The sequence below is a fragment of the Lithobates pipiens genome, unplaced genomic scaffold (genome assembly GCF_037356315.1).
Source record: "Lithobates pipiens isolate NorthernLeopardFrog02 unplaced genomic scaffold, aLitPip1_a1.2 Scaffold_18, whole genome shotgun sequence".
Classification (NCBI taxonomy): domain Eukaryota; kingdom Metazoa; phylum Chordata; class Amphibia; order Anura; family Ranidae; genus Lithobates; species Lithobates pipiens.
In genome coordinates this window covers 180,333,354-180,405,442 of record NW_027507758.1, presented here as the reverse complement: position 1 = coordinate 180,405,442, position 72,089 = coordinate 180,333,354, and positions in this window count along the sequence as shown.

Genomic DNA, 72,089 nt, shown 5'->3' with positions numbered 1-72,089 from the left:
CCATTTCTGCAGAGCATATAGGGCAGGCCCCTACTTTCAAACATCCAACTTACAAACATCTCCTACTTGCAAACGGAAGGAGACAACAGCAAGTGAGATGAAAAAAGACGGACGGCAAAACAAATTATACAGGGGTGATAACCCTTCCCTATGTTTTCCAAAAAGCTTAAAAATAGTTTTTTTGACTGGAGCTACACTTTAAAAATGTACCAGTTGAAAATTACAAACAGATTCAACTTAACACAACAAACCTACACAGTCCCTGTCTTGTTTGCACCGCCTGTATACTGCTGTTCTGAGTATATAGGGCCTGGGGGCCACACATATTTCCTTTTTTTAATATGGGTATGGGGTTACCCTTAATATCCGTACAAGACCCAAAGGGGCTGGTAATGGGCAGGGAGGGCTACCCATGCCATTTTTCTCAATGATTTTCAACCATATTGCAGGAACCAGATATAACATAAAAAACCGCAAGCAGTTTTAAATGACATTATTTCCGTTAAATGTCATTTTGTGCAGGGACTGTTCTAAACACGGGAAACACATGGCACTTCACAGGCATACTACAGACACCCCCCAGGCACGATATTTAAAGGAATATTTCACTTTTTTTTCACTTTAATCATCATTAAAATCAGTGCTCCCGCCAAAACGGCAGTTTTTAAAACTTTTTTTTTGCATTGACCCATGTCCCCTGGGGCAGGAGCCAGGTCCCCAAACCCTTTTTAAGACAGTATCTTGCATATTAGCCGTTAAAATTAGCACTTTTAATTTTGAACGTTCGAGTCCCATAGACTTCAATGAGGTTCTAACGTTCGTACGAATTTGGGGTCCATTCGAAAGTTCTGGTGCGAACTTAACCGGGGGGTGTTCGGCTCATCCCTAGTGGGAATGTACCATAGTGTTCACAGAAGAGTTAGAACAATTTACTGTACACATTTTGCTATGGGTACGCTTCATTGATGATATTTTTATGATTTGGCAGGGCCGAAGGGCCGAAGGGAGAGATTTGAGGAATTTTTAGCACATGTAAATAATAATGGGACATGCTACACAATGACAAAGGAAACAAGGAGGGAAGCCCCTCTGGGTGTAGATGTAAAACAAGTTTTTAATAAGCACTTCAAAAGTGGCAACTCACATTTGAGAGGTAGGTAATGAGCATGTAAAGTAGTCCCAACAAGGAGGGAGTTCATCAGTGGACGATCTGAATATCTGAAGGGAAGCGTTGCGCTCACAATATCCACCGCTGATGTGAAAAGCCGGCCACGGTAGATGATAACCTAAAACGGAAAAAAATAAGTAATTTAAAGTCATTGAAAAAAATGACATGGAACTCCCTCAGTCCATTACCAGGCTCTTTGGGTTTGGTATGAATATTAAGGGGAACCCCAAACCAAAATAAAAAAAATTGCGTGGGGGTCCCCCCAGATTTCATACCAGGCCCTTCAGGTCTGGTGTGGATATTAAGGGGAGCCCTGTGTCATTTTCTTTTTAAATGGTATGGGGGTCCCCCTCAAAATCCATACCAGACCCTTACCTGAGCACACAACCTAGCAGGCCATGGGACGAGAGAGCGCCCTCCCCTCCTGAACCATACCAGACCACTTCCTCTCAACATTGGGAGGGTGCTTTGGGGTAGCCCCCCAAAGCACCTTGTCTCCATGTTGATGGGGACAAGGGCCTTATCCCCACAACCCTTGCCCATTGGTTGTGGGATTCTGTGGGCGGGGGGCTTATTGGAAGAGGACCCCCAGATTCCTGCCTCTCCCTTGTGTGAAATGGTAATGGAGTACACAGTGATTTTCCCGTTGTTGTCCTGGTGACCCCGCCCCCTGTGATGCACCAGGACTTCCCCATGGCTTTTCCGTGGGCGTCAGAGGGGGGGGGGACCCCTAGCCTTTTTTTTGGCACAGGGTTTCCCCTAAAAGTCATTGAAAAAATGCCATTGGATTCCCCTTAATATCCATATCAGACCTGAAGGAACTAGCATGGAATTTGGGGGGAACCCCACGCAATTTTTTTTTCATTTTGGTTCGGGGTTTCCCTTAATATTCATACCAGACCCAAAAGGCCTGGTAATGGACTGGGGGAATCCCATGCCATTTTTTGCCATTTTTTCAATGACTTTTATCTGTATTGCCGGGACTGTCAATTCATTATAGCCGTGAGTACTTTTAAATTACTTTTTTCCTTTAGAAATGCAATTTTGTGTAGGGACTATTCTAAACATAGGAAAAATCCACCATTTTACAGGCATACTATACACACCCCCCAGGTACCAAATGTAAAGGAATATTTCTATTAGGGATGAGCCGAAAACCCCGGTTCGGTTCGCACCAGAACTTTCGAACGGACCCCAAATTCGAACGAACTTTAGAACCCCATTGAAGTCTATGGGACTCGAACGTTCGAAATTAAAAGTGCTAATTTTAACGGCTAATATGCAAGATACTGTCCTAAAAAGGGCTTGGGGACCTGGCTCCTGCCCCAGGGGACATGGGTCAATGCCTAAAATGTTTTTAAAAATGGCCGTTTTGGCGGGAGCACTGATTTTAATGACGATTAAAGTGAAAAAAAAAGTGAAATATTCCTTTAAATATGGTGCCTGGGGGGTGTCTGTAGTATGCCTGTGAAGTGCCACGTGTTTCCTGTGTTTAGAACAGTCCCTGCACAAAATGACATTAAACGGAAATAACACCATTTAAAACTGCTTGCGGTTTTAATGTTATATCTGGTTCCTGCAATATGGTTGAAAATCATTGAGAAAAATGGCATGGGTAGCCCTCCCTGCCCATTACCAGCCTATTTGGGTCTTGTACGCATATTAAGGGGAACCCTGTACCCATATTAAAAAAAGGAAATGCGTGTGGCCCCCAGGCCCTATATACTCAGAACAGCAGTATACAGGCGGTGCAAACAAGACAGGGACTGTGTAGGTTTGTTGTGTTAAGTTGAATCTGTTTGTAATTTTCAACTGGTACATTTTTAAAGTGTAGCTCCAGTCAAAAAAAACTATTTTTAAGCTTTTTGGAAAACATAGGGAAGGGTTATCACCCCTGTATAATTTGTTTTGTCGTCCATCTTTTTTCATCTCACTTGCTGTTGTCTCCTTCCGTTTGCAAGTAGGAGATGTTTGTAAATTGGATGTTTGAAAGTAGGGGCCTGCCCTATATGCTCTGCAGTAATGGCGGAACAAGGTGTTGGTTTTGCCACAACATTGTAAGCCCTCAAAGTGACTCTTGGTGGGCACTGGAGCGCCCTGCTGTGAACGATTATATCAAGAATTGTAATTACATGCCATTGTTGAACAGTGGTAGAAAAATTGACCTTTAGTGGTTGTGGTGCTGGTGCCACAACACTATAAGTCCTCACCGTTACTCTGGGTGGGCACAGGAAGAGGCCCTCCTGTGAAATATTATATCAAGAATTGTAATTACATGTCCCTGTTAAACAGGGGCAGAAAAATTTGGCCTTAGGCACTGCTGCTGGTGCCACCACACTGCAACCTCTCCCATATACTCTAGTTTTATTGCAGGAATTAGCCCTGCTGCAAAGCATTGCATCAAAAATTGTACTTAAATGCCCCTGTTAAACAGGGGCAGAAAAATTGGGCCTTAGGCACTGGTGCTGTTGCCACCACACTGCAACCTCTGCCATATACTCTAGTTTTATTGCAGGAATTAGCCCTGCTGCAAAGCATTGCATCAAAAATTGTAATTAAACGCCCCTGTTAAACAGGGGCAGAAAAATTGGGCATTAGGCACTGGTGCTGGTGCCACCACACTGCAACCTCTTCCATATACTCTAGTTTTATTGCAGGAATTAGCCCTGCTGCAAAGCATTGCATCAAAAATTTTACTTAAACGCCCCTGTTAAACAGGGGCAGAAAAATTGGGCCTTAGGCACTGGTGCTGGTGCCACCACATTGCAACCTCTGCCATATACTCTAGTTTTATTGCAGGAATTAGCCCTGCTGCAAAGCATTGCATCAAAAATTGTAATTAAACGCCCCTGTTAAACAGGGGCAGAAAAATTGGGCCTTAGGCACTGGTGCTGGTGCCACCACACTGCAACCTCTCCCATATACTCTTGTTTGATTGCAGGAATTAGCCCTGCTGCAAAGCATTGCATCAAAAATTGTACTTAAACACCCCTGTTAAACAGGGGCAGAAAAATTGTGCTGATGGCATCAACCAGAACCAGAAATGTTCTTCCAACATATCAGCAGAGGAGGAAGAGGATAGACAATCAACATAACAGGACAGTCACTCAGCATCAGCATAGGCAGTCTTGAAGGGATGTGATATTTAAAAAAAAATTATTCGGTTACATCGGCTTCAGGTGCTTGGAAGCTGTGGGTGATCCAAGACTGATTCATCTTGATGAAGGTCAGTCGATCAACTGATTCGGTGGACAGGCGCATCCTGTGATCGGTAACAAAGCCACCAGCAGCACTGAAGGTGCATTCTGAAAGAACGCTGGATGCAGGAGAGGCCAGTAGCTCAATTGCATACTGTGCAAGCTCTGGCCAGTGATCCATTCTCAAGACCCAGTAAGCCAGAGGATTTTCGGTGGGAAAGGTGTCTGACCTTGCCCCTAGGTATTCCTGCACCATGTAAATCAGACGCTGGCGATGGGTGCTGGAACCGATCATACCTTGGGTCTGCGGACTACAAAATTGTCTGAAAGCATCGGTCAGACGGCCACCTTCTCCACCGCTCCTTCTGACCAATGCCTCAGCAACACGTTGTCCAGGACCAGGAGTTTGTAACCTCCCAGTCTCTGGGAACGCATTGCACAGACCTTTCTGCAAGGCCTCCCAGAGATGTCTCATCCTCTGCTCCCTCTGCGATGGAAAGATAAGGTCGGCAACCTTACCCTTGTAGCGTGGATCAAGGAGAGTGGCCAGCCAGTAATGGTCCCTCTCCTTGATCCGAAGAATACGAGGATCCTTCCACAGGCTTTGCAGGATCAGGGAGGCCATGCAGCGTAGGTTAGCTGATGCATTCGGTCCGGAGTCCTCTAGGTCACTAAGGACAACATGATCCGCAGCTACCTCCTCCCAGCCACGTACAAGTCCACGTGTTTCTTGGGACTGTAAATCATCCCTACAAGACTGCTGCTGCTGCTGCTGCTGCTGATGCTGAGTGCCAGCCTCCACCTCCATGCTGACACAATCATCCTCCTCATCCTCATCCTCTTCCTGTGTGATGGGTGGCACAGAAGGAACACTGTCTGGATAAAGGGGGCCTTGCGAGGCAAGGAAGTCCTCCTCTTCCTGCCTCTGTTCTGCCTCAAGTGCCCTGTCCATTATTCCATGCAGCGTATGCTCCAAGAGGTGGACAAGAGGTACAGTGTCACTGATGCATGCACTGTCACTGCTCACCATCCTTGTGGCCTCCTCAAACGGTGACAGGACAGTGCATGCATCCCTGATCATGCCCCACTGGCGTGGTGAGAAAAAACCGAGCTCCCCTGACCCTGTCCTGGTGCCGTAGTCGCACAGGTACTCATTGATGGCCCTCTGCTGCGTGTGCAGCCGCTGCAGCATGGCCAATTTTGAGTTCCACCTGGTGGGCATGTCACATATAAGGCGGTTCTTGGGCAGGTTCAAATCCTTTTGGAGCTCAGCCAGCCGAGCACAGGCATTAAATGATCGGCGGAAATGCACACAGACTTTCCTGGCCTGCTTCAGGACATCCTGTAAGCCCGGGTACCTGCCCAAGAACCGCTGCACCACCAGGTTAAGGACGTGAGCTACACAGGGCACATGGGTCAGTTATCCCTGTCAGAGGGCGGAGAGGAGGTTAGTGCCCTTGTCACAAACCACCATTCCTGGCTTAAGCTGGCGTGGCGTCAACCACCTCTCGGCCTTCCCCTGCAGAGCTGATAAAACATCTGCCCCAGTGTGGCTCCTGTCCCCCAAACAAACCAGCGCAAGCACGGCATGGCATCGTTTTGCCTGCGTACTTGAGTAGCCCCTGGAACGCCTACGAAGCACCGCTGGTTCTGAGGACAGAGCACTGGAAGAGGCCATGGAGGAAGAAGAAGAGGAGGGGGTGGAGGAGAGAGGTGTGTCACAACCAATAGTAGCATTTTGGAGGCGTGGTGGCGGAACAACCTCCAACACTACTGCACCTTGTCCTGCATCCTTCCCAGCTGCCAGAAGAGTGACCCAATGGGCCGTGAAAGACAGGTAACGTCCCTGTCCATGCCTGCTGGACCATGAGTCAGCGGTAATATGCACCTTACCGCTGACCGCCCTGTCCAGCGAGGCAAGGACATTGCCTTCCACATGCCGGTAGAGAGCCGGAATCGCCTTCCGTGAGAAAAAGTGGCGTTTGGGGACCTGCCACTGAGGAACCGCACATTGTACAAACTCACGGAAAGGGGGCCGAGTCTACCAACTGAAAAGGCAGCAGTTGAAGTGCTAGCAATTTAGCCAAGCTAGCATTCAACCGCTGGGCATGTGGATGGCTGGGAGTGAACTTCTTTCGCCTGTCCAGCAGCTGGGGCAGGGACATTTGCCTGCTATAATCGGACGTGGGTGTACTGCTAGCAGAGTTCCCGGAAGCACTTGGCTGTGACACACCTAATTCTACACCTTCATTCCTCTCAGAGCAGGTTTCAGAGAGGACTGAAGGTCTAGTGGGGTTGGAGATGCCAGCTGATGAGGAGCAAGGAGAGGTCCGCTTTGTTCTTTGGTGGGGGTCTTTGAGGTACGCTTGCCAACGAGCTGCATGGCAGGTCAACATATGTCTGGTCAAGCATGTGGTGCCCAAGCGGCTGATGTTTTGGCCACGCAAGATACGCTTGACACATATGTTGCAAATAGCAGCGGTGCGATCTGATGCACTTGTCTCAAAAAAGGCCCACACCAAAGAACTTTTAGAATAACGCGCAGAGGCAGCGCCCTGCACAGGCGGAGCTCTGTGGTGTGATTCAGTCGGTGTGCTGCCCCTAAGCTGGCCCCCGGAGGGCATCCTGCCTCGTTGGACATGTGCCTCCTCCTCCTCTCTCCTTCCAGGCACCCACGTGGAGTCAGTGCCCTCATCATCCCCTCCCTCTTCATCGCTGTAGCAAACCTGACAGTATGCTGCAGCTTGTGGAACATGACTGCCAGATTGCTGTCCTTCTTGAGCATCCCCTCTCTCTGCGCTCACGCTACTGCCTTCCTCTAGCTGAGTGTCATCATCAGAGCCCACAAAACACTGGGCATCCTCCTGGAGCATGTACCCAACACTGTGCTCAAAGAGTTCAGGAGACTCCTCAGGAGGACGTGGTGGGTCTAGGGAAGGAGTCACTGATGATGACATTGAGAGGAGGGAAGACGATGCGTTGGCAGATGCTTTGCTAGTACCCTGAGACTGGGTGAGAGAGGATGAGGAGGATGAAGAGGGCTTGGTCATCCACTCTACCAAGTCGTTGGCATGTTGCGGCTCAACATGTCCAGCTGCCGAAAAGAAGGACAAGCGTGCCCCATGGCCACGTGCTGATGACAATGCACCGCGTCCACGACCAGCACTGTTGTCTCTAGACACAGAGCCTGCTTGCCCTCTTTTATCGGCTCGCGCCTGTCTGCCTCTCCTTGCTGGCCTTCCAGACATGGTAATGGCCTGAAGGGAGTTGAGTAAAAAAGCAGTTGGGTAGTGTATATTGTGCTAGAGGCACACAACACCCACTAACTCCTACAGATGCCTTTATTATAGAACACCAGAGATAAAGGGGTATATACAGATGTATACTGTGCTGTGCTGGAGGCACACACAACTTCCAATAACTCCTGCAGATGGCAAGTGGTCTCAAATAGAGAAGAGCTATGTAGGTGGATATAGCGGTATGTACTGGGTACAGAGCACGCAGACAGCACACACTAGCTCCTAACACTACTGACTGCAAGCTCTATTATAAAAAATAGATCACTAGCTATATAGGTGAGGTGAATATAGCGGTGTATACTGCGGTCAGGGCACGCAGACAACAACCACTACACAACAGCAAGATCGAAAATCGTCCGAAAACGATCGGTGTGTACTGTGTTGAAGGTACACAGAACACCCACTAACTCCTGCAGATGCCTTTATTATAGAACACCAGAGGTAAAGGGGTATAAACAGATGTATACTGTGCTGTGCTGGAGGCACACACAACTTCCAATAACTCCTGCAGATGGCAAGTGGGCTCAAATAGAGAACAGCTATGTAGGTGGATATAGCGGTATGTACTGGGTACAGAGCACGCAGACAGCACACACTAGCTCCTAACACTACTGACTGCAAGCTCTATTATAAAAGATAGATCACTAGCTATATAGGTGAGGTGAATATAGCGGTGTATACTGCAGTCAGGGCACGCAGACAACAACCACTACACAACAGCAAGATCGAAAATCGGCCGAAAACGATCGGTGTGTACTGTGTTGAAGGTACACAGAACACCCACTGCTTCAGATGCCAACACACTACACAAGGCCGCCGCGCTGGCGGCCTTATATAGTGTGGGGCGTGCACTACACAGCCTGAGCTATGATTGGCCACATGCATTCTGCCTGTGGCCAATCATGGCTCTCCTCGCTGCTGGCGCTGCGATTGGCCAAGCATGCGGGGTCACAGTGCATGCTTGGCCAATCATGAGCCAGCAATGCACTGCGCCATCGCAGTGCATTGTGGGCCGTGAGCGCCACACGAATTTGGCGCGAACGGACCAAAATGTTCGGACTTCGCCGAACGGACGAACAGCCGATGTTCGAGTCGAACGTATGTTCGACACGAACACGAAGCTCATCCCTAATTTCTATTTTAATGTTTCACTTTAAGCATTATAAAAACAACCATTTTTACAACTTTTTTTGCATTGATACATGTCCCCTGGGGATGGACCCGGGTCCCCAAACACTTTTTATGACAATAACTTGCATATAAGCCTTTAAAATTAGCACTTTTGATTATTCATGTTTGTGTCACATAGACATTAATGTTGTTCGTGTGTTCTGCCAAATGTTTTGCCTGTTCGGTATGTTGTGGTTCGAACCGAACCGGGGGTGTTCGGCTCATCCCTAGTTATTATTAATTTGGAACCACTAATCAATATGAGGATAGGAGGATAGGAGTTGCCTATCTATAAATTTCCATGTCAGATGGCTAGCTTTGCCTAGGAGGGGATTTACAGGTGACCCTGAGAATCCAAAATGAGGAAACTGTGACGATCTGGGAATTTCTGATAGTCATCCGGCTGAGGTAAGCATTTTGCTTACATTTGAGTTACAGACTTCCTTGATCGGTAAGGCATTTTCGGGACAAATGGTACCTATTTTACTCCCCTTAATTAAACTGTATTGATTTGTAGTTATATGCTATGTGGTCCATGTCTACTGTCCATTGGAGTGTTATAGATAAGAAAAGGAAGAATAGTGCTGTTCACAGATATATGTAGTACATATGTAGTACATCTGCTAGATAAAATAGTTTAGAGGCAAGAGGGTATAGGCAGATGTAGAGAAGAGAAAAAGACTGACCAGTTATTATAGGCATTAAATTATGTAAGGGAATGAAGGGTAAGAGACCCTCAAAAAAATGCCCAGCTCAAGAGGAGCTCTAAAAAATATATGAGCCAAAGGTGCTGTTCAACCTATACCGAGCACCTAGAAAAATGGTTAGAGTGGACAACAATCCACAATGGGTAACTGGGTTACCAAAGTCCACAGGGACTAAGAATCATGCAGAGTAAACATCTAGAGAAACAGCTATCTACGTGAGCAGGATGGATCAAGGGTGACAATTAACACTAGCCAGAAAGGGACATTTTGATGTTAAGTTGTGGGATGAATTTGGGGTCAGGCACTACAACTAGTAAAGTCAAAACAGAGAAATGAGAGTCAAAACAGAATACTTTATATGTTGTCAGAGAGGGAAGATGAAATGAGCACTACGGCTGCCCATCTGATTATAGAATCATAGAAGCTAGAGTATGTGAAGTATGGGATTACAATATATGGGATGCAAAGGATATCAGAACAAAATAAGGAAACAAAATTTAAGCAGGGTAATATTAAAGAGTTAAAAGAAAGTAAGAGAATGATATGCATGTGTTGTGTACACATGGGAAAAAATGTAAGTGATTTTAGAGAGATATTTTGTGCATATGTGTGAATGCTGGAACCTTTAGTTCTACATCTTGTGTGTGATGTTAGTCTCTGCAGGCCCTCTCCCTTTTCTCTGTCTCATAAAAGAATTTACTGGGATGAGACATTAATGACAAGAATACCCATGATATGACTACATGTACATCATAACAAAATGTGCTGGGTTAATTAATTTAATCACTTCCCGACCGGAGCACGATGATGTACATCAGCAGAATGGCACGGGCAGGCAAATTGGCATACAGGTACGTCCATTTTAAATTGCTGCCCTGCCATCACGTGCACGCCAGCGGCGGCGCATGCGCGTGCCAGTCAGGACCCCCGTGAGTCCAGTCGCGGGTCCCGCGGACTCGATTGCCGCGGGGATACCCTCGATCATCTCACAGGGAGGCTGAAGGGGGAGATGCAGAAGTAAACAGCATCTCCCCGTTCTGCCTAGCAACAGGTGACACTGATCTCTGCTCCCTGTGATTGGAACAGAGATCATTGTTCACTAACACACAGCCACGCCCCTAGGACACACTTAACCCCTACACTGCCACCCCCTGGTTAACCCCTTCACTGCCAGTGTCATTTACACAGGAATCAGTGCATTTGTATAGCACTGATTGCTGTATAAATGACACTGATCCCAAAAATGTCTTCCATAATGTCACAGTCACAATACAAATCGCTGATCGCCGCCATTACTAGTAAAAAAAAATATTAATAAAAGTGCCATAAAACTATCCCCTATTTTGTAAACACTATAAATGTTGCACAAACCAATCAATAATCACTTATTGCGATTTTTTTTACCAAAAATATGTAGAAGAATACTTATCGGCCTAAACTGAGGAAAAAAATGTTTTTTTATATATTTTTGGGGGATATTTATTATAGAAAAAAAAAAAGAATGCGTTTTTTTCAAAATTGTCACTCTTTTTTTGTTTATAGCACAAAAAATAAAAACCACAGGGGTGATCAAATACCACCAAAAGAAAGCTCTATTTGTGGGGAAAAAAATACATCAATTTTGTTTGGGAGCCACGTCACACTAAATTGTCAGTTAAAGCGACTCAGTGCCTAATCACAAAAAGTGGTCTGGTCTAAAGCCAGCAAAATGGTCCGGTCTGAAAGTGGTTAATGATAAACAATGTGATCACAATTATTTTGAATCTATTTTCCAAACATCGTAAAATGAAGGTTACATTTAACCATGTATTACAGAAATTGAATATCCTTTGATCGTGGATTTCAATAAGGGAAATTAACCACTTGCCGACCGCCGCACGACGATGTACGTCGACAGAATGGCACGGGCAGGCATAAGGGCTTACATGTACGTCCTTGCCTGCCCGCGGGTCGGGGGCCCGATCGGGCCCCCGCCTGGTGCCTGCGGCGGTCGGTATTCGTTCGGGAGCGATCCCGGACGAGGGGACGGCCATTCATTTATGGCCACCCCCTCGCGATCGCTCCCGACGAATGAAAATGTCCCGTGACATCACTTCCTCTCCTGTAATGTAAACACAGGAGAGGAAGTGATGTATTCTCTCCTCCGTGTCGGTATTTTTCGTTCCGGCACCGAGGAGAGAGCATCGGTGAGTTGCACAAGCACTACACTACACAGTAGAACATGCCAGGCACACTCACACCCCCCTTTACCCCCCGATCACCCCCCAATTACCCCTGCCCCCCCAGTCACAGTGACACCAATTGCTTTTTTTTTTTTTCTTTTTTTGCATTGGTGTCATTTGTGACTGTAATAACTGTTAGGGCAGTTAGGGTTAGCCCCCTTTAGTTCTAATGTGCCCCCCTAACCCCCCCCAATAAAGGTTTAACCCCGTGATCACCCCCCGTCGCCAGTGTCACTAAGGCTGGGTTCACATTGCAGCGGTTTATGAGAACGGATGTGATTCGCACCGCACTGCAGTGCAAATCACATCCGATCTCTGTGCGATTCGAGTTCAGCCATACAGATAGTATGGCTGAATTCGTGTCGCACCCGCCGCACCCGCCGCACCCGCCGCAAATTCGCACGGGACCCTTTTTTTGGCCCGCAGCAGAATCAGATCGCATGGGTGTTCACACCATGCGATCCGAGTTTGCAGATCGCACTGCGATATGCGAACTGATCTGGGGGTGTCATTAACATTTCACTGACACTCCCAGCAGTTCGCATAGGGCAGTGTGAACTGCCGCCGGGAGGCATGCGATGCGGGAACCCGCCGCGGATTCATGGCGTTCCCGCATCGCTCCAGTGTGAACCCAGCCTAATAAGCGATCATTTTTCTGATCGCTGTATTAGTGTCACAGGTGACGCTAGTTAGGCAGGTAGGTATTTAGGTTCGCTGCAGCTTTTTATAGCGCCAGGGACCCCCATATACTACCACATAAAGCCCCCTGATTTCCCCCTAGTTAACCCTTTCACCAGTGATCACCATATAACTGTTACAGGTGACGCTGGTTGGTTAGTTATTTTTTTATAGTTTCAGGGCACCCGCCATTTATTACCTAATAAAGGTTTAACCCCCTGATCACCCGGCGGGTGTCATTTGTGACTGTAATAACTGTTGGGGCAGTTAGGGTTAGCCCCCTTTAGTTCTAAGGTACCCCCCTAACCCCCCCAATAAAGGTTTAACCCCGTGATCACCCCCCGTCGCCAGTGTCACTAAGGCTGGGTTCACATTGCAGCGGTTTATGAGCACGGATGTGATTCGCACCGCACTGCAGTGCAAATCACATCCGATCTCTGTGCGATTCGAGTTCAGCCATACAGATAGTATGGCTGAATTCGTGTCGCACCCGCCGCACCCGCCGCAAACTCGCACGGGACCCTTTTTTTGGTCTGCAGCAGAATCGGATCGCATGGGTGTTCACACCATGCGATCCGAGTTTGCAGATCGCACTGTGATATGCGAACTGATCTGGGGGTGTCATTAACATTTCACTGACACTCCCAGCAGTTCGCATAGGGCAGTGTGAACTGCCGCCGGGAGGCATGTGATGCGGGAACCCGCCGCGCATTCGTGGCGTTCCCACATCGCTCCAGTGTGAACCCAGCCTAATAAGCGATCGTTTTTCTGATCACTGTATTAGTGTCACAGGTGACGCTAGTTAGGCAGGTAGGTATTTAGGTTCGCTGCAGCTTTTTATAGCGCCAGGGACCCCCATATACTACCGCATAAAGCCCCCTGATTGCCCCCTAGTTAACCCTTTCACCAGTGATCACCATATAACTGTTACAGGTGACGCTGGTTGGTTAGTTATTTTTTTTATAGTTTCAGGCCACCCGCCATTTATTACCTAGTCTCACTAGTGTACCCCTAAATTTAGGGGTGTCTACTTTCCAAAATGGGGTCATTTGGGGGGGGTTTGTGCCATCTTGGCATTTTATGGCCTTCAAAACTGTAACGCCCTTAGAAAGCCTGAAGGCGGTGCTTGGTTTTCGGGGCCCCGTACGCGGCTAGGCTCCCAAAAAGTCCCACATATGTGGTATCCCCGTACTCAGGAGAAGCAGCAGAATTTATTTTGGGGTGTCATTTCACATATGCCCATGGCATGCGTGAGCAATATATCATTTAGTGACAACTTTGTGAAAAAAATAAAAATAAAAAAAAGTTTGTAATTTTCCCGCAACTTGTGGCAAAATATAAAATATTCCATGGACTCAACATGCCTCTCAGCAAATAGCTTGGGGTGTCTACTTTCTAAAATGGGGTCATTTGTGGGGGTTTTGTGCCATCTTGGCATTTTATGGCCTTCAAAACTGTAATAGGTAGTGAGGAGTGAAGTCAAATATTTACGCCCTTAGAAAACCTGAAGGCGGTTCTTGGTTTTCGGGGCCCCGTACGCGGCTAGGCTCCCAAAAAGTCCCACATATGTGGTATCCCCGTACTCAGGAGAAGCAGCAGAATTTATTTTGGGGTGTCATTTCACATATGCCCATAGTATGTGTGAGCAATATATCATTTAGTGACAACTTTGTGAAAAAGAAATAAAAAAAAATTAAAGTTTGTAATTTTCCCGCAACTTGTGGCAAAATATAAAATATTCCATGGACTCAAAATGCCTCTCAGCAAATAGCTTTGGGTGTCTACTTTCTAAAATGGGGTCATTTGTGGGGGTTTTGTGCCATCTTGGCATTTTATGGCCTTCAAAACTGTAATAGGTAGTGAGAAGTGAAATCAAAAATTTACGCCCTTAGAAAGCCTGAAGGCGGTGCTTGGTTTTCGGGGCCCCGTACGCGGCTAGGCTCCCAAAAAGTCCCACATATGTGGTATCCCCGTACTCAGGAGAAGCAGCAGAATGTATTTTGGGGTGTCATTTCACATATGCCCATAGCATGTGTGAGCAATATATCATTTAGTGACAACTTTGTGTAAAAAAAAAAAAAAAATTATTTTTTGTCATTATTCAATCGCTTGAGGCAAAAAAATAAAATATTCAATGGGCTCAACATGCCACTTATCAATTTCCTTAGGGTGTCTACTTTCCAAAATGGGGTCATTTGGGGGGGGTTTTGTACTGCCCTGCCATTTTAGCACCTCAAGAAATGAGATAGGCAGTCGTAAACTAAAAGCTGCGTAAATTCCAGAAAACGTACCTTAGTTTGTAGATGTGACAACTTTTGCGCAAACCAATAAATATACAATTATTGACTTTTTTTTTACCAAAGACATGTGGCTGAATACATTTTGGCCTAAATGTATGACTAAAATTGAGTTTATTGGATTTTTCTAATAACAAAAAGTAGAAAATATCTTTTTTTTTCAAAATTTGCGGTCTTTTTACGTTTATATCGCAAAAAATAAAAATCGCAGAGGCAATCAAATACCATCAAAAGAAAGCTCTATATGTGGGAAGAAAAGGACGCAAATTTTGTTTGGGTACAACATTGCATGACCGCGCAATTACCAGTTAAAGCAGCTCAGTGCCAAATTGTAAAAAAGACCTCTGGTCATTTACCAGCAAAATGGTCCGGTCTGAAGGTGGTTAAGTAAAATGTCCTGATTTAAGGAAATATATTTGTGGATATATATTAGAATTAGGATGTGATATTGAGATTATCACTTGAGTATTCATTTCTGATAAGAGTTTAATAATTTGAATAATAATAAAGATATATTGTAACTGGTTTAGACAACCTTTGGTTGGAAATTAAATTCAGGTTATTGGGGAAATTTGTTAGATGGGTTTCAGTTAGATTAAGACAACAATTTTGTAATTTTATATTTTACTCTTATTGAGAGAAAAAAAAGATTCAGATGAGGTTGTTAATTGGAATACAGCTGCCATAATATTTAACAAAGCCAAGATGGGTGGGATACATGAGAAGTTTTCTACTAAAATTAAATCTAAAAGTCTGATAATAACTTGATGTGCAGTCCATGATGTGAGAGCAATAATAAATACACTTTAAATATAAGAGACCTAATTCTCATCCTCGTTTATCAAAATTAGTATTATATAAATCATAAAAGAATGGAGGACTTGGCCTTCCAGATTTCTGGCTATATTACTTAACTGCCAGATGGTCAAAAATTTCACAATGGCATACTCCCAACCCCATGGTCCCATGGGTTAGGTTTGAGAAAGACTCAATCCTACCATATTCTATCTCTGGTATATTATGGGAAAAATAAGATTTAAATTCATACTTTAGACACTCTCAACCAACTAGTCACACAATCATACCAATAATGGAATCTACATAACAAAAAATACAAACTGATATCTAACACAGCTCCACATGCTTCTTTTGTTGGAGACCCAAAATTCCCCCTTAATACACATAATACTGGATATTTCTCATGGTGGATAAGTAACAACCTGACATCCCTCTCTATCTTTAAATAACACAACATTTTTGCCTCATTCTCTTTACTAAAATCTAAATATCATATTCTCAATGCTGAGTTTAATAAATTCCTCCAAATTAGACACTTTTTTTAACACATATTTCCAAACAACAAACTCACATCCACCATTATTCTTCAAAAGCATTTCTCTAAAATCACCAAGAAGAACTGGACTGATGTCAGAAATATACTCTAATCTAGTTAATAACGTAGAACAAAACAAACTCCCCTATATGCATAAATGGGAGCAAGAATGTGAAATTCACGTTTACAACCGAAAGCTGAGACAATTGCATCAATAATCTACACAAGTGCACCAGATCAATCACAATTAACACTACATTAACATTACACTCTGATTAAAATTCACACCATTTTCCCCACAACTCCTCAGACATGCTTCAGAGGTTGCAATGCCACAGGTTCATTCTCACACATTTTTTGGAATTGTGAGAAAGTCACACATATATGGAAGCAAGTAGAAAAATGTGCTTCCAGAATCTCAGATAGTATTATTAACCTGACTCTCCACAACTGCCTATTATTTTCCCTTATCACTGGACTCACATCCTATAATATGAGATTGATCCACACAATATGTGTAGCAATACACTGGTTATTAGCATTTCACAGGAAATCCTCATCAGTTCAATTAACACACTTGAAAACCAGAATTAATAATACCAATCTAATGGAAAAAATATTCCGTATGCTACAGAACACTAATCATTTTTATAATAAAAAACGGGACTCATGGCTTAATTTTTCCAATCTCTTTCAACTCTGAATGATATTATTATTAACATATGTCTGAAGAAATTTATAAGAGGTATATATTTACAATATGCATAGTGTATAATATTATAAAGTTAATATACTATAGCAAACTATATTCCTCAAATATCACAAAGTATATCTTGCTCTTTCCTATGTGTAAGCTACCTGTATTGTACTTTCCTCTGGCATATGGACAAAGCTTTTTTTACTGCCTTTTGTACCAAATAAAAATAGTTTATAAACAAAAAAATATAAGAGAATCATCACATCAAGTCCACACACCGTGTTAGGATAGATGCCACTTGCAGCCAGTTGTTTTATAGTTTTTAATCTGGCTGAGAGCTTTCTGTTCTGTCATATACTGTACAGATTATTGGTCCTTTTGTTTGTATTTATTTTTATTTTTGAAATCCAAAGCAGAATGTGTGGATTGTGGAATCATGTGCCCCTTTTCCTTGTAAGTGCAATGGTATAAGCAGAAAAATAGTTTGGATTTATGGACATCTCTGCATGACCGCAGGGTATTGTTATCATTTATTATGTTATGACATTAGGAAAATAATGTCAGATGGAAACTAAGGACTTTTTTTTTCTAGCTAAAACTAACATCAGAGCAAGCAATGAGAAATTATAATATTGCCAGGAAAATATTTTCTTTTTGAAACATGAAACTGGAGTTCTTAGGCCGCGTACACACGGGCGCCCAACTTTGTCCGCTGAACAGTGTTTCAGCGGACAGTCCGCTCGTGTGTGGGCTTCAGCGGACAGTTTCAGCGGACAGTCTGACGAACAAAGTTTTTCGGAAATCCCGTAAAACTGTCCGCTGAAACTTGGTTTGAGCGGACAGTCCGCTCCTGTGTAGGCTTGTTCGTCAAACTAAGTTCCGCGCATGCTCAGAAAGGATTTACACGCCGAAGGTTGCATTGCAGTGTATAGGACGTCGTTTTTCTAGTCCCGTCGTACGTGCCGTTCACGTCATCGCGCACGGTTTCAGCGGACTGTTCGTTCATCGTGTGTGGTCAAGTCCGCTCATGCTAATTTTGAGCGGACTGTTTGACAAACTGTTTGACGAACAAGGTTGGGCGAACAGTCCGCGCGTGTGTACGCGGCCTCACACAAACAGCATGATAGAAACAAGCCATTGTAATATATTTATGCAAGCTGGACCCAGTAATAAAGAGTTCACCCCGATATATCAGAGCTGTAGCTTTATGCAAATGTGCTATTAGACAAAGTTACAGATATTATTTTGGTCAAATATTAAATAAAAAAAAAAAATGAAAATGTGTACATTTCAATTTAGCCACCTTATTGCCTCTATTGGAGGAGGCTGGAGACAAAGAAAAACACGTATGGTAAACTGATGATGTAGGAATCAGCTGCTTTGAGTCCAGTGCAGGACACAATCCCTGCAGACCCAGATATTAAATTTTTTGGAGATTTGATCCAGGTTTTTATTGTGAAGATGGCAATACCCATACTTAGTATGCAGTTTATCACCCAGAAGGATACTCTGTATTCGGAGTCATTGGATCCTTTTTTCCCAGCTCAAGAAGCAGAGCTCCATGTTTTAGCAAGCCTGTGAGCTATAAAAGGAGTATATATTTATATAGATAGTCGAGATATAGAGAGCTTTTGGTTCTATTTGCAGGGCCAGAAGTTTGTTTTTACTTTGACGGGTAAACCAATAAAGCATGCCAAGGTAATTGATTGACTGTTTTCAGCCTTCCAGCTTCTGCTGACATAGCCATACTAACATTAAAACTCACACATGGAAGCAGACCAGGCGACTAAGAATGCTGCATTACACCCCCGGACACTTGCTCGGTCTGTGCAACTCACAGATTCCACCCTCGTTCTGGGCCAGTATAGCTGGGATTAATAATTCAACTTTAAGGACCCCAGAATGAGAAGAACAAGTGGTCCACAGGGGGCAACTTCTTATGAAACAGGACATTGGAAAAATGTAATTGTTTATGTCTGCCAAACACTCTTTTCCCACCAGCTTGGCACATGGGCCATGTCATCAGCAACATAAGCAGTTATGGCTGCCTTAGTAAATGAGCATGGGAAAGAACCAGGGATCACCACAGTTTTTTTTTATAACATATCAGTTTTTGTTTTACCTGTTACCAAAGGTGTTACCAAAAGCTGAACATCCCTTCCAGAGATTACAAAAAGATATATCCAGATGCCTAAGTCAGGATCTTAGGAATATGCATTTTGTCTGTATGTTTTCTGGATGTCCAGTGGCAAATGCTACTGCAAAGGCCAAAGAAAAAAGTGTTATCAGATGTAGTTTGTAAGTACAGAATGCAGAATCTACAGAGAGTAACAGAGGAAATATATATATAGATATATATATTAGTCTGCCTATGTTACGCCCCTTGTTACCATAAAAGTACAATTGTAATATTAATGTGATACCTACGTAAGCATGTGAATAAAAACCTTCAATTGGGTCATAATAAATTATAACAGTTATTTGGAAAGATGCAGAGTGTATCTTTTGTGTCTGTCCCCTACTGCAGTAGTTATTATTAATTTGAAACCACTAATCAATATGAGGATAGGAGTTGCCTATCTACAAATTTCCATGTCAGAAGTGAGATGGATTTTCCATCTCAATTCTTGAGCGCCATCTGGCCTTAATGAAGGCTTTACATTTCTACCTTTTGTACATGACTAAAAATCTTTGGATTTATTGTCTAATAGCCTTGTCTAATATTAATATTTGTATGGATCATATCAGTATTTAGTAAAGGGAAAGAATCTACATTCATGTACAGTATCTCACAAAAGTGAGTACACCCCTCACATTTTTGTAAATACTTTATTATATCTTTTCATGTGACAACACTAAAGAAATTACACTTTGCTACAAGGTAGTGAGTGTACAGCTTGTATAACAGTTTAAATTTGCTGTCCTCTCAAAACAATTCAACACACAGCCATTAATGTCTAAGCCGCTGGCCACAAAAAAAAAAAATGAATACACCCCTAAGTGAAAATGTCCAGATTGGGCTCAATTAGCCATTTTCCCTCCCCGATGTCATGTGATTTATTAGTGTTACAAGAGGGCGTGGCCTAGCGCATGACGAGGACGGACGTGCAAGTGCCCAACTCCCGCTCCAGTCTCTCTCGCCACCAGCAGCAGCATGGACCGAGGCCGCTACGCAGCTCCACATGAGCAGGAAGGAACCTAGCAATACCCCCCGCTCCTCAGGGACATCAAAACTGGGCGAAATAGGGAGCTATTTCCCCGCAAAAGGCACAGGACACAGAGCGGCCTCCACACCCAAGATGCCGGCGACCCGCTTCGCGGGTCTCAGGTACAGCCTGCGGGCTAACGACCCCACTCCCCCAGATCCCCAGACCTAGATGGGGACCCCCCGGGCAGCTATTCTCCATCCAGGAGCCCATCCCTCCAGGGCCACGCACAGAGGGATAGCTGGGATGTCCCTCTGTACGTCATTTTCCTATAGCAGCCAGAGCGAGGCGACAATGTCGCCTCACTCATAAAGCCTGCATGCCTACTCGGGGGCATACCAGGCCCTCAGGTCTGGCAGGGATTTTAAGGGGAATTCCCTTCGCCGAAAAAAACGGCGTGGGGTCCCCCCCAAATCCATACCAGACCCCTATCCGAGCACGCAGCCCGGCCGGTCAGGAAAGGGGGTGGGGACGAGCGAGCGCCCCCCCCTCCTGAGCCGTACCAGGCCACGTGCCCTCAACATGGGGGGGTGCCTTGGGGAAGGGGGGGCAGCGCGGCCCCCCACCACAAAGCGCCTTGTCCCCATGTTGATGAGAACAAGGGCCTCTTCCCGACAACCCTGGCCGTTGATTGTCGGGGTCTGCGGGCGGGGGGCTTATCGGAATCTGGGAGCCCCCTTTAATAAGGGGGCCCCCGGATACCGGCCCCCCACCCTATGTGAATGAGTATGGGGTACAATGTACCCCTACCCATTCACCTGTAAAATAAAGTAAAAAAACACAACACAGGGTTAAAATAGTTTATTGCACAGCTCCGGGGGTCTTCCGTCTTCGGGGGTCTTCTCGCCGGACTCCTCCGCTATCTTGTGCTAGCTCTTTTGCTAGCGTAGGAGCCCGGCATTCTTCTTCGTCGGCGCCCTCTTCTTCCGACTTCGGGGGTCTTGTCTCCCTCTTCGGTCCTTCTTGCCGGGCCACCGCTTCTTCTTCCAGCTCTATTACTAGCGGTGGCCCGGGCTTCTGTCACCGCCGCCACCGCCGTCCGTTCTTCTTCTTCTCCTTCTTCTCCTGGAGATGTTGACTCGACGCTCTCTCCAGCCGCAATGCCAGGGACGCGCTCCACGGCGACTTATATAGGGACAAGGGGCGGGGTCATGGTTGATGTCACATGGGTTAATGTCACATGGTGACAGTCCCAGTATCCTCCGGTACTATGACCCCGCCCCTTGTCCCTATATAAGTCGCCGCGCAGCGCGTCCCTGGCATTGCCGCCGGAGAGAGCTTCGAGTCAACATATCCAGGAGAAGAAGCAGAAGAAGAAGAACGGAAGGCGGCGGCGGCGACAGAAGACCGGGCCACCGCTAGTAAAAGAGCTGGAAGAAGAAGCGGTGGACCGGCAAGAAGAATCGAAGAGGGGGACAAGACCCCCGAAGTCGGAAGAAGAGGGCGCCGATGAAGAAGAATGCCGGGCTCCTCTGCAAGAAAAGAGCTAGTACAAGATAGCAGAGGAGTCCAGCAAGAAGACCCCTGAAGATGGAAGACCCCCGGAGCTGTGCAATAAACTATTTTAACCCTGTGTTGTGTTTTTTTTTACTTTATTTTACAGGTGAATGGGTAGGGGTACATTGTACCCCATACTCATTCACATAGGGTGGGGGCCGGTATCCAGGGGCCCCCTTATTAAAGGGGGCTCCTGGATTCCGATAAGCCTCCCACCCGCAGACCCCGACAACCAACAGCCAGGGTTATCGGGAAGAGGCCCTTGTCCTCATCAACATGGGGACAAGGTGCTTTGGGGTGGGGGGGCCGCGCACCCCCCCATGTTGAGGGCACTCGGCCTGGTACGGCTCAGGAGGGGGGGCGCTCGCTTTCCCCACCCCCTTTCCTGACCGGCCGGGCTGCGTGCTCGGATAGGGGTCTGGTATTGATTTTGGGGGGACCCCACGCCGTTTTTTTCGGCGAAGGGGATTCCCCTTAAAATCCCTGCCAGACCTAAGGGCCTGGTATGCCTCCAAAGGGGAACCCATGCCATTTTTCTTTTTACATTTGGCGTGGAGTTCTCCCTTTAGGATTCATGCCAAACAGTGCCTGGTGTTGGCGGGAATCCAATTCGGATCCCCGCACCAGTGTCAACCCGGCCAGCGATGCTTGTCACTTATCGGGAAAGGAAAATAAACATTTTTACTTTCCCGATGCGAGCCAGATCGGCGCTGGCTCCCGTGACAGAGCTCGTAGGGTGTCAATCTCGCCGCTAGAAGCAGCGAGATTGACACAATATCGGCGGCACCTTCGTTATGTTGGCGAAAATCCGTCACTCGCTGGAATCTTGGCATAACCTCAAACTATCTTGGTGGGGACTTATGAATGTACTGAAAATGGACATTCTGCCTAAGTTGCTGTACTTGTTTCAGACACTACCCATAACCCTTCCTGTGGCCTTTTTCCATACGCTTCGTTCCTTAGCGGTCAGGTTCATCTGGCAGAATCACCCACCTAAACTAAAACATAGAATCTTATGTGCTCCTAAAGACAAGGGGGGCATAGGTCTCCCAGACTTTCAATTGTACTACTTGTCAGCCATTTCGTCACGACTCCTTGAATGGTTCCCACGCCCCCTAACTAAACCATCTACAATAATCGAACAAACCATGGCTCAGGTTGACCTTAGAGCCCTTCTGTGGGGCTATCACGTGAAATTTCGCATCATGACCGGACTATGCCCATTAACGATAGCAGCACTTACCCTCTGGTATTGCAAACAAACATCTCTTTCCATCTTCACAGATCCGAGCCCATTGACACCCCTATTTGACAATCCGGCAATCCCGACATTTCACACGGGGAGACAATGTGGGACTTACTCTAGGGACCAGTGGCCTACTGCCAAACAGTATGTACAGGCTTCCACCGGTCTATTTTGGGCACCTGTAGATCCCCAAACTTTGAACCAGATAGACTGGCTCTCCAGGCTAACCATAACACAATACTGTAGGTCACTCCATCTCTCTGGGCAGGTACATAGGCCTCTCACAACTTTTGAGGATATGTGTGGTCTCTCTCGAAAGCCTAAACACTCATTATCTCTGATATATAAAGACATCCAACTACATTCTTATAACACACTACCAAATTTCACACAAAAATGGTCCAGGGACCTCGGCATTGAAATATCCCCAGCACAATGGAATACGTTGTTTATAATTACTCACAAATCTTCCATGTCCGGTTTTATGCAAGAAAAAAATTACAAACTGCTGGCAAGATGGTACAGGGATCCAGTCACGGTGAGCAAAATGTATCCTGGGACCTCGGACAGGTGCTGGCGTTGCCACGGAGGAGAGGGCACGTATGTCCATGTGTGGTGGGATTGCGACTGAGTACGCCCATTTTGGGACAAGGTATTTAAAATTCATAATGACCTGTAAGATGTTTTTGTGTTGCCGACGCCACAAATAGCTTTACTTTCCATGCCCCCAGGACCACTGAGCTCACACCGAAAGAGCCTGTTTCAGTTCTTTCTGTCCGCAGCTTGTCACGTCATCTCGCAGTTTTGGAAAAAGGATGTTGTCCCCCCGATTACGAGATGGACGGATGCCATGAATGATATTATGCTCATGGAAGAACTACACGCCAAACAAACTGACAAATGGGATAAGTATATGTCCCTCTGGTATCCCTGGCTCCATCACTCCTCATCGGCCCCCTTTCTCAATAGTGTGGCTTTGTGAGAACGGGGCCTTGCAACTGTGGCGCGCAGGCAGATAGTTCGAGATGGTCCCCAAGACCAAAGGGCTCAGAGCAGATCCCTTGGTGGACAAGCCATGAGCCCTTCCTTGTTGAGGTCCCCTTACCTACACCTTTCCCCTCCCTACCCAGAAGACCCAAGAGGTCACACAAACAGCTGACCCATCCCATGCCGAATAGGTTACCATTATAGGCTTACATACCCCTTGACTGAATGAACCTCCCAAGTGGGGTCCTTGGATAGATGAAGCCGCGGGGGAGGTTTTATGATAATTTCATTTTTGTATGGATATAACTGTACGATTTGGTATACGAATTCTGAAGATGCCTATAAGTTGTCTTGTATACAATGCACTCCCTACCCCTTCCCCCCTCCCCAACTTTCTTTATTCTGTACCCCCTTCCCCTCTCAATTCTTATTGTATTAAATTGTTACCTGAACTGTAACAATAAACAAATATTCAACCTTATTAGTGTAACAAGGTGTCAGAGAACAATCCACAGAAGAACTGGCATATCTATCAATGGGCAGCAGAATTGCAGATTGAAAAATGCAAATTTGCTAATGCTAATGCGCATGCCTGCTGATCTGTGTATGACCCTGGCTTACCCCTGGCTGATCCTCTGTGTATGACATCCAGCCTGGCTCCAGTGTCTGCTCCTGGCTCACCCTGCTGCCAAGTCTCATCTGGTACTCCTGTGGGACTCCTGCCCAGCAGTCCACCCTGCTCATCAGCCACCTTCCAGCGGACATCTCTTCGTCACTTCAGCCTGTCATAGCTGGTAACCCCTGCTTCTTTGAGTATAGCACTCCCTCTACCACCTTCAGGCGGCACTATGCACTTAGCTGCAAGGGACGCCCTCTCAGCACTTCTGCCTCTGACCAGGTACGTGATACAAGGTCTCAGGTGTGAATGGGTAGCAGGTGTGTTAAATTTGGTATTATCACTCTCACTCCCTCATACTGGTTACCGGAAATTCAACATGGCACCTCATGGCAAAGAACTCTCTGAGGATCTGAAAAAAAAGAATTGTTGCTCTATATAAAGATGCCCTAGGCTATACGAAGATTGCTAAGACCCTGAAACTGAACTGCAGCATGGTGGCCAAGACCATACGGCAGTTTAACAGGACAGGTTCCACTCAGGACAGGCCTCGCCATGGTTGACCAAAAAAGTTGAGTGCACATGCTCCGCATCATATCCAGAAGTTGTCTTTGGGAAATAGATGTATGAGTGCTGCCAGCATTGCTGAAGAGGTTGAAGGGGTGGGGGGTCAGCCTGTCAGTGCTCAGACCATACTCCGCACACTGCATCAAATTGGTCTGCATGGCTGTTGTGCAAATTGGTCTGCATGGCTGTTGTGCATTATCTTTAGAAGAGGAAGCCTCTTCTAAAGATAATGCACAAGAAAGCCCACAATCAGTTGCTAAAGACAAACAGACTATAGACATGGATTATTGGAACCATGCCCTGTGGTCTGAGGAGACCAAGATGAACTTATTTGGTTCAGATGATGTCCAGCATGTGTGCCGGCAATCAGGCAAGGAATACAAAGACAAGTGTGTCTTGCCTACAGTCAAGCATGGTGGTGGGAGTGTCATGTTCTGGGGCTGCATTAGTTCTGCTGGCACTGGGGAGCTATAGTTTATTGAGGGAACCATGAATGCCAACATGTACTGTGGCATACTGAAGGAGAGCATGATCCTCTCCCTTCGGAGACTGGGCCGCAGGGCAGTATTCCAACATGATAATGACGCCCAAACACACCTCCAAGACGACCATTGCCTTGCTATAAAGAAGCTGAGGGTAAAAGTGATGGACTGGCCAAGCATGTCTCCAGACCTATACCCTAAATACTACCCACAAAGCGCTGCTGCAGTGGTGCCCATTCGGTTCAATGGGCAAGAGCAGTGAAGGAGCAGTGAAGGAGCGGTGTATACACTGCTCCTTCACCATTCCAAAGATGCTGCTTGCAGGAGTTTTTTTAACGTCCTGCAAGTGCACTACTCCAGTGTGAAAGCCCTCAGGCTTTCACACTGGAGAGACAGGAGAGGCACTTTACAGGTGCTATGCAGGTGCTATTTTTAGTGCTGTAGCACCTTTAAAGCACCTCAGTGTGAAAGGGATCAGTTTCTTCATGCATTACTCTGCGTACAATCCTGTGGTGTTTTGCATCTGCCATTTATGCTAATCATTAAGACTTTAACATGTTAGCCCTTGCACACACGGTCGGAAAATCTGATGGAAAATGTCCGATCGGACCATGTTGTCGGATAATCCGACTGTGTGTGGGCTCCATCTGACTTTTTACATCGCAATTTCCGACCAACAAAGTTTGAGAGCTGGATATAAAATTTTCCGACAACATGATCTGTCAATCACGACAAAGTGCCACACATGCTCAGAAAAAATTCTGAGACGGAAACGCTCAGACAGGTAAAACTACCACTCGTAATCGATATAGCACATTTGTGACGCTGCAATGTTAAAATTTGTTTAATGCAGTGTATTCTCTTTTTCTTTATAATGTTACAAGAATGATGTTGTTTTGCTGCTCATATTTACACACACTTCTCCCAAACGTATTTCTTTATTCTTTTTCCTCATTTCATAAATACAATATTTTAATTCGTCACATCTCCCCAATCAATTTTTTTGTTTAAACTTTGTGGTTGTTTTTTTTTAATCAAGATCTCCTTTTCTGACATTTTGCTCATCTTCATAATTTTTTTGGTGTGTTTTGTGTGTCAACTTACCACAACACCATTATTATCTTTTTATTTTATTGTTTTCTTTTTTAATCTCTAGGAGGTTGTTTGGTATTGGTACCCCTTGTTATTAATTTGACTTTGTATTTTTGAAATGTACCTGCCTACTCACAAATAAACTATCCTTTTTGAAGTAAAACACATAGGCAAGTATTCCTTGAACCAACAAAAAAACTTTTTTTAGGTGTCATAAACAAACAATGAGGGAGGCAGCGCTGGAGAAACTGGGGAACTTAGCGAAGCCTTTGGTCCCCAGGGCACACATCAACTATTTAAACGCAAAAATTGGTGGCCTGAGGAGTACATAACTGAGGGAGAACAGTCTGGTCCAGAAGTCCAAAAAACCTGGAACAGCAGCAGATGGCATCTATGTCCCCAGGCTGTGGTCATACAAGAGCCTGCATCTTCTGTCAGACCAGACTGAACCCAGGTCATCACTCTCTGGTCCTCCTTCCACGCTTCCTTCCAGGCTGTGGCTGTGGTGCTGGAGGTGTGGAAGAAGGAGGAGGAGAAAGAGCATGGTCCAAATCACACAAGTGTGCTGTTTGTGTGATTTGGCCCTTCAACCCCTTATTAAGTGTTTTGATAATTATCTCCTCACACATGAGGTGTTGCCCCTTCTCCATTTGCTGGAGTTTGCAGGCAGCCAAGGCAGCAAAAGCCTCTTGATATGTGGGGATGGCTTTGAGGGCCACTGAAGCCTTCCCAATTAGCTTGAGAGCCTACTCCTCCACATTCCTCCCTTTCTGGCCCTTTTGGGTGGAAGGCGGAGGAAAGGGACTTGTAATTGAGTCAGGCTCCTAGGTTTGCCCACCTCTTGGCTGCCACTTACCCCTGCCTCCTCCTGGCTGCCACGTTCCACAGCCACCTCCTGGCTGCTGAATTCCACACCCTCCTCCTGGCTGAGGTCTTCCTGTGTATGAAAAAGGGACATAGTTTTAGTTTTTGGTTCATTAAACACACACAATTTTCAGCTTTTGACTGTTGAAAATTGTTAACAAATAGAAAAGACTATCATTCTGAGCCCAGCATTTTTCATTCTTGGCCCAAATGTTTTGGCCACTACTGTCTATTGATATGTGAAACACTTTCTAAAATCAGCAATTAGTGAGAAAAAATCTAATTAACATCATTAATTTTTACTCCAAAAATATGTAGAACCATACTATACCTGGCTCAAGCTGGGCTCCTCCAGTTCTTCCTGTCTGGAAGGCCCAGGCTGGGCTGCGGAAGCCTCAGCAGGGGTGGAATGAAGCATAGAAGGAAGCTTGGAAGGAATAGTAGAGAGGTATTCCCTGACCTCAGCCTGATATGACAGAAAATGCATCCTCTCATAGTACCACAGCTTGGGGACATAAACTTCATCTGTTGCTGCTCCAGTTTGCATGGACTTCAGCACCTTCTTGCGCTCGCTCAGATATGTACTCCTCAGGCCACCAATTTTATTTTTTAAATAGGTGATGTCTGCCCTGGGGTCCCCCGACTTCACAAACTCCAGCAGTTTCTCCATCGCTGCCTGCTTCTTTAATTTGTTGCTGTAGTGGGGATGTGTAGCTTGCCACAGACAGGGCAGCTCCCTGTACTTTTTGATGAACAGGGGGAGAAAGCTGTGGTTGTTAAACCCCTCCATATTATTTTATCTGCAAGACACAACATAAGACAAACCCTAATGTCAGGCTAAACTCTCCTAATCTTGTCCCAATATAGGCCTCAATCTAGAAGCAGTATAGGCTAGTGATGTACCAAGTTAAAATTGTACCTTCGTTTGAACGATCGGCACGTCAGCTTCTCCCTCTGCTCACAGATCGTACATATGACATACGCGTGTTGAGTTTTATATACAGTGTGCATGCGTGAAACTCCACCCACCCCTGGCGTTCTTTCTAAACTATTCCCCCGCCCCTTCTCTTTTGGCGCAGTGGGGAGAGCGCATGGCGGAGACACAGCAGGGGCATGATAATTCTACTAACAAGGAGGAGGATGAGGAAAGCCCAGAGCCTGAAACGTCCCGATCCCGGAGGAGAAGATTTAAGGCCTCAAATATGTCTTTTGGAGAGATGTTGGAGATGGTGGACATATTGAAGAGGAACGACTATGATGGGAAGTATGGACCTTACCCAAACCCAAATGTCAGAAAGGCCAAGATCATGACTAAAGTTGTGAAGAGTCTTCAGAAGAATTTTGGGGTATGACGATCCAAGGATCAACTAAGAAAACGCTGGTCAGACCTGAAACTGAGGGAGCATGATCAGTACAGAAGGATCAAGCGAGTTCTTCAAAAAAGTAAGTAGTTGTCGTGTGTTCATATTATTATTATTGCTTGCATACTGCTCCATGTGCTTTGCTTTAATCTTGTACAGTTTAAAATGGCCACTTTCATGTTCATGGGTTCAATCGTTCGTAATAAACATTGTTCGTTAGCCTACTCCAAAGATGATGTTTTGCCAAGTTGCACTTGACTACATTTGTTCACACAACAGGTAAGTATTCAAGCTTTAGAAAGTGTCAAAAATAATGTTTTCACCTTTGAACACTGCCAAAAAATACAATTGTACGACACTTCAAAGCAATGTTTCATATTCCTATTTCTGCCCTCAAATATCTGTGTGCTAAGTATTCCTTTTTTACATTCTCATAGGGGAGAGAAGACTCGGGACGTCTGAGGACACCAGGGACCCCACACCTCCCAAAGAAGGGGAAACACCAACACCAAAAGCAGAGGAGGAAGTAGAGATTATAGAGATTGGCGAAATTGGCATCACAACAGGTGAGTGTCTGAGACCACAGCTTCTGGTAAGCTAATCAATGTATGCCTGCATATTTATAATACACAATGTTTTTTTGGTTTAGTTTTAGGGGATGTGGATGTTGTGGAAGAAGAATCGCATTTTACCAGTGAAAGTGCCAAGATCCTCATTGGGGAGATAATGGGGTGCAATCGGGACTTCAAGAATATCCAGAAAAACATCAATGATGTTCAGCAAAAAATGAAGAACATCATTGATGTTTTAGTCTGAAACACCCAAAACTAGCTAGCATCCATTTTAATTTTTCAAAAACACTTTTATATTTTTAGAAAAGCCAAATTTGGAAGATGCACACAGTGTATCAATATGTACTATCTCCCATCATGGGGGATCAATGTACTCGTTTTGTGGGTGCAACCCCTTCCTTGCTACTAAAGTGGTTGAGATGAAGGGGTTGCACCCCCAAAGCACGTACATTGATACCCCATGATGGGAGATAGCACATGTGGACATTAGGCATGGGATCAGGAGGAAACTGGCCACTTTTTGATACACAATTTGTGTGCATCTTCCAAATTTGGCTTTTCCAGGGGTGACACCCCACCTGATGAAGGCAATATCAGCACAGTTTGTACATACTTATGTCTGATATTGTCTTCACTTTTCAAAGTTGAACTTTGTAAGTTCCTGTGTTCTGTATGTTATGCTTTGATACTTGCTGTTTCCACAAAAACGCCAAGTTAGAAAAATGTTACCAAAAATGGTGTTTTATATACACCAAATATGTTGGTTTGTTGTAAAACCCTTTTCTAAATGCACATGTGAATGTGCTTTGACTACAAAGTTAAATTATCAACAATGTGTGGCTTCCTTTTCAATGAGCAAAAGCAGTATTTGTAGTAAAGTTGTTGTTTTCTGTGACAATCAATGTTATTTACTAAAGGCAAATCCACTTTGCACTCCAATTGCAGTTTCAGGTGCACTTTTGCAGTGCACTTGTAGTGCATAGTGGATTTACCTTTAGTAAATAACACCCACAGTGATTTTAAAATTTCCCCAATCACGCCATTTTCATGACCCCACATATTTCTGCCATGGTGCTGAAAATGAGCAATATTTTTGTCAGTAATGCACTACATACATTAACAACAAAAACAAGGTGTGTGTGTAGCAGACACACAACATAATAAGATTATCTGAAGAAGAGACTGTCACCTCATCTCGCTCTGAAATTGGGTTTGCACTGTTGTAGAAAAAGGCCCAAAAAAACACAAAAAAAACCTAGGGGACATCTAAAACAAAGCCAAGCAGTAAATGAAAACAAAGATTATTGGAATTCAAATGAATTTAAAAAATGCCTCTCAGACTTTGTCTGGCATATCAATGGCCCCCCTACCCACAAAGTACTCCACATATCTTGTTCTGACCTCAGGGGCGCTTTGGGGGGGGGGGGGGGGGGGGCAAGCCAGGATGACCAGCTTCAAGGGCCATCAGGTTGGCATTTTCAGGTAAGTCTGCATCAGGCCCAACTGAGGCCACATAATTTTCTGAGTGTTTTTTCAAAAAATTGTGCAGAATGCAGCACAAAAGCACAATATGATTGAGTTTATATTCTACCATGTGGATTGGAGTCAAAAATAGGCGGAACCGGCTGTCCATTATCCCGAAAGTGTTCTCCACTACTCTTCTGGCTCTGGACAGCCGCAAATTAAATATCCTCTGGTCCGTTGTGAGGGTCCTCATCGGGAAAGGCTGCATCCGATGGTTTGCCAGAGCAAACGCCTCATCCGCAATGAAAACAAAGGGGAGTCCTTCCACATTCTCCTCTGGAGGTGGCAAGCCCAGACTGCCACTCTGGAGACGCCAGTAGAACTCCGTCCACGCAAACACTCCACCATCCGACATCCAGCCATTTTTCCCAACGTTCACATACAGGAAGTCATATTCGCTGACACCACCTCCAACATCGCGATACTATTATACCCCCTGTAATTATAATAGTATGACCCTGAGTTGGGGGGTGGGATGATGTGGATGTGTTTCCCATCAATAGCACCTCCACAATTGGGAAAGTCCCAACGGCTGGCAAAGTGGGAGGCCACAGTCTGCCATTCCTGTGGCGTTGAAGGAAACTGTGGAGTCAAACAAGAAAAAACAAAAATAGTAATTTTGCACATCAACATTGCAAGCAGATTAGACACAAACATTTTTGGCCAAGATCAGTATAACATTTTCGGAAATGAGTATTTAAAGCCAAAAGTATAAGGTCCCCTTATCAGATTCCTCACCCTCATCTAATGGCCCATTGCAAAAAATTAGGGGGGGGAGGGATGTTTCGGACAGGTAACCCTCTCCACTTCATTGAGAGCTGAATGCATAAATAATGTGCAATACTTTGGCCAGCCCCTCCTTACTTACACTAATGGCAGCCCACCGGACAGGTAAGAAGTGTCATAATACAAAAAAAAGAAACAAATGTAAGCACATTTTTACATTCTGCTATTACCTATCAAGATAATAATAGGAGAAAACAAACTTTAAACTGTAGCATTTGAAAGTATTGAGGCAGGCCCTTGCACTACATGCTTTGGTGAATTCATCCATAAATCTGACCACAAAGGGGGTGGCAGTGTAGGGGTTAAGTGTTCCTAGGGGTGTGTTACTAACTGTGGGGTGTTGGGCTTTGTGTTAGTGAACACTGATCTCTGCTCCAATCACATGGAGCAGATATCAGGGTCACTTGTTGCTAGGCAGAACAGGGAGATGCTGTTTACAACGGTATCTCCCCGTTCAGCCTCCCTGTGAGACGATCAAGGGTATCCCCGAGGCGATCGAGTCCGCTTGACCTGCAGCCGGACTCATGGGGGTCCCGACCATCACGCGAGTGCGCCGTCGGTGGCGTGCACACGATGGCAGGGTGGCATATAGAAATGGACGTACCTGTACGCCAATATGCCTGCCCGTGCCATTCTCCCAACGTACATCATTGTGCGCTGGTCGGAAACTGGTTAATGTAAATTTAGTGTCTTTTTGATCACAGATCTTATATTTAAGAGGTCCTATCATGCTTTTTTTCTAATACAAGGGCTGTTTACATTCTTTGTAATAGGAATAAAAGTGAAGTAAAATAATAAAAAAAAATTTTTTTAAAGCTCACCGTACCGACAAGCTTGCGTGCAAATGCGAATGCATACGTGAGTAGCGCCTACATATGAAAACGTTGTTCAAACCACACATGCGAGGTATTTCCGCAATAGAGTGAGAGCAATAATTCTGTCCCTAGATCTCCTCTGAAACTCAAAACTGATAACCTGTAGAAATTTTTAAAGGTCCTCTATGGAGTTTCTTAAGGGTAAATGTCACCATTCCAGGAGTGGGTGCAATATTGAAGCATGACATGTTGGGTATCAATTTACTTGGCATAACACTATCTTTCCCTATATTAAAAAAATTGGGTTAACTTTACTGTTGTCTTATTATTATGCGCAAATACGGTGTGACAGAAAGTATTGCAATGCCATTTTATTCTCTAGGGTCATTCTTCCTGTACTGCAGCACAACTGGGCTGCTCCTTGTGCTTATTTTCTCTACTCCAGGCTGAATGGTGCTTTAGAGAGGATTATAAGTGGTTTATATCAGGTCAAAATCAGGTACTTACGCTGCTTGAATTTAGAAAAATACATTGAATGATATATTGAGGACCAATTCATACTATTGCACTGTTCTACCATGTATGTTACTGCAAAGCATGGTAACTCTCGTCACATGTTAGTGCAATGTAGTGCCCCAAAGTACTTTGCCGATAGACTGTGCTGTTAAAATGCTTTGAATTGCACTGCCAGAATAGGCAGCCCCTTCAAAAGATTGGTTGCCTTATTCTAGAGAACATTTTTGAGTGTGATTAACAGTTAGGCCGCGTACACACGGGCGGATTGTCTGTCCAACTTAGTCCGCTGAACCGTGTTTCAGCGGACAATCCGCTCGTGTGTGGGCTTCAGCTGACTTTTTCAGCGGACTGTCTGACGAACAAAGTCTTACGGAATTTCCGTAATTTTGTCCGTTCAAACTTGGTTTTGTCCGTCCAAACTTGGTTTCAGCGGACAGTCCGCTCGTGTTTAGGCAAGTTGGAGGGACTAAGTATGGCGCATGCTCAGAAAGGATTTACACGGCCGAAGGTTGCATTGCAGTGTATAGGACGTCGTTTTTCTAGTCCCGTCGTACGTGCTGTACACATCATCACGCACGCTTTCAGCGGACTGTCTGCTCATCGTGTGTGGTCAAGTGCATTCATTCAAATTTTGAACGGACTGTCTGTCGGATTGTCTGACGAACTTAGTTGGGCAGAAAATCCGCCCGTGTGTACGCGGCCTTACATAGTAAATCAGCCCAAACCTCTCTCTCTATGCATGAAATACAATCATACAAATACAGCAGAAGGGAAAAAATTAAGTGAAAGTAACTGTTATCAGGTTAACTGTACACTGATATCACTAATTAAAAATGCACTGTATTGGATTTAACCACTTCCCACCTGGCCATCATTTTGATATAGGCCGGGTGGGAAGTGGTTCAGTTATCCTGACTGGACTTCATATGATGTCTTTCAGGATATCTGCCGGCACGCGCCCGTGGGGGCGCACAGCGTGATGATCGGTGGTGTGGTGTGTCAGTCTGACGCACACCGCAACACTGATCTCGATAAATGTCCATCAGTGCCCACCTATCATTGCCCATCAGTCCCCACCTGTGCCACCCATCAGTGTCACCCATAAGTACCCATCAGTGCAGCCTTTCAGTGCCCATCAGTGCCATCTCTCAGTGCCCACCAGTGCCGCCTATGAGTGCCCATCAGTGCTACATACCAGTGCCACCTATCCGTGCCCATCAGTGCAGGAGAAAACATACTTATTTACAAAATTTTATATCAGGAACAAAGAAACATTTTTTTCTACATTTGTGGTCTTTTTTTTATTTGTTGCGCAAAAAATAAAAACTCCAACAGTGATCAAATACCATCAAAAGAAAGCTCTATTTGTGGAAACAAAATGATAAAAAATGTGTTTGGGTACAGTGTAGCATGATCGTGCAATTGTCATTCAAAATGTGACAGCGGCCTGGGCAGGAAGGGGGGAATGTGCCTGATACTGAAGTGGTTAAAGAAGCTTCCCAGGTGAATACTCATACATGCAATGCTTAATTAAATCTAGCGTGAGCAATTATGTCCACAAAGCAGGAGTTAGGCTAAAATTCAAGTATAACTACATGCACAGCAGAATTTTAAAGATGAACTCAGGCTATGTTAGGAGAAACAAACCCAAAAACCAACCAATAACCAACAAACCCAAAAACAAATCATTGCCTGATTTGTCAATGCCATTGTTGATATGTATTTACTTAAGGGGAGTATATAGGGTCACCTTATTCTAAACAGGCTTCCAGATTCTGGTGCAGTTATGGTGATCCACATGGGGATAAGGTGCCTTGCAGAGGGAGGTGCCTTAGCCATCCTCCTTTTCAAGGTACCCTCCCAGTACATTTAGCAGAGAGCAACAAGCATGTGACCCCCTTTATAACAGGTAGGTCAATCTTATAATAGAGGTCTGGCTTGGAGAAAAAAAAAAAAAACCTGACCCCCTCCCCTCCACACCATAATACTAAAAAAGGACCCTATCCTGGCATAAAGCCTGGCTAGCCATGTAAGGTGGACAGTTAGTGTGCATCCAAGCCCCACTAGCTAGGCACCTTGCCCCCATGTTGGTCTCCCAATGATGTTAACTAGGGATGAGCCGAACACCCCCCGGTTCGGTTCGCACCAGAACTTGCGAACGACCCCCGCGTTCGGTACGAACGTTAGAACCCCATTGAAGTCTATGGGACTCGAACGTTCGAATTGGAAAGTGCTAATTTTAACGGCTAATATGCAAAATAGTGTCCTAAAAAGGGTTTGGGGACCTGCCTCCTGCCTCAGGGGACATGGGTCACTGCAAAAAAAAGTTTTAAAAACTGCCGTTTTGGCAGGAGCACTGATTTTAATGACGATTAAAGTGAAAAAAAAAAAGTGAAATATTCCTTTAAATATGGTGCCTGGGGGGTGTCTGTAGTATGCCTGTGAAGTGCCACGTGTTTCCCGTGTTTAGAACAGTCCCTGCACAAAATGACATTAAACGGAAATAACACCATTTAAAACTGCTTGCGGTTTTAATGTTATATCTGGTTCCTGCAATATGGTTGAAAATCATTGAGAAACATGGCATGGGTAGCCCTCCCTGCCCATTACCAGCCTATTTGGGTCTTGTATGCATATTAAGGGGAACCCCGTACCCATATTAAAAAAAGGAAATGCGTGTGGCCCCCAGGCCCTATATACTCAGAACAGCAGTATACAGGCGGTGCAAACAAGACAGGGACTGTGTAGGTTTGTTGTGTTAAGTTGAATCTGTTTGTCATTTTCAACCAGTACATTTTTAAAGTGTAGCTCCAGTCAAAAAAACTATCTTTAAGCTTTTTGGAAAACATAGGGAAGGGTTATCACCCCTGTATAATTTGTTTTGTCGTCCATCTTTTTTCATCTCACTTGCTGCTGTCTCCTTGCGTTTGCAAGTAGGAGATGTTTGTAAGTTGGATGTTTGAAAGTAGGGGCCTGCCCTATATTATAGCGGTATGTACTGGGTACAGAGCACGCAGACAGCACGCACTATCTCCTAACACTACTGACTGCAAGCTCTATTATTAACCACTTGTTAGCCCAATGTTTGCATAAAGTGAAAGATGAAGTTATGCTGAGTAAATAGATATCAAACATGTCACTCTTCAAAATTGCACATGCCCGTGGAATGGCGCCAAACATCGCTACTTAAAAAATCCCCATAGGCGACGCTTTAATTTTTTTTTACTGGTTACATGTTTTGAGTTGCAGAGGAGGTCTAGGACTAGAATTATTGCTCTCGCTCTAACATTCTCGGCGATACCTCACATGTGTGGCACATGCGAGCACATGGGGACATGGGCGCTTTAATTTTAATTTTATTTTTTTATTGTTCATTTTACTTTATTTATGTTAGTTTGACATTTTTTTCCCCAAAAATATATTTTTGATCACTTTTATTCCTATTACAAGAAATGTAAACATCCCTTGTAATAGGAATATGGGGTGACAGGTCCTCTTTACAGTGAAATCTGGGGGGTCAATATGACCCCACATCTCACCTCTAGGCTGGGAAGCCAGAAATAAAAAATAAAAAAAAGATTCTGGCTTTGATCGTACTGGCGAGTTGGTAGAAGCACCGGAGGGCGGTGAGGGGTGGGGGGCGTCTATGGCTGGGTATTTCAGGGTATCACCGAGTATGGCTGGGTATCTCTGAGTATGGCTGGGTATGGCAATTTATGGCAGGGTATTACAGAGTATTGGCGGGGTATTGGCGGGGTACTACAGAGTAATAGCAGGGTACTGCAGAGTATTGGGGGGTACTACAGAGTAATGGCAGGGTACTGCAGAGTATTGGGGGTACTGCAGAGTAATGGCGGGTACTGCAGAGTAATGGCGGGTACTGCAGAGTAATGGCGGGTACTGCAGAGTATTGGGGGGTACTGCAGAGTAATGGGGGTTACTGCAGAGTAATGGGGGGTACTGCAGAGTAATGGCAGGGTACTGCACTGCAGAGTAATGGCAGGGTACTGCAGAGTAATGGGGGGTACTGCAGAGTAATGGCAGGGTACTGCACTGCAGAGTAATGGCAGGGTACTGCAGAGTAATGGGGGGGTACTGCAGAGTAATGGCAGGGTACTGCACTGCAGAGTAATGGCAGGGTACTGCACTGCAGAGTAATGGCAGGGTACTGCACTGCAGAGTAATGGCAGGGTACTGCACTGCAGAGTAGTGGCGGGGTACTGCAGAGTAATGGCAGGGTACTGCAGAGTATGCACTGGTATTGCAGAGTATTGGCAGGGGATTGAGGGGTTAAATTCGGTGAGCAGCGATGTGGGCACTGCAGATGCAGCCCACATCGCTGCTGACACCGATCTCTTTCCCCTCCGCTGTACCAATCGGTACAGAGAGGGGAGGGAGGAACAGGCGTCATAACATGACGCCGGTTTGTTTCCAAGTGATCACTCCGTCATTTGATGGAGCAATCACGTGGTAAACGGCCGCTATGAGCGGCCATTTACCGTATCCGTGATGCGACCCGGCGGTCACGGATGCTCTCGAGTGCGCACACCTCGGGGCACGCGAGAGCAGAATTCTGGGAGGCCGTTAATTAACGGCCTCTCAGAGTTAAACAACCGCCCTGAAGCCGTTAATCGGCAATGGGCAGTTGTTAAGTGGTTAAAGCTAGATCACTAGCTATATAGGTGAGGTGAATATAGTGGTGTATACTGCAGTCAGGGCACAGACAACAACCACTACACAGCAGCAAGATAGGAAATCAGCCAAAAACGATTGGTGTGTACTGTGTTGAAGGTACACAGAACACCCACTGCTTCAGATGCTAAGTAACACACTACACGAATCCGCCTCAAAGGCGGCCTTATATAGTGTGGGGCGTGCACTACACAGCCTGAGCTATGATTGGCCACAGGCAGGATGCCTGTGGCCAATCATGGCTCTCCTCGCTGCTGGCGCTGCGATTGGCCAAGCATGCGGGGTCACAGTGCATGCTTGGCCAATCATGGGGCAGCAATGCACTGCGCCACCGCAGTGCATTGTGGTCCGCGCGCGCGTCACTCGAATTTTGACGCGAACGGCCCAAACGTTCGGAATTCGCCGAACGGCCGAACAGCCAATGTTCGAGTCGAACGTACGTTTGACTCGAACACGAAGCTCATCCCTAATGTTAACCCTCCACCACAACAACTTGCTGTTACAATGATGCTGCGCCACCACTACTGCAATTGCTAATGCCAGTTGTAGATAGCTGTTCGTGACCATATGCAGTCAATGATGTTAGGCCAGATGCTGGTGCTCTTGTTTACATTCCAGAACAGCCAGGCATTTGCCATGCCATTTGGTGGTGGCATTGCTACAGGTGCTAATGGACAGATTCCTATCTGTAGATATTTATTTTGCCAAACTGCGGACAGGCTAGTTTTAGGAACTAAAATTCAGCCTAAGCTTAAATCCCTATGCCTGATAACAATAATGTCCCTTGTCTTTTATTTATTTAACTTTATTTACAGCATACAAGAAAAAATAGCTTTATCCTAAAAAATATTAATGTTTAACAAAATGTTTAGGTTCAGCATTTTTTTTTTGTCACAGCACAGCTTTTTTTTTTCAAATAGAGTTTTAGAATGTTGCTTATTTATCTTTATCTAAAACTCATTTTTATCTTAGTTTAAATTGCACCATTTGTCTAATCATCGTTTTGGTTTTAGATAATATACAATACTTTAAACCTGTACATTCAAAGCAATTTATACATAATTGTAAAATCAATTTAACTGAAGCATGGCTACACCGTGTTATTTATGCACGGCAATTCTTCAACATGGTAGTGTGTTTTGCCTTGTAGAAAACTTGAAATATAAATTGTAGGCAGAGGAATAAAAGTGAAGCCTTTAAATGTAGAGCTTGTATTCCTAAACAATAGGATACAAATGAGCATTCTAATTCATGTTTTATTTCCAATAGAAAAAAGAAATAACTGTTTTAATATTAGAAAGCCTTGTGTTTTTTATTGGTTCCAGTGGAGCCATTTTAAAGACAAACCATAAATCTATTTAATAAAATAAGCTATAAAACTATATTTTGCCGTATTAAGGTAACAGAACTTTGTCAAAAAGAAGGTAATAAAAATGTTCTGTTCCTTCCATGGTCATTGTCATTGTAACTAACACTAATGCCAGGATTATCCAAAATGATCCATTTCCCCAAGATGGCCGCTCCTTGAAAGAGCTCCACCGCTGGGATCTCCCACCGCCATGACAGCGCCAGAAGCAGCCATCCAACAGGTAATTTACCTGCCACCCCAGCGAGGTGACCTGCATGCAGAAAGAAAGAGCACAGATGCAGAAAGCCTCTGTCCACAGACTACCATAAAATGGTGCTGGCCATGGATTACAACAAAATGGCATCGGCCGCAGCACTCAGAGACCACAAGAAAATTGTTGGCGCAGGGTACCCCTTAAAATCCATACCAGACCTGATGGGCCTGGTATGGATTTTGTGGGGACCCCCACACAATTTTTTTAAATGTTGGCATGGATTACCCCTAATATCTTTACTGGACCCAAAGGGCCTGGTATGGACTGGGGTGGGGGGGGGGGGGGGGGGGAACCGGACGCTGTTTTTATAATGGTTTTCCATCTAGATTACTTGGAGCCAACAATACATTACACCCGAGAGTCATTTTGAATTACATCTTTCCTCTAGAAATGTAATTTTGCTGCGGGACTGTAATAAACATTGGTAAGATGTGCTACTTTACATGCAGACTAAGGGGACCCCAAGCACGATATTTAAAGGAATATATCACTTTTATTGTTTCACTTTAAGCATTATTAAAATCCCTGCTCCTGAAAAAACTACAATTTTTAAAACTTTTTTGCATTGATACATGTCCCCTGGGGCAGGACCCATGTCCCCAAAAACTTTTTATGACAATAACTTGCATATAAGCCTTTAAAATGAGCACTTTTGATTTTTCATGTTTGTGTCCCATAGACTTTAATGGTGTTCGCATAAATCTTTTGCCTGTTCACATGTTCTGCGAACTGAACCGCGGAGTGTTCAGCTCATCCCTAGTGGCTATCACTGTAGTAGCATTGATTACTTCAGCTTCTCCAGTTACCTATAAGAGATAAGATATGCATGCTTACAGTGTACCCACTGTAAGTATGAAACACAGATAATTCTTGGAGCTCAGCTTTAACTGCACAAAGTGTATAGTTATGCGCTTTCTTTAAAAACAAATGTATAATTCACCACAGTAGGAATGTGTTATTTAAAAAGAAAACTAATAATTAAATAATACGAAGAGCCTTGGTGATTAGTACCCAGAAACCAATGAAACCTTAGCATTCAGCAGATAAGTAGAAAAGAGCTCTGTCCTGGGACCAATCCTGTTTAATTTATTCATAAATGATCTGGAGGATGGGATACACAGCTCAATCTCAGTATTTGCAGATGATACAACGTTAAGCAGAGCAATAACTTTTACGCAGGATGTGGAAACCTTACAAGAAGACCTAAAGAGATGAATGGGATGGGCAACTACATGGCAAATGAGGTTTAATGTTGAAAAATGTAAAGTAATGCATTTGGGTGCCAAAAATATTAATGCAATTTACTCGCTAGAGGGAGAACCTCTGGGAGAAACTAGAATGGAAAAGGACCTGGGGGTCCTAGTAGAAGACAGGCTCAACAATGGCATGCAATGCCAAGCTGCTGCAAGCAAAGCCACCAGAATTTTTGCCAGAATTAAAAAAGGGAATTCACTCCAGAGATAAAACTATAATTCTCCGACTATACAAGACTCTGGCTTGGTCGCACCTTGGGTATGCCGTTCAGTTCTGGGCACCAGTCCTCAGGAAGGATGTGCTGGAACTGGAGAGAGTCCAGAGAATGGCAAAAAAGCTAATAAAGGGACTGGAGGATCTCAGCTATGGGGAAAGACTACAAGCATTGAACTTATTCACTCTGGAAAGGAGACACTTGGGAGTGGATATGATATCAATGTACAAATACCATACGGGTGACCCTAGCATATGGAAAAAACGTTTCAGTGAAAGAGAATTTAAAAAGACAAACCATTCACTAAAATTAGAAGAGAAGCAGTTTAACCTTAAAGCGTGAGTTCCGCCGTTGTTTTTTTCAAATACTGCAGCTGCTGACTTTTAAAATATGGACACTCACCTGTCCAGCGTGCCCACGATGTTGGCACCCAAAGCCGATCTGTCACTTGGATCTTGGGTGCTGCTACCGCCATCTTTGCTGTGGGAATCAGGAAGTGAAGCCTTGTAGCTTCACTTCCCGATTCCCTACTGCACATGCGTGAGTCGCGCTGCGCAATACGGATGGTCCCTGCTGTCTCTGGGACCCATGTGTTTCCCAGCAGACAGCGGGGAAGGGACAGGAAGTGGCGTAAATACGCACAGATTCTGCAGATATCTATGCCCGGATGTGGGTGCAAATACCTGTATTTACCTGTAAATACCGAGGAGCGGAAGTTCCACTTTAGGGTGGAGCACTGCTTTAAACTGTGTATAGCAGTGGTCATCAACTCTGTACTCAGGGCCCACTAACAGGCCAGGTTTTATGTATTATATTGGGGAGATGCAGACTAGAATACTGCAATCACTGAGCAACAAATTATATTACCTGTGATGTATTCCAGTTATCTTGCAAACCTGGTCTGTTAGTGGGCCCTGAGGACAGGGTTGATGACGAATGGTGTAGAGGGTTCTTTACTGTTATACCGTGTACACATGGTTGGAATTTCTGACAACAAATGTTCGATGTGAGCAAACACAATCCATTGTCATAAATTCCGAGCATGTGTAGACAATTCTGACGCACAAAATCCCACGCTTGCTCTGAATCAGGTACGAGACAGAAGCGCTCGGTCTGGTAAAACTAGAATTTGTAATGGAGATAGCACATTCATCATGATACAAAGTTTTTAATCTTTTGATGCAGCACATTCTCTTCTTCTTTATAATGCTAGAATAATGAAGTTGTTTTGCTGCTGATATTCACACAGAGTTCTAACAAACTGATTGCTTTATTATCTCGTTTATTTATTATCTTGAGCTCATGAATAATCTTTATTATTTTTTTTACCAGATTTCCAGAATAATGTTTATATTTTTTTATAGTGATCTACTTTTTTTAAATTTCTTTATCAAGATCTCCTGATTTTGTTTTTATAGTGTTCTCCATAATATTTTTTTTGTTTCGTGTGTCAAGTTACCACAACACCATTATTATCTTATATTTTTTAACCTCAAGGAGATTGGTTGGTGTTGGTGTCCCTTGTTAATGTGAAATTGTATTTTTGAAATGTACCTGCCTACTCACGAATAAACTGTCCTTTTTTAACTAAAACACATAGCTAAGTATTTGTGATAAAAAAAGAGACATTTATTAGGGGTCATAACAAAATAACGAGGAAGGCAACGCTGGTTAAACTGGTGAAATTGGTGAAGAATTTGTACCCCAGGGCACACATCAATTATTTGAAAGCAAAATTGGTAGCCTGAGCACAATCCAGTCCAGGACTCCGAGAGATCAGGAACAGCAGCAGATGACATATATGTCCCCAGGCTGTGGTCATACAACAGCCCGCGTCTTTTGTCAGACCAGGCCATCATACTCTTGTCTTCCTTCCATGCTTGCTTCCGCACTTGCTTCCAGGCTGTGGCTCTGGAGTTGAAGTTGTGGCAGGAGGTGGAGGAGGTGGAGAAGGAGGAGGATGGTCCAACTTACACAGGTGGGTTTTGCTTGTGTGTTCGCCCCTCAACCTCTTATTTAGGGCCAGATACATCACTTCCTCACAAATGAGGCATTGGACGGCCTCCATTTCCTGCATTTTGCTAGCAGCAATGCAGGCATAGGCCTCTTGAATATTAAGGGTGGTTCTGAGGGCCGCAGTAGCCTCCTGAATTAAAGAAAGCACTAATCCCTGAACTCATGTTCCTCCCATTCCTGTGATTTGGTCAGGCTACTGGGCACAGCCACCTCCTGGCTGCCACTTTCCTCCACCACCTCCTGGCTACCACTTTCCACAGCGTCCTCCTGGCTGAGGCATTCCTGTGTATGAAAATGGGAAATAGTTTTAGTTTATTGTTCATCAATAACACACAATTTTGAGAAATATGTTTGAACAATGCTATACCTCAAGCCGGGCTCCTCCACTTCTTCCTGAGTGCAAGGCCCAGGTTGTATGTCGGAAGCCTTAGCTGGGGTGTAAGGAAGCGTGGAAGGAAGAGTGGAAGGAAGGGTTGAGAGTAATTGTCTGATTTCAGCATGGTCTGACATAAATCAAGTCTGTCGTAGTACCACAGCCTGGGGACATAAATGTCATCTGCTGCTGCTCCTGATCTCTAGGAATCCTGGACCCTCTTGCGCTCCCTATTATACGTGCTCCTCAGGCCACCAATTTTGCAATTCAAATAGTTGATGTTTGCTGTGGGGATCTGCGGCTTCACAAATTCCAGTAGTTGATCCAGCACTGCCTGCCTCTTTATTCTATTAGTATAAAAGGGGTGTTTTGTCTGCCACAGACAGGGCAGCTCTCTGTACATATCAATGGATTGGTGGAGGAAGTCGTGATCATTGAATCGATTCATTTTATCTGCAACACACAACGCAAGACAAACCCTAATGCCAGGGTAAACTCTCCTAACATTGTCCCAATATAGGCCTCAATCTATAAGCAGTATAGGCCACTGATGCCCCAAGTTAAAATGGTACCTTCAATAGCACGATTGGCACTTCTGCTACTCCGTCCTCCGCTCCCAGGTCGTACATACGACGCACACATGTTACACTTTATAAACACTCGCTACTGACCTTCTTTCTAGTATATTCCCCACCCCTCCTCTTTCAGCACAGTGGGAGAGCACATGGCAAAGAAAGAGCAAGTGCATGCAGAGGAGAGCAGCAACAAGGAGGATGTCAAAAGCCCGGAGCAACAAACATCCCCATCCAGGCAATTTAAGGTCTTAAATATGTCCTTTGTAGAAACAATACTGGATGGCCTCCCATTATAAGCTGAAAAATATGTTAAATGTAATCATAAGTACCATCATCCCAATTGAATAGAATAAGGATTTGAGAGTCTGGACAACAACCCAGACCCATCAAAAAAGAGCAAGCAGACTCACAAACAGTTACAGGAAAATTTCCATAAACAAGTTAAAATTTGACAATAATTTATTGATACAAAAACAACAGGGTGGTTACATAAAATTCACAGATGGCGTGGTATTTCTACTAGTTTCGCGGTTAAACCACTTCATCACAGCAAATACATCTGAAAAACATATATATATAAAAACAAAAACAAGCACCAATATAACAGTACATAAATTGAACATTAAAAAAAATATGATGGGGAAAAGAAAAAATTGTAACATGACAACTCAAGGCTGCTTACCCACACTTCAGAAAAAATGGGGCCACAAAGGTACCCGGTGGGAGTCTCCCACGGCGACTGGGGAAGAGCATATAAAGAAGACCAGGGGCCAGTGCCTAAACAAAATAATGAAGCACATTCAATAGCCAAAAAATAAAATGAGACAATGTGATTAGTGGAAAAATGAGAATCCATGTGAGTGATGGTGATGATGAGGGAGGTGAGAGGATCAGTCATGAACCAAACAAACCAAAGTGCTGCAACAATACATGAGTACCACTAGACACCTAAAGTGAAAGAAGGTGCTGTAATGAAACCATGAACAAAGTGGACCAGAGTGACCCAGTTCGGGTGACAAAGAGAATGAATGAAAAGTGTAATGACCAAACGTGATGGCAGAGAAAAAAAATAAAGGGGGAGGGACATATTAGGAGGGAGAGAAAGGGGGGAAGAAAGAGGGAAGAAGAAAAGGGGAAATAAAAATAAGTGAGGAAAAAGAAAAAAAGGGAGAAAAAAAAGGGAAATAAAGAGGAAGGAAAATAGAAAAGATAAAAGACATGAGAAAAAAAAGATAGAAAGCAAGGGGGGGCCCATAAAGGGAACAATGGGGGGCAGGGAAGGATGTGAAACAACAGTGATAACAAAATAATACAGAATCACATGAGGTTGCTTATGTAATGGCAGCAACCAAGTAAGAAAAAATGGCTGAAATGAGGAAAGTGCATAATAATATAAGTGTCAAGTGACAGTATGCTGGCCCAGCAAGCAAAAGCCCATGAATAGCGATGTGCAAACACAGTGGACATGAAGGAACCTCATATACCTAATGGCAATGGATGTGCACATATATGAAGCCCAGAGGAAAGGAAACAAAAAGTAGTATCCCCTTGTAATAGCTGCACCAATTGAATCTCTTTATGGGCATCGCCATACAGCTCCAGCTGTGCATATAGATGAAACCATTTAAAATAAAGCCTACATGTAAAATTAATAGTTGGGCAGTAGAGGTTAGGTAAAGGTTAGATAAAGTAAAGCACAGCGGTGGATGAATGCTTATATAAATAGCAGTGAGCACACTGAAATCTAACCACTGGCCACAGGATAGATGGATATGAATCCTTCGGGTCACCAAACGCCTTCTGGTGAGTGGAAAAAGACTGCCCATAAATTGCCATCCCAACCCCATGACACCAAAAGGACGCAGACACTGTCGGCGCACAGTGTCAAGGGGTCAAGGGTCCCGCAGTGCGTTCGCATGACAGTCACAGTGACAACAGTGACAACCCGGGAACCAGAGGCCACTGCAAGATGCCAGAGGGGGAAAAAAACTGTCACAGTACATTGTATATTCAAAAGAAGGTGAGACAGAGTACCAATGATTATGTAAGCATTGAAATAACACATAAGAAAAAAGGGAAAAAGGGACTCTGTAAAACAAAGTTAGTAAGGAATAATACGTATATGATGCAAATTACACTAGAGAGGATGCAATTACTTCCTCAACAACATGATCTGATACAGGGACAAACATGGCCGATGTAATTAGTAGATATCTCTAGACAAATCAAACAGTCAATCCATGAATAATAAATAGACTCAAAAGCAATGATGGTTAAACAACAATTAATACATCATACTGCACAATATCCACAAAAACATATAATTAATAGATAGTGCAATTGATGGCAAGAAGATAGGGAGCCCACAGCAGAGGGATATGAGCAACGCTCATAAGAAGGGTTTAAAGGAGTTTGTTTCATTTAAGCCCGGTTGCAAAGTAGCATTTAATCTTTCAATCCAAAGGGCTTCCCTTTGCAATAAAAATTTGTCCCGATCTCCTCCCCTCACATCAGGCGGTATCACTTCTAGTGCCAAGAATTTCACAGCTTGGAGATCAAATTTATGGTATAACCCTATATGACGACCAATAGTAGTAAGTTTAACGTTGGTTGAATAATAAACGTGATCCCCGACCCTCTGCCTGAACTCCCTTATCGTCTTGCCAACATAAAATGCTCCACAAGCACAAAACATAAGATATATAATGCCGCAATTGGCCGACAGATGGGGGGAAAATCTCACCATTGGGAAGCTTGTAAGAGGACCCTGTCAATATCCAAGGACAGAGGGAACATTGTCCACATGGAGAGGTATGCCTATGGGGACTTGGAGTATCAGTTTGATAATGGCTGCTAGTTAAACGGTCCCTAAGAGATTTGGCTGTTTGGAAAACTAGCTCAGGCGAATTTCGTATGTGATGTTTAAGAATAGTATGTTTCTTAGTTGGCCACGATGCGCTGAAGATTGGGTAATGATTTTGACTGTGTTGGTGCTGGAAGCACGTGTAGAAGGATAAAGTAAAGAGGTTCTCATCTGGCCTAGAGCTTTGTTGAAAGCCCTTCTCAAATTGGTCTTAGAGTAACCCCTCAAAAGAAGTCGTTCACATAAGGCAGCTGACTGTTTGTAAAAGTCTTCCTCTCGTGCGCAGTTCTGGCGCAGTCCCAAGTACTGCGCGTAAGGGATACTGCGGACAAGAGGTTTAGGATGAGCACTTGAAGAATGCAACAGAGTGTTGCCAGCTGTGGATTTGCAATAGAGATTGGTTCCCAATGTGGCATCAGAATTTTTGATCCAGGAACGGGATCTGTGTATTATCAAAGGTTACTGTAAAGCACAAATTCATGTGGTTACAATTAATGGCCTCAATGAATTGGTTTAGTAAGGTCACTGAACCAGTCCAAGATTGAGGGGTATATTAAAGTCGCCTCCCAGGATTAAGTGTCCGGAGGTGAAACCTTTAAATTCATCAACAAGATGCTTGCAAAATGTAATATGAGCTGAGTTAGGAAAGTAGACATTGACCAGTGTGATGCGTTTCTCAACCCATGTGCCTTTCAGGTAAATGTATCTTCCCTCAGGGTCTATCTATCAATCGGTTATGGATATATCCACTTCCTTGCTAATAAGTATAGAGACTGCTTTAGTCTTAGCTAGATCGTTCGTAGCAGGAAACATTTTAGTGAAGTATTTGCTGTATTTCCTGAAGTATTTGCTGTATTTCCCAATTTAAAGTGTGTTTCCTGTATTAACACCACTCCCGGTTTCATTACGCTCATTTAGGAGCTGTGATCTTTTTTGAGGTGTATTTAAACCTCTGACATTGTGTGATATTAGTAGAGTTTTTTTTTTTCTTTTTTACCTGGGGAAGAATAGTCCATTGTTCTATGTATAGGGGACTTGAGTCACATGACTTGACTTAAGTCAGACTTGAGTCACCTGTTTGAGGACTTGCAACTTGCTTGACTGAATTCAATAAATGACTCGACTTGACTTTGACTTGTCACTACTGACTTGCGACTTGACTTTGACTTGGGCTATATGACTTGCAATGACTTGGCAAGTTGGCACCATAATACTACCACCACTAGCACTACCCCTAATCGTAACCACCACTAACACACTAATCGCAAGCTGCTGTCTGCCTACCTGATCAGCGTGTCATGCAGACAGATTGCTGACATTGTAGTGTTAAAAAGCCGTGCCTCCTCGTCCTCGACAATTTCAAAGCAGCCAGTGTTCAGCCTATTACAGACATCCTCTCATCCTCGTTTGTGTTATGAGGCTGAGCGGATGTCCATGATAGGCGGAACACTGAATGCTGGGAAATTGAGTGTTTCACCTATCATAGACGAGGAGGAGTCACAGCTTTTGAATACTGGAATGGCTGCCTCCCGCAAGGATGCCGCCAATAAGGTACATTGCTGCCTGACCATAAAATGTATAATATAATATACTGTATAATTTAATATAAAGTAATTAATTTTATATATATATATATATATATATATATATATATATATATATATATATATATATATAGTATTGCACTTCTGCTCAGCACTATCTAACATAACTCCTTCTCTCCTCCCACAGGTATGTGTCAGCTCACAACTTCCACCTTTAATTGCAACTAGGAACATCCTGCTAGTTCTGTGTATGTGTCAGCTCACAACTTCCACCTTTAATTGCAACTAGGAACATCCTGCTAGTTCTGTGTATGTGTCAGCTCACAACTTCCACCTTTAATTGCAACTAGGAACATCCTGCTAGTTCTGTGTATGTGTCAGCTCACAACTTCCACCTTTAATTGCAACTAGGAACATCCTGCTAGTTCTGTGTATGTGCTTTTGGTGATCTATGCTGCTGTCAAATTATTTACCTCTGTCCATATCAGAATGATGTTTATTTAACTTTCTTATTGTCTCACTATACCTAAAATTTAGGAGCTGTTCTTATCTTTATGGCACTGACCTTTTCTGCTCTCTTGCTGTGTCTTGTAGTTAGTCTTGGTGTGAGAAGTTTATTCTGTTAGCCATGTGTTCCTCCTATGCAATCCTGACTAATTAATTGGCAATACCCCCTCCAAACTCAGTATAAAATTAGACCTTGCATAGGGGATGCCCAGGCAGGGTTTTTGCCCAGGCAGGAGTTGCATTGACCACTAACATCTTGGATAAAGTATTCATATTGGATTAAGTATTGCACTTCTGCTCAGCACTTCAGCGAATGCACAAAGCGAAAATACACAACAGACTTCAGCAGAACATTAAACAGACTTCAGGTGACCTGATTCTCCAAACTTTTTCTTCTCTTATTCATGCTTCCTCTCAATCTCGCCACTCTGTATCATGCACTCTCTATTTTTCCTTCTCACAGTTGCATCGTCTCTGCTTAAATTCTCACTCCTTCACCCACCCTCTCCACCCCACAGCTTACATATATCACCCTCACTCCTGTCTTCACCTTATTACTGCACTCATCAGCTCCTGCTAACTCTAAATCCATATACTAATAAAGCCTGCAGGCCACTGAGCCGTGTCCCCCCACATAAGTCACACTCCCATATCACCTCTCTCACCCTTCTGCTTCTCCTAACTACTGGAGATATTTCCCCAAATCCTGGACCACAATCATTTACCTTCGGCCAACATACCCAGCACAACCCATCCTCTGCTAGCAGCCGCAATACACACAATCTCATTTCAATTCCTCTTCAGCCTAGGGCCTGCGTCCCCTTCTCCTGTGCCCTTTGGAATGCCCGCTCTGTTTGTAACAAACTCACCACCGTCCATGACCTATTTATCACTAACTCCCTGAACTTACTTGCAATTACTGAGACCTGGATTCAAGAATCTGACCTTCCTTCTCCTGCGTCTCTATCCTATGGTGGCCTCCTGTGGACTCCCTCTCCCAGGCCTAGTGGACGGAAAGGAGGTGGTGTTGGAATCCTCCTATCCCCTCAAAGCACTTTTCAGGTTCTTCATCCACCCCCCTCTCTGTCCCTCTCTTCATTTGAAGCTCACTGTATTTGCCTATTTTCTCCGGTTTCATTGAAAATTGCTGTGATCTATCGGCCCCCTGGACCGGTATCAAAGTTCCTTGACGACTTCTCTGTCTGGCTACCATACTTTCTCTCCCCTGAAATTCCAACACTCAATCTTGGTGACTTCAACATCCCTGTTAATCTTAACACTCCTGCTACTTCTAAGCTGCTGAGCCTAACCTCCTCTTTTTATCTAAAACAATGGACAAGTGCTTCCACTCACTCTGTTGGCAACTGCCTTGACCTCATCTTCTCCTACCTATGCACTCCGCACACCCTCTCCTATATTCCTTTGCCTCTATCTGACCACCACCTTATTCGTTTCAATCTCTCCTTGTCTGCCTCCTCCTTACCCTCCAACTACCAAACTATTACCCGTAGAAACCTTCGCCATCTTAACCCTTCTCTTCTTTTCTCTGCTACAGATTGTCTCTACGACAAAATCTCCTCCTTGTCCTGCCCCAACTTGGCTACTTCTGTCTACAACAGTTCGCTGTCATCCACCCTGGATACCTTGGCCCCCCTTACTACGCACAGAATCAGGCCCCGGCCGCTGCAACCCTGGCAGACAGACAATACCAGAAGCCTCAAAAAACATAGCCGTGCTCTTGAGCGTCTGTGGCGTAAAACTAAGTCACAGCAAGACTTCAGCCAATATAAATCTGCCCTCCAAAAATACCATTCCTGCCTGCACGCTGCCAAACAGACCTACTTTATCACTCTCATTAACACCCTTTCACGCAGTCCCCGTCAAATCTTTTCTACCTTTACGACTCTACTTCGTCCTCCATTACCCCCACCCACTAACTTACTCACTGCCCAGGAGATTGCTTATCACTTCAAAAATAAGATTGAGACGATTCGTCTCGAGATCTCCGCTCTACAGACATCTCCCTCACCTTACACTCCCTGTCCTCCTGCACAATCAATACTTTCCTCTTTTGACCCAGCTACTATAGAGGAAGTTACTAAACTTTTTTCTAATGCCCGCCTAACCTCCTGCCCCCTGGACCCTGTTCCTTCTCAAATACTACTGTCACCATCTGACTCAATCCTACACTCCTTAAAGAGGAAGTAAACCCTGATGGGTTTACTTCCTCTTTTTTTCCCTGCAAAGGTAAAGCATAATGGACTACTATGCATCGCATAGTAGCTCATTATGTGTCACTTACCTGACACAGGAGCCAGCGAAGTCGCCGCTGTCACCTGTAGTCCGCCGCATCCATCTTGGTTGTGGCGTCTCTCGCAGCTCCGACGAATGACAGCGGAGAAGCCGCGATGACGTCACTCCCGCGCATGCGCACGGGAGTCGCGTCTCGGAGCTCCGACGCTGCCATTCGCCGGAGCCGCGATGACGTCACTCCCGCGCATGCGCACGGGAGTAGACAAATTTGGCAAATCCATTCTTGGACTTGCCGCATTTAGTGCGCCTGCGCGCCGCTGTCTACGGCGCATGCGCCGTAGACAGCGGTGCCCATTTTCGGGCAAATATCTCCTAAACCATATAGGTTTAGGAGATATTACTTGGACCTACAGGTAAGCCTTAATCTAGGCTTACCTGTAGGTCAAAGTTGTTTGGAAGGGTTTACTTCCATTTTAACTCATATCTTCAACCTCTCACTCTCTACTGGCATCTTCCCCAACCCTCTAAAACATGCACTAGTCACTCCCATACAAAAAAAGGCCTCAGACCCCACCAATCTTAACAACTTAAGACCCATCTCTTTACTCCCTTTTGCCTCCAAACCCCTTGAACGTTTAGTCTACAACCAACTGAGCAACCACCTCATTGAAAATAACCTTCTCGATCCTATTCAGTCTGGATTTCGCCCACAGCACTCCACAGAAACTGCCCTTCTAACGACTTACTAACAGCCAAAACCAACGGTCATTATTCCATACTCTTACTCTTGGATCTTTCTGCTGCCTTTGATACAGTTGACCACCCCCTCCTCCTCAAAAAACTCAATTTGCTTGGTCTCCATGACTACACTCTCCGTTGGTTTGAATCTTACCTATCTCATCGCACCTTCAGTGTCACTTACAACTCCACTTCCTCTTCTCCAACTCCTCTTACCGTTGGGGTCCCCCAAGGTTCTGTCCTTGGACCTCTACTATTCTCAATCTACACGTCCTCCTTGGGTCAGCTGATAGCCTCCCATGGCTTTCATTACCATTTATATGCTGATGACACCCAAATCTGTCTCTCTACCCCTCAGCTCACCCTATCAATCTCCTCACGCATCGCTGATTTACTAACAGACATATCAGCCTGGATGTCACACCACTTCCTCAAACTTAATCTATCTAAAACCGAGCTCTTAATATTTCCTCCCCCACGTACCCTGACTTCTCTGTCAAGATCAATGGCACATCTATCAGTCCATCCCCACATGCCAGGGTGCTAGGGGTAACCTTAGACTCCGAAACTGTCCTTTCAGGCCCACATACAAGCCCTGTCCAAATCATGCCGCCTTAGCCTCCTCAACATTTCCAGAATACGCCCCTTTTTAACTAATGACACCACCAAGCTTTTAATTCACTCCCTGGTCATCTCTCGCCTCGACTACTGCAACTCCCTCCTCGTTGGATTACCTTTACATAGGCTATCCCCCCTCCAGTCCATAATGAATGCCGCTGCCAGACTCATCCACCTTACCAGCCATTCAGTGTCCTCCACCCTTCTCTGTCAATCCCTGCACTGGCTTCCACTCACCCAACAAATAAAATTCAAAGTACTAACAATAATTTACAAAGCCATCCATAACTCTGCCCCCAGCTACATCACTGACCTAGTCCCAAAATACCAACCAAACCGCTCTCTACGGTCATCCCAAGACCTCCTGCTCTCTAGCTCCCTTGTCACCTCCTCCCATACTCGCCTCTAGGATTTCTCCAGGGCTTCTCCCATCCTTTGGAACTACCTACCCCAATCTGTCCGACTGTCCCCTAATCTATCCATCTTTAGATGATCCCTGAAAACCCTTCTCTTCAAAGAAGCCTATCCTGCTTCTAACTAACACTGTTTTACTTTTTCCATCAGCTCATCCCCCACAGCTATTACCTCTTGTATCAATTGCCCCTTCCTTTTTAGATTGTGCCAAATTGTAATGTAAATGTAATGTCTGCCCTCATGTTGTAAAGCGCTGAGCAAACTGTTGGCGCTATATAAAACCTGTATAATAATAATAATAATAATAATAATATATATAATTTAATATATAACAATATGTATATATATATATATATATATATATATGTATAAAACTAGTGAGAAGTAATTTAATATATAAATAAGTAATATATATATACTAGTGAGAAGTAATGTCCTTGTTCCTCATCCCTGCCATTTTTATATGGACAACCACCTCTACATATCCTCCTCTTCTTTAATAGAGAAGATATCTTGTCAATACTAGGTTTAGTATATTGTATATGAATAGCATATTTTTATATAGTATGTTTTTTTTAATTCTGCTGTAGTACAATGCACAATCAAAAAATAAAGCCCACATCTTTGGTTCAAAAAGAATCTATTAGGTCACTTGTTTTACATATGTTAAAAATTGTGCTTTTATATGAAATTTGTACATAAGTGCTAGCTGATGCAATCATAGTGATTATCACACTGACCTGCACTGTAATTAAATGTTATTTTATCAGGGCATAATGCAGAAGATACAACTACCACTGACTATAAATGTATAGGGTGCTATTTACAAAGTATAGTGAAACCCTAAAACTGATCCATTGCACACCCCCATATCTGGCATTTTAAGTGGCTATTCTCATCACCATTCAAGTGTCCAGATGTTGGCATTGTGTCCACTGATTTAGATGTTAAAATACTTTGTTATTAGTTTGAAGTTCAAACTTTGAAGTTAGTTATTTTCCCCCTCAGCAAGGACTACATTTTTTCAGGCTTGTTGGCCATTTAATTGCTGAGTGTTCTGCTCCTTGTCTGCTGTTTGGGCATTCAAAGTGTTTCTTTAATATGCCAAGAAAAAAGCACAAAGTAGTTTTGTTAATGTTGAAAATAAAACAAAACCTTTCCTGAACACTGACTTTTAACTAATTTAAAGGTGGAAATAGGGTATATCAGTATTTTGACTTGATTTGTGACTTGATCAAAATAAATGACTTGACTTGCTTGACTTCTAGCAGGGACTCGACTTGACTTGCTTACTTTTCGCCACAGTAACTTGGGACTTGCTTGAGACTTGAAGGTTAAGACTTGAGACTTGCTTGTGACTTACACATGTGTGACTTACTCCCATGTCTGCTATGTACTAAGTTTAGTTTGTAATACGAAAAACGAACAATAACGGTATTAAGATTCAAAAAGCTAAAATAGTGTAAACAACCTTTGATATTGAACTGTAAAGTATAACCAAAAGTTAAATGGCTCTGTAGAGATATATGCGAATGTTTAACACTGCTTGACCAGAGTACTTGTTTATATTCTTCTAGATGTAGGGGTTAGTGGGAGGAGCCAGAAAGCTCAATGTAAAGTGATAGCAGTTAAGAGGTTTTGAGCCAAAGAGGTCTGTCCTGAAATGGTGTCATGGCTAACACCCCAATGGTGTTGAGAAGGTAACCAAAAATTTACATCAATAAAAGGAGAGACAGGTCACATCTAACCATTTTCTGGCATCAAAAGATAAATGCATAACTGTGACAAAAGAGCATTTGAACTATATTTTTTGATAAAACCGAAACTTTTCTTTTTGGGAAATTGAAAAGACGAAACATGTTAATAATCTGTACAACAATTCTGATTATGATGAGCTTATGATTCAAAGTGCCACGTTTCCTCTAAAGCTCCTTATGACCTAAAATAGGGTAAACCGATAGAGCAATTGAGTGAGCCGGGAGTGTTTGCATCCTTACCCAACTGGAAATTATTGTAGAGGAGAGAAACAATTCTCAGTCTGTTAACATAAAATCCAAGTCTGTGGGGGAGGAAAAAAAATGTAAATACTTGTGAGTTTTCAATGTGTTCATGAGTGAAATAGAAATACACTGCCCCTTATGCCGCGTACACACGATCAAACAATCCGGTGGAAAAGTCTGGCAAACTCAAGTCCGCCGGACAATCCGCCCGTGTGTAGCCTCCGGCGGACTTTTTTTACCCAAAAGTACGGCGGACTTAGAAAGTAGTTTTGCACTCCAATCTTACCGCCGGACTCGCATTTCGGCGGACAATCCGGCCGTGCATGTGCCAGTCCGCCGTACTTTTGAAATGAACAGACTTTTCCCACCCGGAGAAAAGTCTGCTCATTTTGAGCGCATCTCAAGGTAGCCGGGGCCAGTGAATGAGGCGTCGCAGGCCCCATCACCTGGTATGGACTTAAAGGGGAATCCCTACGCCGAAAAATCGGCGTGGGGGTCCCCCCCTAGGTCCACATCAGACCCTTGTCCGAGCACGCTACCCGTCCGGCCAGGAAAGGGGGGACGAGCGAGCGCCCCCCCTCCTGAGCCGTACCAGGCCGCGTGCCCTTAATATGGGGGGTGCCTTGGGAGAGGGGGGCCACGCGGCTCACCCACCCCAAAGCACCTTGTCCCCATGTTGATGAGGACAAGGGCCTTTTCCCGACAACCCTGGCCGTTTGTTGTTGGAGTCTGCGGGCGGGGGGCTTATCGGAATCCAGGAACCCCCTTTAATAAGGGGGCCCCTGGATACCGGCCCCCTACCCTATGTGAATGAGTATGGGGTACAATGTACCCCTACCCATTCACCTGTGGAAAAAAGTTAAAAAAACACAGCACACAAGGGTTAAAATAGTTTATTGCACAGCTCTGGGGGTCTTCCGTCTTCGGGGGTCTTCTCGCCGGACTCCTTTGCTATCTTCTGCTAGCTCTTTTGCTAGCGGAGGAGCCCGGCTTTCTTCTTCGCGGCCGCCACCCTCTTCTTCCGACTTCGGGGGTCTTGTCCCCCTCTTCGGTTCTTCTTGCAGGACCACCGTGCCTTCTTCTAGCTCTTTTACAGGCGGTGGCCCGGTCTTCTGTCGCCGCTGTCGCCGCTTTCGCCGTCTTCTGTTCTTCTGTTCTTCTCTTCAGATGTTGCCTCGTCGCATCCTCTGCTCACAATGGCACGGACGCTGTGACATCATAATAGGCGGGGACATCATCCGGTGATGTCCCTATATAAGTCGCCGCGTGCCGCGTTCATGCCATTGTGAGCGGAGGATGCGACGAGGCAACATCTGAAGAGAAGAAGAGAAGAAAAAAAGACGGCAAAAGCAGCGACAGCGGAGACAGAAGACCGGGTCACCGCCTGTAAAAGAGCTAGAAGAAGGCGCGGCGGCCCAGCAAGAACAACCGAAGAGGGGGACAAGACCCCCGAAGTCAGAAGAAGAGGGCGGCAGTGGCAAAGAAGAAAGCCGGGCTCCTCTGCTAGCAAAAGAGCTAGCAGAAGATAGCGGAGGAGTCCGGCGAGAAGACCCCCGAAGACGGAAGACCCTCGGAGCTGTGCAATAAACAATTTTAACCCTTGTGTGTTGTGTTTTTTTTTCCACAGGTGAATGAGTAGGGGTACATTGTACCCCATACACATTCACATAGGGTGGGGGGCCAGTATCTGGGGGCCCCCTTATTAAAGGGGGCTCCCGGATTCTGATAAGGCCCCCGCCCGCAGACCCCGACAACTAACGGCCAGGGTTGTTGGGAAGAGGCCCTTGTCTTCATCAACATGGGGACAAGGTGCTTTGGGGTGGGGGGCTACGCGGCCCCCCCTTCCCCAAGGCACCCGCCATGTTGAGGGCACGCGGCCTGGTACGGCTCAGGAGGGGGGCGCTCGCTCGTCCCCCCCTTTCCTGGCCGGCCGGGTAGCGTGCTTGGACAAGGGTCTGATGTGGACCTAGGGGGGGACCCCCACGCCGATTTTTTGGCATAGGGATTCCCTTTAAGTCCATATCAGGTGACGGGGTCAGCGACGCCTCCTTCGCTGACCCCGACTATCTGGAGACGCGCTCAAAATGAGCGAACTTTCCTCCGCGTGTGTGGGTGAGTCTGTTCATTTCAAAAGTACGGCGCATAGTCCGGCGGACTTAGTACGCCGTATTAGTTCACTGAAAAAGTGCCATGTGTGGGCAAGTAGCCCGTTCGGAAAGTCCGGCGGACAGTCCGGCGGGAAGTCTGCCGGACTAAGTCCGCCGGATAGTCCGCTACGTGTGTACGCGGCATTACTCTAATATTATTCCTCCTTCCACTGTTACCCAAGTCTTCTAGGTGCCTGTTTATGGCAATTAGAGAAGAATGTGTTTCAGTGACTTTACTTCATTTGCTAAACACTGGGGAAAATTCCCTTGCAAAGTGCACCTTCCCTTGCAAAGTTAATAGTCTATTTGCGGTTAGTAAATCAGCCCCAGTAGGGTTAGAGTTTGTCTATCCATGGATTTGCATCTCATGCATGTGGCAATGCAGAGCTCTCCATGTGCTGCAGACCTTTTTTCGTTTACCCTTTTTTTCCCTGGAGATTTTTTTTCACAGCCAACATTTTTAACATTAGCCTGTGCAAGAACTGACTTGCTGGTATGCAGATAACCACAGAAGTCTATAGATGTATTTGAATAATTTTACAGTTGCTAGTACCCATACAGAGAAAACAATGTGTAAGATACAACAGCAGGAGGACAAATAGGTGAAAGAAATCTTGTCACATAAAACCCATACTAATTTTAGAAAGGTGTTATTTCATAATACATTCATGAAGTCACAGTGAGGGGGTAGAATCCTGAAAAAGAACAATGACTTTAGAAAGATGAACTTTAACACTTCTTTAGCTTCTAATTAGCTGAACTGGAGCCATGGTGTGAATGAGTCATTCAGTCAATTCTGCAGGTTTAGCAGCCCCACTAGCTCTGCAATTTGCTGATGTTATCATTACTTTGGACAGAGACACTTGGTTAGCATTTTAATAAGCACATTTATTGCAATAATATTTCTGTGAAGATGTATCAAATGTAACCAAGAATATAATCTACATAATGTGATTTCATAGAGGTCAAAATTAAATCCTTCATTGGAAATTTTAGGAAAATGTAATTTCTATTTTACAGATCTCCATTGGGAAGATTAAAAACTAATTACCTGGTCAGGACACATATGGGATATATTTGTAGGAAAAATATTGTGCAGAGCACAATTTAAAAAATTTAGATAATGCACATGTAATATAGTACAGATAGAAATAAATACAAAAAGAGTAATTAAGGGACATGTTTGCCATTGTTTAGGGTCCATTGTACTGCTTAAAAATGTATACACCTTTTAATTTTTCAGATGAAAAAATAGCATATTCATTTAACTACTTGCTGACTGCCATATGTACAATATATACGGTACAGTATATATAGGGCCTGTCAGCAATTCGGTATTAGGAATGAGGTCAGTGTTCAAAATGTGAGCACAGACTGAACTCTGGTTCAGACTTTTGCCAGAACACCAAATGTTTAGAGCATTCGGCATAGACAAACGAAATAACTTTTGGCTGTTAATGGTTCAGCGGACCTGGTATACATTTTGGAGGAAATACAGTATATGCATGCTTTTTCTCCTGTATGCTGTTTGTTGATTTTTTTTTAAAAAGTCACAAAGGCCACATCCGGATGGATTCTCAGCTCACTACTACAAAGCATTTTCTGAGGTCCTCTCTCCTTGTCTGGTCCGTCTCTTTAACTCCTTGCATGAAGGCTCCCCCCTTGAACCAGCTACTAACCTAGCGTATATATCAGTAATTCCAAAACAGGGAAAATATCCTCGTGAAGTAGGCTACTATAGACCTATCTCATTAACCACTTTCAGACCGGACCAATTTGCTGGTCAAAGACCAGACCACTTTTTGTGATTCGGCACTGCATTGCTTTAACTGACAATTGCGCGGTCGTGCGACGTGGCTCCCAAACAAAATTGACGCCCTTTTTTTTCACAAATAGAGCTTTCTTTTGGTGGTATTTGATCACACCTGCGGTTTTTATTTTTTGCGCTATAAACAAAAATAGAGCGACAATTTTGAAAAAAACGCATTATTTTTTACTTTTTGTTATAATAAATATCCCCCAAAAATATATAAAAAAACATTTTTTTCCCTCAGTTTAGGCCAATACGTATTCTTCTACATATTTTTGGTAAAAAAAATCGCAATAAGCGATTATTGATTGGTTTGCGCAAAAGTTATAGCGTTTACAAAATAGGGATAGTTTTATAGCATTTTTATTAATCATTTTTTTATTATTTTTTTTTTACTAGTAATGGCGGCGATCAGCGATTTTTATTGTGACTGCGATATTGTGGGGGACCCATCGGACATTTTTGACACATTTTTGGGACCATTGTCATTTATACAGTAATCACTGCTATATAAATGCAGTGATTCCTGTGTAAATGACACTGATAGTGAAGGGGTTAACCAGTGGGTGACAGTGTAGGGGTTAAGTGTTCCTAGGGGTGTGTTACTAACTGTGGGCATTTCTTCATTTGGCCACTCCGTGAGACGATCGCGGGTATGCCCGCGGTGATCGAGTCCGCGGGTCCCGCGACCGGACTTACGGGGGTCTCGACCAGTGCAGGAGCGTGCCGCCGCCGGCGCGCTCCCGATGGCAGGGCGGCAAATTTAAAGGGACGTACATGTACTCCCATTTGCCTGCCCATGCCATTCTGTCGACGTACATAGTCGTGCGCTTGTCGGCAAGTGGTTAATCAATAATGACTTAAAGATCATGACAAAAATTCTAGCAAATAGAATGGCCTCCTTTATAGATTTTTATGTCCATAAGGATCAGGTAGGCTTCATCCTTGGTAGACAGGGACCTGACCAGATCAGGAGAGCAGTAGATTTAATCTCCCTTATGCAATCCTCATGGGACAGAGGCCCTTCCCAGCCAGAATACGTTATTTCCATAAACCTCCAAAAGGCTTTTGACATGGTGCTATCCCCCTTTTGTTATTGTGTTTGATTTTGGCCCCAGCAGTGTGTGGTTATTCTGACGTGATGTAGCCACACCGTTGCCATGGTGACCTCGCCCTACCCAGATCCCATTGGCCCCTTCGAGGGTGGGCGGCGAGGAGAGCGGCGGCGTCTCCTTGGTGATGACGCCACTGTCTCTCTCCCTGTCCGGTAAGATGTTTCCACCTGGTCGTCACTTCAGGTTCCGGGCCGTCGCCATGGTTGCGTGTGGGGGGTGGCGATGCTGTCGCCTAGGTGATGATGCCGTGGCCCATTCCGCTTCATCTGGATGACGCTGTTCCTGTCGCTGAGGCGATGACGACCTGGCTCCGTCGGTGGTGGACGGAGAGGGTGTCGCTGCCTGGCTGGTGGCGAGCGTCAGCAGCCTTAGTGGTCTAGAGGATCAAGTTGGCTATTTGCCGACTTGTCCCCTCACACCTCAGGTGGATGCTCCGCCTCTGCTCCTCCCACCACCCCCTGTGGGTTACCTCTGATTGGGGCAGATTTTGGCGTCGGCCATCCTGAGTTGGGCTATTTAAGGTAAAACGCCAGGAGCACAGAAGGTGTTAGCTCCATATCTGTTTCCTGGACTAGGTTGATATAGTGGTAACATTGTGGATGTTGTGGAGGATTCGGTGGGCTACTAATTTGTCTTTAATATTTTTGTAAGTCATTTTTTTTTCTCTGGTTGACACATGTTTTTTGATTGTTTGCTTTTTTTTGTCATAGGTCCCCATTTCCTCTTTTTGTTGGCCCAGTTTTGTATTTATATCTGGGCCTGGAGACATATTTTAACAAAGCTTTTGTATACATCGATCGTTGAGTCTTTTTGACTCTTGGGCTCTTTTTGCAGTGAATCAAAACTTGTGACCCTGATAAAGTTGTTTGGTGGAGAATATCTAAGCCCTATCCAGAGGGTTGATGTGTGAGTAGTCCCGTGTTGTTATTATATACTGTTTAACATAAATATAAATAATTGTTTTCAGCATATTTATTTGATACTTTATGTTTTCAGAGGGTAGCTTCCCTGAAGAAGAAATTGTATGCATTATTCAAAACGTGCTGGAAAAGACGCTCTTTGTCACTGCATATTGTGTACATTTCACTGTATAAGCTGCTTGTACAATTACACAACTATATTTGGTTATTGATTTTAATTATATTTTGTATCAATAAATATTTTATATATATACTGTATATATATATATATATATATATATATATATATATATATATATATATATATATATATATACTGTATTTATTGGTGTATAAAACTCACTTTTTCACCATGAAAATCGGGTGCAAATAGCATGTGCGTATTATACGTCAATACAAAAATGTAAGTTTTTCCTGAAACTTCCCTCTTAAAATGAATGTGCGTGTTATACACCTGTGCGTGTTATACGCCAATAATTACGGTATATATATATATATATATATATATATATATATATATATATATACACACACACACAATACTTTTTTCTTTGTTGATATTGCCTTTAAAATCCCACCTTTTTTGAGGTACTGAATTAATATATAAAGTTGAATATCCTATTTTCAAATAAAATGGGTGGATCGATTACCCCAGGTGCCAATTTATCTCTAAGGTTAGGGGCCTTTTTATACACAAATTGTGGAAATTCAGTGCTGGTCCAAGTACCATATCCTGTTTGACTATCCTGTTGTCTCTGGGACCATCAGACACTAATCGGGTCCTATTAAGTTTCCAAACAGATTCAATGTCCTTTTCCACACTAACGCTGTCATACTACCAGGCCCCCTCCCTTGTCTGCCAGATGTATCACCAGATCTTTTTGCTCTGACAGGGATTCAATACCTTTCCTAATAAGATCCAGATCCTTAAGGGATTCTAGATCTCTGGTAACCATATTTTTAAAAACATCATGTTTAGTGTCTAAATTGGGGGAGGGGGTTGAATACTGACTTATTGCGCAGGGTGGAATAAGGACCATACGGTTGCACCGTGTTTGGTTCTGTTGGAACTATAGTATTAGACAGATGTTATTTCTTGATATTTAAATTCCTAACGTACTTTTGTAGACTAATATAAGTTTTGAATTTATTTAAATTACGAATGAGGGCATATTTAAGGCCTCTTTCTAAAATATATGGCCTAAAATATGCCCCCATTCGTAATTTAAATAAATTCAAAACTTATATTAGTCTACAAAAGTTGGTCGGCCAATTGTAAATGGGATTGACTCAGTCTCCTCTAGACTGGATTAGTATATTGTCTTTTTTCTCCAGCCTATGGTTGTAAAAACAAGATAATTTTTAAAGGACACAAAACATGCTATTCAGATTTTGGAAGCCCTTACAATTTCTCAATCTAGTTTTTTAATAACGGCAGACGTAAGTTCCTTATATACTATTATTAGTCATGAGGATGCTTTAACCTCAGTTAAATGGGCCATTAGATCATCGGATTTGTCGAGAAGACATAAGAACTACATTTTGCACTGTTTGGAGTTCTGTTTATCAAAAAATTATTTTTGGTATGGCAGACAATTTTATCTTCAAACAAGAGGTGTAGCGATGGGGGGCCCGTTTTGCTCAGTGTTGCCAATGTGTTTATGGCACACTGGGAAGAGGACATCATCTTTAAAGACAGACCCCCAGAGCTCATCTGTTACCAACGTTATATCGATGATATTATTATGATTTGAGATAGGGAGAAATTGAATCTTGAATTATTTATGGAGAAATTGAATAGTAATGATAGAAATACAGTTCTTTCTTGGAATGTGAGTCTCAATCGGATAATTTTCTTAGATCTTGATATCAGTAAAGAAGGTCATAATATTAAATGATGAACCATTTTAAACCAACGGATCGAAATGCGTTCATTCCCCTCGGAAGTTGTCACCACAAACAGTGGTTGTGCAACATTCCGAGGGGACAATTCGTGCGGATTAGACAAAACTGTACGTATGAAACAGATTATCTTTCCCAGTCCCAGGTTCTGTCAGCCTGTTTTGTGCAGAAAAAGTATGACAGCGCTAGTGTGGAAAAGGACATTGAATCTGTTCGGAAACTTGATAGGACCCTATTAGTGTCTGATGGACCCAGAGACAAGCAGAATACTTCTAGAGATATCAGAATGGTTTTAGATTATAATGTACAACACAAACAATTCAAAAAGATTGTCCATAGGTATTGGCCCATTCTCAAACAGAATAGGGTACTTGGACCGGCACTTTCTGAATTTCCCCAATTTTTGTATAAAAAGGCCCCTACCCATAGAGATAAATTGGCATCCAGGGTAATGGATCCACCCATTTTATTTGAAAATAGGATATTCAACCTTTTAACTGGATTTCACGTTTGTGGACAGTGTCTGCCTTGTATAAAAGCTAGAGGCAATGTAAAGAAAAGGAAAGAGTTTTTAGCAACCGCGACAAAAAAAGTCTATCTGATCAAAGATCTAATTACTTGCTCCACGTCCGGAGTAGTTTACATGATGGAATGTGAATGTGGCCTACAATATGTGGGAAGAACATCACGACCACTACATATTAGAATAGGAGAACACATAAATAACATCAAAAAGGATGTAGTTACCCACAATGTCTCTAAGCATTTCAAGTTGTTTCACGATAGAAACCCTGCCAAACTGAAATTTTGGGGAGTAGAGAAGGTTACCCGTCATTGGAGGGGGGAGGTAATTTTATTTGACAGTTGAGTCGCTGTGAGTCCTTCTGGGTCTATGAGACCCAGGTAGGAGTACCCACGGGATTCAATGTTGAATTTGATTTAAATTGTTTTATTTCTCATCGTTAATATTTTTTTTTTTCATAGGAGTATTCTGGTCGATGAGTTTTTATTATTATTTTGGTTGAGAATGATACATGTTTATATTGTAAAGGGAGGTTGCAGTGACACCAGGTCTAATTATAAAGTAATAATTTTTTCACATATTTCTCTTTCTTTTAAAATTATATTTTTTTAGGGAAGATATAAATTTCATATTGGTCCTAGTAATAATAATAAAACATCTATCTCATTTTTATTTTTATTTTATGTTTGTCTCCTCTTGGCACACATGTACACCTCCTTGCTGTGGTTACTGTATTGTAGACAGTTTCCAACAGGTATTCAGAGGGGAGTGGCTTTTGTGTTTATTGATGTGTTAAGTGGATGTGTCCTGGCTAGGATGAGTCTGTTCTCCATCATGAGACGCCATAGTGAGAGTGGATGGTAATAGTTTCTTGAGATTTCATGTGATACATCAAAATCAAGATACGATGCAACATAAAATGCCACCTGGATGAGTGGAATGGTCCTACTCACATACAGATATGGAAAACAACTGAGGTATGTTTGAGGTTATAATTCTGAGGTGGTTCAGATGGTACCGCACAGTACTCATGCCTTGAAATGCCTGGTTCCAGGAGCCCTGGGGCGTTCCCCCAGCACTCTTAAAGGGATCATACTGTGCCGGGATAGCCACCCCGGGACAACTGGTGTGTAGCCAACTTTAATGGGGGGCAATGAGTACTTTGTGTGTTGAGTAGATTTGTACGCCTCGCCTATGAGCCCCTATGGTGGGGGCTCTAATACTTGAGAGCCTGGAGGCACTTAAATTTCACTGTCAAACAGGTTGTAGTGTAGGGCCACATAGCACCTGAGCGAGATGGGTCCAAAGAAATAACTAAAAGAAGAAGAGGGGGGGGAAGAAGAGGGGAAAAAATGTGAAGCCATTCAGCAGGAAGTTGGTTGGAGGGAAAGTGTTGAAGCTTACTTTTTATGCTTGCATCCCAGGGATGAGGGAAATACCCATGTGTTTGGCCCAAGGTTCCTAGGTGGATTCGAACTGAGCTTTTGAGTCAAACTCTCTTGAGACATCATCCAAGATATTTTATGCTTGGCGGCTGAGAAGGTGACCCCGGATTGTTGTCAGGCCGAGGAAATTGTCAACTTAGCGTCCAATAAAATGAAGTAGATTGATTTGCGATTCCACTTAGGAGTCTTGGGGATATTAGCATTTAAGAGGGCTACCGCAGGGTTCTTGGTACCTGCAGGCCCATCACTGTTTGGATCAGGTTAAACATCCTTTTCCAGAATGGTCTGACATCCCCATAGCCCTTGTACACACGGTCAGAAATTCCGACCACAAAATCCGTCTGATTTTTTCCAACGGATTTTGTCTGAAACTGGTGTTGCATACACACGGTCGGACAAAGTTGTCGGAAAATCCGATCGTTGTTGTGGTAAATTGATACACAAAACACACCTAAAAAATTACGTAGATGAGCAAAATGTCAGAAAAGAATATCTTGATTAAAAAAACCAACCACAAAATTTAAACAAAAATAAATAAAAATTAATTGGGGAGATGTGACGAATTAAAATTTTGTATTCGTGAAATGAGGAAAAAGAATAAAGAATACGTTTGGGAGAAGTGTGTGTGAATATGAGCAGCAAAACAACTTCATTCTTGTAGCATTATAAAGAAAAAGAGAATACGTTGCATTAAACAATTTTTAACATTGCAGCGTGACGAATGTGCTATATCGATTACGAGTGATAGTTTTACCTGACCGAGCGCTTCCGTCTCAGAATTTATTATAAGCATGCATGGCACTTTGTCCATCGGACTAGGCTACACACAATTGGAATGGACACGCATCGGATCATGTTGTCAGAAAGTTTTATATCCATCTCTCAAACTTTGTTGGTCGGACATTCCGATGGAAAAAGTCCGATGGAGCCCACACACTTTTGGTTTATCCGACAACGCGGCCTGATCGGACATTTTCCGTCGGAATGTCCGACCGTGTGTACAAGGGCTAAAGCACTGAGGGTTCGCAGAGGGATACATTTGAGGTTGGATTCTATTAGGGAAATATTCTTTATCCCCATATAGGCTCTGGGAAAGGATGACTGCCATTTTTCAAGCTCCCATTGAATTTGGAGATCATTTTCCCAAGCTGACATGAATGGGGTTTTGCCTGACTGCTGGGCTAGTGACTGGTAGATAACAGAGATTCCACCCCTCTGGCTTGTCCTGACCATAACTCATATGGAGTAAATCTAGGTGATATCTTGTGGAGATAGTGTTGTATCTGGCAAATCCTGTAGTGTTCCCAAATTGTCATTTCCAGCTGTTGTTTGCAGAATTTTATAGTTATTGGGCCTGTTGCAATAAAGAAGTGTCCGATCCAATACTACCCCTTGTCAAACCACCATTTAAAGGATTTTATGTCCTGACCAGAAACAAAGCCGGGGTTGTTTTAAATGTGGGCTAGAGGCTGGAAGTCAGAGGTTAAGGAGGTTTGGGTTTTCAATCTATCCTATAGGGTCAGGGATTGCGAGAGGATAGGTGAGAATATGAGGGGGGGGGGGTCTCTCCTTGGAGGGTATCCAACGTAAATAGTCAAAAGGTATAGGTGGGTACCGCCTGTCTCTCTATTTGAATCCAGTCTGGTTTTTCAGTTATGGAGTAGACTGTGGATAGTTGAGTTAGTCTCGTCACTTGAAAGTACCATAGCAATCTTGGCAGCCCTATTCCCCCCTGTGTACGCTGTTGGTATATGGTGTTTTGTGGTAACTTATGTCCAGCTCCTCCCCAGATAAACCTGATGACTTTCCTTTGGAGAGATTACAAATGATCTTTCCTTAGGTTAATTAGGATAGCTCTAAATAAGAATAGCAGTCGGGAGAGGAGTGTCATCTTTATGGAATGGATACTACCCAGCCAGGATAGTTCCCTTCCGGCCCAGGACTTCAACTCTGACTCAAATTTCTGGTAGGTAGGTGGGAAGTTCGCTGAGTACAGTTGATCTATTTTGGCGGTAAGGTTAATCCTAGGTATTCTATGGAAGAGACATTCCATCTAAACGTAAAGGAGCTTTGCAGCGTCTCCACTGTGGCTGGTTTCAGAGATATGCTGAGGGTGTGGGATTTGTCATAGTTTACCCGGAGGCTTGATACCCTTGCAAAATCTTTCAAGAGTTTGCAGAGGTTAGGGAGGGACGTGATGGGTGAAGTTCTGAAAAGCAACATATCGTCTGTGGAAAGGCAGCATTTGTGTATTTTGGTACCACAGGAAACTCCTTGGATATTTGTTGCAACTTCCAGTGTCTCAATAGCTATGGCGAATATTAAGGGGGACAGGGGGCATCCCTGTCTGGTGCACCTTGCTATGTTGAAAGGTTTAGAGTGGTGCCGGTTGAGGCGAATCAGTGCAGTAGGTGTAGAGTAGAGGGAGTGCAGAGTACCCAGAAAGCGATTGCCAAATGCCCATTGCTCCAGTAGTGCAAATATATAAGGCCACTTGACTGTGTCGAAGGCCTTATGCAGGTCTAGGGAAAGAAGCATCCCTTCTTGTTTGGGGCCCCCATCCCATCCTGATTGTAGAAGGGAGACTAAATCAATGGCCCTTCTGATTTGATCTGGCCCCTGTCTGCCTGGGATGAACCCTACTTGATCTTTATGGACGTACCGATTTATAAAGGAGGCTAAGCGATTGGCCAGGATTTTGGTCAAAATCTTGAGGTCGTTATTTATGAGGGAGATTGGTCTATAATTCTCATGCTCCTCTGGGTTCCTTTTGGTTTTGGGATTACCGTTACGTAGGTGGCATTGAGCTGAGGATCTCATCCTTGTGAATTCACGTTAAAAAAATTTGCCATGTGAGGTGCTAACATGCCTGCGAAGACTTTGTAACATGGAACTGATAGACCGTCGTGCTCAGGAGCTGAACCTGTTTTGAAGTGTTTAATGACCTCCATTATTACTCTGCCTGTCTCTGTATGCCAATTTAGCGTTGATCCTTCTTACCTCCAGTTTTATTATCTATTAAGTGGAGGTAACTCCTTTTTAATTCGATGCATCCATGGCACACTTTGTAAAAAAATATCTATAAAGACATAGCTGAGTCTGTTGCAAGTTTCAGTAAAGCTATCTAAACTGAATCTGGCACAGGTCAGTTTAAAGGCCATATAGCCAAAAAAGTGTTGCAAGTGCTTTATTAAATTCTCTCCAAATGGCTTTGTGACTTTGAGTCATGGGTGCCCTCTGTATTCAAAGTGTATTTGTAAAATACATGTATATAGATATATTTCATAAATGCTGTATATATTTTGAGTATTTTGAGTGGAGCTATATATGTAATCCAAAGCTAAGATCTGTTTATAAATTCACACTCACATAAACATTTTCTTACTCCAATTAGGAATATGTGAATCTTGAATGAACACATCTAAAATAAGACCTCCTTTTATTACGCATATTAAGTGTTTTTTCACATGCAGGTTCATGTTTTGCATTTACTTTTAAAGCACAACAATAAGCTTTTTTTTTTATGTACATTAACCACTTCAGCCCTGGAAGGAATAGCCCCCTTAATGACCAGGCCATTTTTTTTGCGATACTGCACTACGTCAGTTTAACTGACAATTGTGCAATTATGCAATGCTGTACCCAAACAAAATTGAGGTCCTTTTTTTCCCACAAATAGAGCTTTCTTTTGGTGGCATTTGATCACCGTTTTTTTTTTTTTTGTGCTATAAACAAAAAAGAAACAGTTTTGAAAAAAGCAATCTTTTTAACTTTTGGCTATGATAAATAGCCCCAAAAAAATTAAAATCAATTAATTTCTTCCTCAGTTTAGGCTGATATATATTCTTGTACATATTTTTGGTAATTTTTTTTTGCAATAAGCGTATATTGATTGGTTTGTGCAAAAGTTATAGCGTCTACAAAATAGGAGCTATGTTTATGGTATTTTTATTATTATTTTGTTTTATACTAGTAATGGGGGCAATCTGCAATTTTTGTGTAAATGTCACTGGCGGGAAAGGAGTTAACGCTAGGGGGTGATCAAGGTGTTAAATGTGTTCCCCATGTGCATTTCTAACTGTGGGGGGATGTGACTTACTAGAGTAGGAGCCAGATCGCCATTCCTAACTAGTAGGAAAAGACAATCTGTCTCTCCTCTCCTGACAGAATGGGGATGTGTGTGTGTGTTTAGGAAGAACTATGTCTATGAGCACCAGCACTATTAAAGAGTTCAGTCATATTTGTGAAAATAGAGTGGCACTTAAAGTATTAATGTCTGAGTAGCGGAACTATGATACGATTTCCTTATATATGAATATTTTAGGTCCCTGATCCATTCCACTTTGATATACAGTGAAATACATATTATATAGCCATTTGTAATAAATGGGCTGCTAAATATATTCATATCTAAGTCTCAAAATTGTGTTAAGATCAGGGCAGTGGAACAATGGTGCTTAATTTTTGTTTTGTTTTACAAAGTAAAGTACACTTTTATGATCCTTGTTATCTTGTGATCACTGCTCTACAGTGAACATCAAGTAAACAAAATAAATATATAATGAAACATAAACCCAAACATCAGGAAAGTGATTTTGTGTTGTACGCTTCTTTGAGTTCTGTGTGCGGCAGAGAGCTGAGCGGCCAGCAGTTTCTGCTAAGTACCGGTTCACACTCACAGTTCCCTGTGTTTTTATATACACACAGTCATCTGCCAGTTATGTGAGTATACATTTTTATTGGTCACAATAAAGTTTGTTATGTTATCACACTATGTTATGTGAGCCTTTTTCTTTATGGTTCTTTATTGATCCCGAAATCATAATTGTGTATGCGATTAGTGAAGGATTACTTTCACTGAGGCTATTCAAATGATATTTTCTCATCTACTTTGAAGCCATTCAAGTTGTGTTTGCCTGTCTTTTACAAGATTGGCATGCACTTCTGGTGAGTGTGTGGGTGGGGTCTGCTGCACCCAGGCACATAACACCACGCCCAAAGGCATATTCATCAATGGCCCAGACTAGGCAAAGGCTGCGGTCATGTGATGAATCAAACATTAAGGCAGTCCCCGACTCAGAGAGGAGCTAATTGTGTGCAACATCAATATACAGAGTTCCTCTGTGAGTTACCTTGTCCCATGTCACTGCACACTTGTAAGGGATGTATGATTGCATTTAGAGGGACTTGCAGAGCTTTAACCCACTTCACCAGTCCAGAATACCTCTGTTACCTCACTCCCAGTAACAGAATGGAGTCCTGCCAAGCACATAGCGGACCCCCATGCATGCTCATTAACTCTTTCCTTACCTAGTGACCAGGCCTTAGATCTCTGTAACTCTAGTCTGCTCCCAGTGACCAGAGGGAGTCATGACACTGCCCCCCTCTGCTACTGGAGGACCTGTCACCTAACCAAATACCACACCAAATGACTGGTTGCTGTAGCTGATCTTCAATTCAGTTACCCATATCAACTACCTCCTCTTCCTTGCCTTTGCTGAGTTAGCTTTTTGAAGAGATATTACTTATACCCCCTAGTGCTTTTACAGACCCATAGTCTTAGGAATATGCCAAGACCCCACCCCTTTGAATAACTTTAGACCAAGTTAAGAGCAATTGGAACAACTTAGCATGTCAAATGCAAGAGGGTAAAATATTTTTTCCCTAGCTAATGCTAATTGCGGCTGCCCCAGCATACCTGCACAGGTAAAGTCCTTATAGGTGAAGTCCATAATTGGAGAATCCAGAGAGGAGGTGTCCATTGTGACAGTGCCTCAGGGGGACCACCAGTCACAGCAAACTCCTTCAATTGTTCCATCTACGCCCTCTCTTGCAGCTGAAGCAGTTCTGTGAAGTATATGGAAATTACATGCTGTGTTTTGTCTGTATCTTCCTCCCTTACAGGCTGCTCTCTGTGCAGATCCCTCCCCTTTTTTTATTTACAACACAGGGAGAGAGGCACAGCCTAGAAGAAGTGGGAAACTACAGAAACAGGTTTAACCCCTTACCATCTTGGGCCAGCCAACTCCAACCTGCCTACATTTACAAATGTTTGGTGAAGGAACCACTATTTCTCTGAATATTGATTGAATTGAAGATGCACCTGGTGTTTTTTTCAGGAAATGTTTTCATTAAACTTTTTTATAGTTATATTCATTTATACACATATCTCTGTTTTGTTTTATTGTCTAGTATAGATGTATTATTGTTGATTACACAAATGATTTACTGATTTGTGCACTAATATTTTTTTCACTTTTCATAATATATATTATACATTTGTGTAAAAAGTATTTGCCCCCTTCCTGATTTTTTTTCTTTTTTTTTGCACATTTCTCACACTTAAATGATTCAGATCATCAAACAAATTGTAATATTACACAAAGATAACTCGAGTAAATCAAAGATGCAGTTTATTTATTAAGGGAAAAAAGCTGTTCAAACCTGCCTGGTCCTATGTGAAAAAGTAATTGCCCCCTCCAATGCTCAATAATGAAAGAACTGTGATTAACCACAAATTTGTGGAAAGCTGAGTTAAATTTCACTTGCCACACCCAGGCCTGATTACTGCCAGACTTGTTGAATCAAGAATCATTCAATCATTGAATCAAGAAATATAAGCTGTCTGACAAAGTGAGGCACACTAACAGATCGGAAAAAGACACACATCATGCCACAATCTTAATTCAAGAACAGATCAGAAACAAAGTAATGTACGTATATTGGTCTAGGAAGGGGTTCAAAGCTATTCCTTATGCCGCGTACACATGACCAGGCTTTCCGGCAGACTATATCCGATGGAATCAGTCTGTCAGACAATCCGATCATGTGTGAGCCGATCCAAATCTGACGGACCTAGAAATAGAACATGTTTCAAATCTGTCCGATGGACCCAATTCCTATTGGGAAAACTGTTCATCTGTTTGCTGGCCTGACTGACCAAATATGAAGGGAAGCTATTGGCTACTGGCTATTGAACTTCCTTTTTTAGTCCCGTTTTACATCATCACATTCAAAACGAAGGACTTTCAAACAGACTTAGTCAGTTCGTGTGTGGGCAAGTCCGTTCGTTCAGAAGGTCTGTTGGAACTTCGCCGAAATTCCGTCGGGAAGACCGTCGGACCTAGTCTGCCGGAAAGTCCGGTCGTGTGTACGCGGCATAAGGCCACAAATGGAGATAACTTGGAGCCATGGTGAACCTCCCAGGAGTCGCTGGCCTACAAAAATTACTCCAAGAGCATGACGACGACTCATCCAGGAGGCCATAAAAAAAAACAGAACAACATCTAAAGAACTACAGGCCTCACTTGCCTCAGGTAAGATCAGTGTTCAAGATTTAACAATAAGAAAGAGCCTGGGCAAAAATGGCATTCACTGGAGAGTTCCAAGGCCAAAGCCACTGCTGACCAAAAAGAACACAAAGGCTTATCTCACATTTACCAAAATACATCTTGATTACCCCCAAGACTTTTAGGCAAGTATTCTGTGCACTGATGAGACAAAAATTTCACTTTTTAAAAGGTGTGCATCCCGTTACATCTGGCATAAAACGAATATAGCGTTTTATAACAAGAACATCACACAACCGTCAGACATGTTGGTGGTAGCATGATGGTCTGGGGCTGCTTTACAGCTTCAGGACCTG